Genomic DNA, 72089 nt, shown 5'->3' on the forward strand with positions numbered 1-72089 from the left:
GAAAGTAACATGATCCTCCGCTGCACACAATCTCTGATATGATGGTACCTGATGTCAATATGTTTAGATCTATCATGAAATACAGGATTAGCCGAGAGTTTAATGCAACTCTGGTTATCACAGTAAATCACAGTAGGATCCAAATGAGAACCGAACAAACCAACTAGGATCTTCCTCATCCATATAGCCTTGCATGCAGCCAAACTTGCTGCCATATACTCGGCCTCCGCTGAACTGAGTGCCATGGATCTCTGTTTCCTGCTGTACCAAGAAACTGTTGTCGATCCAATACTGAAGACCCCTCCTGATGTGCTCTTTCTGTCCGTTGGGCTCCCTGCCCAATCTGCATCCGTGAAGCCACATAGCTTCACCCCATCCTCCTGTCTGTACCACAAACCATATCCCGATGTGCCTCTTAAGTAGCGCAATACATGCTTGCCCGCCTTCCAGAAGAGCTTGGTAGGCTTAAGAATAGCTTGTGAAAGTTGGTTAACTGCATAGCATATATCAGGTCGTGTATTGACCAAATACATCAGCGACCCCACCAACTGTCGATAAACAGTGGCATCCACTTCTTCTCCCGAAGTGGCATCCTCCTTCCTCCAACCTCCAGGAAGAGGAGTATCAACAGGCTTGCAGCCATGCATGTTGAACTTCTCCAGTATCTCCCGAGCATACTTGCCCTAAGAAACAAACAGTCCACCACTGCGCTGCCATATTTCCAATCCCAGGAAATAGTGAAGGAGGCCCAAATCCTTCATCTCAAACTCTGTAGCAAGATCCTTCTTGCATGACAGTATCAACAGCTCATCACCCGTTAGAATCAAATCATCAACATACAGTACAATGATAAGCAACTTACCCTCACCACAATATGGTATAGGTTCGGATCCGCCTCGCTCTTGGAGAATCCAAGTCCTGTGAAATAGCTGTCTATCCGTGTGTACCAAGCACGTGGTGCTTGCTTCAACCCATACAGCACTCTCTTGAGCCTACACACATGCGACTCGCTGCTGAAGACTTCAAAGCCTTCGGGTTGCTCAATGTACACCTCCTCCTCAATGACTCCGTTGAGGAACGCAGTCTTCACATCCATCTGATGAATGTGCCATCCCATCTGCGCTGAGAGAGCAAGAATCGTCCATATGGAAGAATACCTTGCGACAGGTGCAAAGGTCTCCTCATAATCGATCCCCTCAATCTGTGAAAAGCCTCGGGCAACAAATATTGCCTTGTACTTCTCCACACTCCTGTCAGCTGCCTGCTTAACTTTGTAGATCCATCTCGAACCCACCACTGATTTCCCTTCCGGTCTAGGAACAATCTCCCATGCACTGTTTCTGACAATAGAATCATACTCTTCCACCATGGCATCTACCCATGCGGGATCCTCCACAGCTTCCTCGAAAGAGGATGGCTCAGTCACAACACACTTGCTCATAAGAGCCATGTATCCAGTGTACCGATCAGGTGACTGTCTCTGCCTGCGTTGGGATGTAGGTGGTCCTACAACTTTCTCTGCATCTTGAGCCAGTCGCTCAGCTTCTGTCAAGCGCTTTCGCCCTCTGATGGTTGGCGCTGCATGAGTGGTCTCTTCCACTCCATGAACCTCGTCCTGTGGCTGATCCACGTCCTGAAGCTCATCCTTAGGAACTAATAGCTCCTCATCTACATGCAAGTGTAGCTCCCTCTCAAGCGAACACTTCATGGCTTTCTCCTCCTGAAATTTTATATCCCGTCGCACAACAGTTTTACCACTGTCTGGAAAATACACACGATAGTTGTGGGTCGTATCAATGTACCCCACAAATATCCCAACCTCTGCAATCGGCTCCAACTTCTTCCTGGCATCCTTCGTCACATGCATGTAAACGTTAGCACCAAAAATCCTCAAATGAGAAAGATCAGGCTTCTTACCAGAATAAGTCTCCTCAGGTGTACTCATGCCAAGTATCCTATGAGGACAACGGTTCTACACATAAACTGTTGTATTGCATGCTTCCACCCACAAGTGAAGGGGTAGGCCCTGATCATGCAACATTGCCCGTGCAGCACCCGCAATCGTTCTGTTCTTTCGCTCAGCTACCCCGTTCTGTTGTGGGTTATGGGGAGCTACGAGCTCTCTCCGAATCCCTTCTGTCTTGCAGAAATTCTTGAACTCATCCGTGATGTATTCACCACCATTATCGCTCCTAAGAGCCTTCACCTTCATCCCCGACTCCTTCTCGACCAGTGCTTTGAATTCACAGAACTTTGAATATGTCTCGCTCTTCTTCTGCATGAAGAAGATCCAGCACTTACGAGAGAAATCATCAACAAAAATCACATAATACCTGTGTTTTGCTGTCGAAGCAACTGAGAAAGGTCCACACACGTCTGTGTGAATTCTCTCAAGGATCGTCGTGGCGCGACTATCCTTCTCGTGAAAGGTGGCTTTCACAAAATTCCCCAAAGTACACCCCTTGCACTGATCTGACTGCGCAAGTGTGCCTTTAGGAAGCCCTGTAGTGATCTGTTGCAGTATCTTCAAGGCTCCATGGTGAAGGTGACCCAATCTCCTGTGCCACAACTCGCCATCATCCCGGCTCACCAATCCTTCTGCCTTGCCTGCCATTGCTGCGCATCCATCTACATGCAACTGATAAAGGTTCCTCACTCGAACCCCTATCTTCTGGGTCTCACCAGTTGTCTTGCTGCGTAGGAAGGCCTTTCCCTCGCTGAAAACAACATCATACCCCTTGTCTTCTAACATCGCCACGGAGATGAGATTCTTCTTCAATCCTGGAACATGCATGACTTCCTTCAATTCAAAGGGTTTACCAGACTCCCTCTCAAAGGAAATGGTACCGATACCGGTCGCACTGTATCTACCATCATCGCCCATCTCGATGTGCACTCCAAGATCTTTGTCCTCCAGATCAGAGAATAAATCTCTATCTCCCGTCATGTGAAAAGACGCACCACTTTCCAAGAACCACACTGATCCCATCACACTTGAAACCAAGCATGCGATCAATGAAAAATCAAGCTCAAACTGAGAAGCTAAGGCCTCTCCCCCTGCAGATCCAGCAGCTTGCTTGTTCTTCTTCTTCTGCGGACAATTTGTGGCATAGTGTCCGTGCTGGTGACAGTGAAAACATTTCACCTTAGACATATCCTGCTTCTTGCCTTTCGCATCGGAATGAGAAGCTTTCTTGTTCTTCCTCTTCTTTGCTTTGGCAGCCAAAGCAGAATTCTCTTCATCAGATACCTTTGATGAAGATCCATTCTTATACTTATTGTTACTGAGTTTATCCTTGAGCGCCAGGTCGCTCTTGCTTTGGAATAACATTTGCAATCCGTTGAAAGACATTTCAACAACACTGCTGCAAATTTGAATTCCACCAGCTCCAACTCAACTGCTTCCGATATAAGATTCGTCAGAACAAAATATTTCTCGTACAGAGATTGACTGTATGGGCTTTTACTAGATATCTCACCTTCCAAAGGAAGGATGAATCCAGAGGCTACCTGGCCCGATTACAGACTCTGCCTGAAGAAATAGAATGTAAACACTTCCTGAATAGTAGATCTGATGATCAATCCTCGCTTAATATCCTGTAAAAATCTCTTCTACAAATCAAGCAGCTCCGATACCATGTAGAAATTTTGAATAATTTAACACATATTCAATGGAGATTATCCTAATCATGTACTATTGCAGAAAACATACACAATACATAAGCTCCTCTACGTTGATCATCAATATAGCAGCATCAATAACAATAAAACATCAAGAGCATTCACACATTAACACAGTATGTATCCTGGGGAAAGCATCTCGCTAAAAACCCCAACTATCTGTATATTAATGATTGAGTCATGTAACATTACACAGCGTAATACTTCTCACAAGTATCTCCACCTCTGTTACACACAATACAGCTCAAATCTGATCTCCAAATCTCTTCCACTGCTTGCCTGCCTCCACTGCTCAATACCTGCTCAAGAACTGATGAGAATGGCTCACCAAACTCATTTTTCACCTGCAAAATAGTCACTCACACTTTCTTGGACGTGAGCACAAGCTATAATGTGGGAAAATACGTGAGCAAACTCATTGGCATACTCAATCCCTTGATTATGCAAGATCTGGTGCACAACTATAGTCACAACTGATAGCAATCTGATTCTCTACCACCTGTCCCTGTTAACTAAACATGCACTGACATGCAACTGAGTTAACTGATGTATTCATTAGTTGTATTATGAGTTAATAACTTGTGAATTAATTAATAACTAATTCACCCAACTCATCTCTAGTCTATTTGCCAGTTAGACTAAATACAACCAGTTTAACAAAGCTAAACTAAACACAACTCCATCAACTCCACAATCAACTCCACCAAACTCAACTGATTGAGTTCTAACTGAAGTCATGCATGCAACAACTCAACTGACTCATAAGAAAAGCGTATTTCCTTCTGACAGCTGCATGTGCCACCTCTGTAGCTCAAACTGAAGTGCTCCAAGAGAATAAGGTTAAGTTTATAGTCCAAATATTATTGTGAGATAATAATATTTGACTTTTCTATTTTTGACAGCCAGTCTAAAAATAGACTTTGATCACTCACACTGTGATCACTCACACTTTCATCAAAAATAGAAGTCCATCTATTTTTTCCCAACTTGATCAATCATCCATAAACAACAACCTGCAATCCATAGACATGATCCATATGTCTAAAAATAGACATAGTCTAAAAAATAGACTTGCACCAAAAATAGCTTGCGTGTCCACTTAGTGAAGGCGACTCTTTTCACTAAGCTCCATCATCTTGTTGGAATCTCAACAGGGTTTTTTCAGTACACTACGATTCCATTTGGACTCAAGAATGCACCTGCGATATTTTCCCACGTAGTCATAACAACGTTCAAAGATTTCATTCATAAGTTTCTGGAAGTATACTTTGATGACTGTGTTATCACTCTAAAATTTCCCTAGGGTTGTCATGAAAGAAATAATAGAGGTAACCACAAACCTACTTTTGAGATCAGGATCTAGCCTTCCCAATGCTTAGAGAGGGTTCTCTCTTAATGATTTAACTTTGTTGACTTAATTGATTTTAGGCTAGTTATTTAAGCTTGACTGGTTTTTGATTTGATTTGATAGTGGAATCACTGATTTAGATGGATAGATAAGTGTCTTTTTACCATTGGACCATGGAGTCCAAATGTCAAGAAAACAAGACTGAATCAAGTTCTAAAGATAGTGTTCACAAGGCAAGGTAGCTGAGTAATTTCAGATCTTTTAGGCTCGATGGTGAAGTGGTTTTTCAATCGGGGTTAAGGAGTAGTCAAGGATTCCTTAAACTAGATAATGAAGGAAATGAAAGGGGTCAATCGAAACTAGGGAGCAATGAAGAATTCCCTACTCTAGATATTAGAAGAAAACATAAAAATGAGTAATTGTTCAAGACAGAGTGTACTTAAACAAATTCTGAAGTAAATTTCCAGTTATTGTAGGAATTTACAGGGTAAGTTCCTCAGACAGAACACCAAAAGGACACCGCTCACAACCAGATCGCAGATCAATACACCAGTATTTTGACGTGGTTAAAACCCTCAAAGAGGGAAACAGTCCACGGCTTAAGCCAACGCGGCCACTTCAGGAAATTTATTAATAAAAGAATGAAAATTTACATATGTTTCTCTCATGCACGGATTACCCTACAAATGACCCTCCATGCGCTTTAAATAGAATTCATGGACCAATCGGGTGTCAAGCCATGGATCCAGTGTCGATAATACCGAGGAGAGAATGAACCGTCGGATCACTACATATCGTGACCGTCGGATTGTAAGTTACAAAATGTACAATGGTAAAGAAACACACTTTACCTAACTCTATACTAGACCAAGTTGTACTTAACTATTTCCTATGTGTCGGAATATCCTAACATCCCCCCTTAAGAAAAACTTGGGATAGGATTGAAGGATTTACAAATATGACACAATAGGAGAAGGAAGGAGGCACTAGAGCCTATCCCCCCTTAGTGACAACTTCCTGAACTCCAACCATAAATCGAAGTTTAGTGAACTTCGCCTCTGTGAGAGCCTTTGTGAAGATGTCTGCAACTTGATCATCTGTTGAACAATATTGCACTTCAAGAACATGGTCGTGAATGAGCTTTCTGATGAAGTGCATGTGCAGTTCAATGTGTTTGCTGCGCTTATGTTGGACTGGATCTTTGCATAGCTGAATGGCACTTTGATTATCACACCAAAGTGTAGTCGGATGCTGCTGCTCAAAGCCAAACTCTGACAGGATCTGACGAAGCCACAAGGCTTCCTTACTAGCTTCTATGGCACCACGATACTCTGCTTCTGCTGATGAAAGAGAAATGGCACCTTGTTTCTTGCAAGCCCATGTAATAGGTCCTAAACCAAGAGTGAACACATAACCGGCAGTAGACTTCCGATCATCAGGGTCACCAGCCCAATCGGAATCAGTGAAACCAACCAATAGAGGAGATGCTTCGGCACTGTAATGAATCCCAAACTGAACTGTACTTCGAACATAATGAAGTATTCTTTTAGCTGCTTTCCAATGACTTTCACGGGGGTTTTGCATGAACCGAGCAACAAGGCCAACAGCAAAGGAAAGGTCAGGACGAGTATGGGTTAGATACAAAAATTTTCCTACAAGTTGACGGTATAAGGTAGCATCAACTTCAGGAGAAGTACAAGTGACTGAAAGTTTGACTCCAGACTAAAAGGGAGAAGGGGTTGGCTTACAGTCTTCCATGTGAAAATGACGTAGAATATCACAATCATACTTGGACTGGGAAAGGGAAATACCCTCCTTGGATTGCAAGACTTGAAGACCGAGAAAATAGTGTAAGTGTCCTAAGTCTGTCATTTCAAATTTCCTTTTAAGGCTAGACTTCACATGGTTTATAAGGTTGGGATCACTACCAGTAAGGATAAGATCATCAACATAAAGAACAAGGATGATAAGAGAGTTGCCCACTTTCTTGGTGTAGACAGTATTGTCAGAATGACACCTAGAAAAGCCAGATTCTAAAAGAAAGCTATCCATTTTGGCATACCAAGCCCGAGGAGCTTGCTTGAGACCATAAAGGGATTTCTTAAGTCGACATACAAGGCTGGAGTCTGTTTGTATGAAGCCAATGGGTTGTTCCATATAGATTTCTTCATGCAAGTCTCCATGCAAGAAGGCAGATTTAACATCCATCTGATGGACTTCCCATTTGAAAGAGGCAGCAAGGGAAAGAACAAGGCGGATAGAGTTCATTTTGGCAACAGGGGAGAAGGTTTCAGTGTAGTCAATGCCTTCAACCTATGAAAAACCCTTAGCAACAAGACAAGCTTTATGTTTATCAACTTTCACATCTGGTCGATACTTGGTTCTGTAAACCCATTTGCATCTAACAAGTTTTCGTCCCTTTGGTAGAGGAACAAGATCCCATGTATCATTTGCCAACAATGAATGATATTCTTCATTCATAGCTGCTTCCCAATCTGGATGGCCTGAAGCTTCTGCAAAGGTGTCAGGATCATAATTTACTGGAGCTTGAGCCAATAAAAAAGAGGCTCTCTCAAACTGAGAACGTGTACGTCGCTGATCTGTAGGATCACCGGCAAGATCACTTGCTGCATCTCGAGTAGCACGAACCCATTTTGGAAGCTGAGGAGCTGAAGGAAGATCTTGAGATGGTGGGGGAGGATTGTCATCCTCACTTTCATCATCTGAAGAAGAAATGTTTTCAAAAGTAGAAGAGATAGGGAGAGGTGGCACAACCGCCGGACTAGGCTCGCAGGCCGATATATTTTCATCAAATTTTGCATCTCTTCTAATGATAACATTTTTGGACTTAAATGGAATAAGTCTATAGCCTTTGACATCTTCAGAATATCCAACAAAAGTACATTTTTCACTCTTAGGTTCTAAAGCTTTATGTTTTTCATCTGGAATATGGGCCCACGCTTCACTTCCAAAAACACGAAAGTGACTTACATCTGGTTTGATTGAGCTCCATGCTTCTTCTGGAGTGATATTCTTTAAAGCCTTAGTAGGAGTGCGATTTATTATGTAATTTGCACAGTTAATTGCTTCTGCCCAAAAACTAAGACCAAGTCCTTTAGATTGTAGCATACAAATAGCCATTTCCTTTAAGGTGTGATTCTTCCTTTCAGCTACACCATTTTGTTGTGGAGTATATGGAACAGTATGTTGCATTTGAATTCCATTCTCAGTGCAATAGTTGATGAATGTGTTTTTAACATATTCTCTGCCATTATCAGATCTTAACTTAAGAATTTGATGTCCAGATTGTTTTTCAACAAAGACCTTGAAGGCCAAAAAAGTGTTAAATACTTCACTCTTGAGTTTTAAGAAGTATACCCAAGTGTGTCTGGAGAAATCATCAATGAAAGTTAAGAAATACTTGCAGCCAGAGAATGACACAACTGGAAGTGGACCACATAAATCACTATGCACAAGCTGTAAAGGGGCTGAGGCGTGCCAAGAGGCACGTTTTTCAAAACTGTCTCGCTGATGTTTTCCGAGTACACATCTGGAACAAACACCATCTCTGCAAGATACCATAGGAAGACCTGTCACCATATTTTCTTTACATAGATGCTGAAGGGAGCGATAGTTTAAGTGACCAAATCGCTCATGCCAAAGTTTGCTCACTTCATCGTTATGAGCAACAAATACGGAGGGAAGATTTGATGACCCAAATTTGTGAAACTTATACAACCTTGTAGAATCATCAGCAATGCCAGTAGCCAAAATCTGTTTAGGATCTCTTAAGTCCTTGATTACAACATCATGAGGTGAAAATTCAACGATTTTACCTTCACCTGAATGAGTTATCTGATATACAGATAGAAGGTTGCAGGATAAGGTTGGAACACATAATACATCATTAAACTGACCATTGTCTAGATGAATAGTTCCAGTCCCTACAACACTAAGAGATCTATCATCACCAACATATATATTTTTGGTGTTACAATCATTTAAAGAAGAAAACATGGCTTTGTTTTTGGCCATGTGATTAGAAGCTCCAGAATCAATGAGCCACTCATGAGAATGAGAAGAAGAAGATACATTTAATGCATAGCCAGACCGAGATGCTTGACAACCACATGCAGAAAGTGCCATTCCTGAAGATGAAGTAGAAGTTGAAGATTGCCCCAAATGGATGTTATGCTTCTTCATTGCTACTTCCAAGGCTTCCATCTTCTTAAAGCATTTTGATTCTAAGTGGCCATCTCGATTACAAAAATTGCAATGTCTATCAGTCTTCTTCCCTTTGTTTTTATTTGTCTTATCATTTTGTTGAAATGATTTTTCATTATGGGGCTGAAATTGCTTAGGACCCTTGTTTGGTTTAGGACCATTCTTTTTAGGATATGACTTCTTAGGATTCTTTGAATTTGGTTGTTGCTGGGCGGCTAACGCTTTCTTGGAAGAGTTTCCAAGATTAAGAAGACCAAGGTGTAAGAGTTTTTCTTGTTCTCTTATTAAAGAATCACAAAAAGAGTCAAAGGAAGGGGGCTTGTAGTCTATTCCTTGAGAAATGAAGGCTTCTCTTGTAGAATGGAAGGTGGAAACAAACACAGAGTAGGCTGGTCCCAACTTTGTAAGAATGGAATAGATAAGGTTACTATCTTCTTTCTTAACTTTAACACCTTCCAAAAGATATCTAAGGGTCTTGAACTTGGACAAGAAATATTCAATGCAAGAAAAATTATTAGGGTCCAATGTAAGCAACTCATTTTCAAGTTGATGGGCTCTAATTTCATTTTTAATCCCAAAAACTTTATTGATTTGTTTCATTGCTTCATCAGGAGTATCAATTTCTGCAATATGGAATCTAAGATCTGGAGAAATAGACATCCCTATCAATCCACGTGCTTGATCTTGCCTATTTTCCCATTTAGCAGCCTTATCTTCATCCTTCGGTTTCCTTTCTTGGCCTGAGGCTATTCTGTAGAGACCTTTACTTCTAAGTAAATCCTCAATGTAAGCCAACCATTGGAAGTAGTTGGTGCTGTCAAGGGTAACTTGGTATTGACTTTCCATTTCAATGGAAACTGAAGCTAAAGATGCTGAAAATAAGTATTCCAATGGATAGATCTCGAAAAATTAGGCTGGTTTAAAAAAAACGGCTTTGAAAATGGCTTCCGGATGAAGAAGTTATGGCTTTTTGAAAAAAAGTTGTTGAAGTTGCCGACGAAGTGCGGGAATGTGCGGAAATGAAAAAGTCCGCCCCCACAAAATGGAGACTTGAACCCAAGACCTCTACTCTCTTAAAATAGCTTTGAACCAATTGATCTATACAGAAAATTTGAGAGAGAGAGAGAGAGAGAGAGAGAGGGGGGGGGTTGCTTTGGGTTGCGTGCTTGCTTTGAGAAAGTTCTTTTTCCCTACAAAACAAAAAACACAAAACCCAACACGGACATGCAAAGAAAACGAACCTTATGGCTCGAAGTTAGCTTTAGCCGAAAAACTAAATATTTTCAAAAATGAACCTTGCGGCTCAAAGTTAGCTTTGGCCGGAAACTAAATATTTTCCTCAATGTTTCTGATTTTTTGAGATCACCCTAAGGCGCAGGGAAAAGAGCATACGCATGAGAAAAATCCTTCCTTTCTGTTTCTGATTTGCCCAAATCGCACAGAGTCATAGGGCAAAGAGCATACGCAGAAATGAAAGGTATAGATCCAGTAATAAAAAAGGCTAAATAAACCGAAACCGAAATAAACAGAGAGAAAATAACAGTAAACTGCAAATAAACACTGTATACCTCCAGATCTTAAAAATGACGCAGCTAGGGCTACCGGAAACCTTTTCGCGTGAAACGAAAGGGGTTACTCACTAGAACAGATGCTCCCAACACAACAGAGCAGTCCTCTCAGCCCGAAAGCAGTCAGAAACAGCAGATCTAGGAAACGGCAATCGGATGCAGTTCTACCGGCTTCAGATTTGGATCACCAACGGACGCGGCCCTCAAATAGCTCTGATACCATGTAGGAATTTACAGGGTAAGTTCCTCAGACAGAACACCAAAAGGACACCGCTCACAACCAGATCGTGGATCAATACACCAGTATTTTGACGTGGTTAAAACCCTCAAAGAGGGAAACAGTCCACGGCCTGAGCTACCGCGGCCACTTCAGGCAATTTATTAATAAAAGAATGAAAATTTACATATGTTTCTCTCATGCATGGATTACCCTACAAATGACCCTCCATGCGCTTTAAATAGAATTCATGGACCAATCGGGTGTCAAGCCACGGATCCAGTGTCGATAATACCGAGGAGAGAATGAACCGTCGGATCACTACATATCTTGACCGTCGGATTGTAAGTTACAAAATGTACAACGATAAAGAAACACACTTTACCTAACTCTATACTAGACCAAGTTGTACTTAACTATTTCCTATGTGTCGGAATATCCTAACAGTTATTTCATTTAAATTTGAAAACATGTATGTATGTGAAAACTTAAGAAGATAACAATTCAACAAATGAAAGATACTTCACTGAAGTGGCCTAACACATGAATCTTGTAATGCAATGCCTTTATTACTCAGTCTAGTCTGCTGATATGAAAATGTTTACAATAAACCCTTAGGTTTTCAGATCAATGTAAATATAGAAATGTTTAGCATTCCACACCTAATACTTCAAAAGCAGAAGTATTTATACAAAATTTACAATTTGTTTACAATAAATGTTGCCTCTAACAGACAAGACATTTTTAGACTATAGATGAACTAAAAAGCTCTAACTGTTGCAGATTAATAGTTCTGGTGGAATGTGTTGTGCAAATGTTGTTTCTGTGGAAGTGGGAGCAGGTAGGATGTGGACCCAAATTTGTGGTTGTGCTAGCAGATGAACTAGAATATGCAAATGTATCTCTCTTTTTCTTAGTAATTCACTCAACTGCTTGCTAATCCTCTGACTTGATAATCTGAGACTTCCCTTACTGATGGCTGATCCTGTGACTGCCCTACTATTTTATCATCCATTAGTGTCACAAAATATTTTGGAAAATATATAATAATATATATATTTGAATAATATTTCCAAAATATTTTAAATGAAATTTATAATTAAATTTCTACAAAACCATGTGTTGTTTCCAATTCGTGGTTTTGTTTTCTCTTTCCATGAATTCACAAAACCATGTGTAGTTTTGTTCCTATTACTCCTTCCTGTGTAAATTCATTTTATCTGTATGTAAATTCCTTTTATCCTTGTAGAATACGTGGATGGTTTTGCAAAACCATTTGTTGATTTGTATGGTTAGAAGAGTATTCTCACTTTACTCTTTTACTTTTACCGCAACATGATTTTACACCTGTAAATTGATTTCATCATGTCTGTAAATTGATTTCATCTTAATCTATAAATTGATTTCACCTTAATCTTCTATCATGAAATGCATTTACATGAATGCTATCTTTGCTCTCCTGTACATTAATTTCATGTGAAATTTTCCCTTTTATTTTCTCTGATAAATTCATGGAATCCGTGAATTTTATTTCATGTATCACTCTAAAACCATTTTACCTTTGAATCTCATTCCACAACCTTAGTCTCATATTGCCTGTAGCTATGTAATTTTACCTCAAGTATGGTTTCATCCATAGCTCTGAAATATTACCACATTTTCATATCTCTGCATTTCACTTAAACTTAATCCACCCTATATTCCTGTAACATTTATAAGATTCAAAACCAAAAAAGCTAATTGTTTATCGCACCGCTTTAAAGTGGTAGGTGGTATTTTTTAGAGGATGCGATATAATGTGGGGCTGCCACGTGGAAAAAATGTGGACGAGGAAAACAACTAATCTCACGTGCTTTTGGGATGTTAAGTGTTGGATTTTAATCGTTCATTTATTTTTATGAATCTGAGGCAAATAAAAATGAATGGGGTTTAATTCTTAGTGTGGGGTGGGCCATTGGTTGACTTTTGTAGGGGGAAGAGGTAGTATAGGCTTGTGGGGAGAAATTAATATAAAGTCCAAAACTTTATATTAATAGGGTTTGGTGAAGTAAGGGGTAAAAAAAGGGATTATATATATATATATATATCTTTTTTCTTTTATGGGATTTATCTCTATATTAACCATTACTGCCTATGTGTAAATGATTTCTTCTTGCTTTGTGATAATTGTCTTTTCCTTCTGAATAAAACTATTTCCTTTCAAATCTTGGAGTAAACAGGTTTTGGAACTAGTATCAAAAATGTTTGTCCAAGCTCACATTCTACTAATCACCTGCAAAATAAAACAATAATTAATAAAGCATAGGTCTGCAAGGAAGGCAATCAATGGCTTTATTAAACTGAGATTTTTGTGGACGCAGTCCGGACTGTGGATGGCCCAATTCTGTTTGGAAAAGGCTTTTCATTCATTCATTTTAAATAGAGATAAGGGAATGGTGGAATTTCATATTGTAAAAACTCTGTGATTTTTCACATTATGTAGGTGTGGTTAGATGGTTTACCACACAACAATGGATGATAGGGCTTCCGGGGATACACAGTGAAGTAGTCAGAGGAGGCTTTCAGGCAGGAGGAGATAGTTGGAGGTCGGTCTTCTGAGGGGGCTGTCGTGGAACGAGAGGTGGTTTCGGCTAGGAAGAGAAGTTGAAGGAAGAGTGGTATGGTGGATTATCGCATGGATCAAAAGTGGTAAACGGTTTTTTGCTGAGGGATGCGATATGATGTGGGAGTGTTGCATGGCAAAAAAGGGGGCTAATAAAACCACCCATATCACGTGCTTTTTAAGTGTTAAACATCAGGCAATGGAGAATGTGATATGGATTCCTGATCGTTAGATCTGAGCAGGGAGATCAGATGATGGATGGAATTTGGGCTCTTCGACAGGTAGTAGGTTTAAAAGAAGTGGAGTCAAGTAAATGAAATGGAAGAGTTAATTAAAGTGGGACCCGGCATATTTCAGTCATTTAAAACTATGCAAAAATTTGGTTTTTGCATGTTTCTAATGAAAAGGTAATTAGTAAAGGGTAATATACTTTTCTAAAGGAAAATGTATTTTTAACTAGAGAAAAGGGTTTTAGTAAGGGAAAATGAGTGAAGTAATGGGAAAAGGTTAAAATGAATGGGAAGGGATAATTTTACAAGGGAAAATGAGTTTGGAAGGAAGTTAGTGATATTAAATGATCCAATTGATGCTCTCCATGCTTTGTAAAAATTGCTTCTGCCTACCCATAATTTACCCTAACATTTTTTCTTCATTCGTTGGGTGCATTTGAGCTTGCCGACCCTCTTATTTTTCTTTGATAAGAAAACTATCTAATTCTAATCTTATAACGTCCAATGGCCCAGATTAAACTGATGAGCACATTTATTCTCTACCTAACTAATGATCTGCTAAGATTAGATGGTTTAGTCAGATCTTTATTCACTATCTATCAACATGAAATTTAAAGCATGAATGAATCAAGATTAAATTGTTTGATCATCATGGATTGTGGCATTTTGACAAGTTGCACACAATCTTATTTGTAAAAAGTAAACTAAGAGTAGTGGCATTTGAATGTGCACACTTTCATGATATTTTTTATCTCTTTTTGGTGGGGTTCATATTTAATATTTTTTTTTTATCTTTGTTTCTTTTTTTCCTTTGATTTTTCTTTTAGGACATACCCTCTTTTCATTTTTTAAATATGGGAAAACATTTGCAGAAAGCAAAGGTATGTACAATATTACAAGATGTCAATTCAAAATTATGAACCCTATTAATATAGGAACCTAACAGACTGGATGGTGTTTGGATTAGTGGAGCGCCATGTAGCAAGTCTGCGCCTGATGTTGGATACATGTCGCAAATACCAGATCGCGCTGAATTTGAAGAAATGCATATTCTGTGTTCCCTCTCGAATCTTGTTGGGTCATGTGGTGTGCAAGAAAGGATTGATGGTGGACACTGGAAAGATTGCGGTAATTGTGAATTTGGAGGCCCCTAGGAACGTCATGTAATTGCGCACAACTCTGGGACATATGGGATACTATAGAAAATTTATCAAAGCTTACGATCAATTTACTGTGCCCATGGAGAATCTACTAAAGAAGGATGCAACATTCTGTTGGGATGAAGAATGCCAACACAATTTAGATGTGTTGAACAAAAATATGGTCACTGTGTCAATTTTGATATTCCCCGATTGGAAAAAGGAGTTTCATTTACACGTGGATGCCTCTTGCATTATGTTGGGTGTAGTGTTAACACAAGCCGGTCAAGGAGAAATGGATCATCCTATAGCCTTCACAAGTAGGAAGTTATCAAAGGCTGAGCAAAATTATTCAATGACTGAGCGCAAAAGATTTGCCATGGTGTACGCGCTGCAAAAATTCAAGCATTATCTATTAGGAGGACATTTCAAGTTGTACACAGATAATTCTGCCTTGAAATACTTGGTCAACAAGCCTGTGTTGGGGGGGGGGGGGGGAGATCTAAAGATGGTTGCTATTATTTTAGGAGTACGAATTTGAAGTCATTATGAAGCCAGGGAGGTTAAATGTGGGATCTGACCATCTGTCGCAAATCAAAATAGGAGAAGAGCCTAATGATCTGGAGGAAGGGTCTCCCAATGTGCAGCTCTTTGCGATGCATGTGGCGGATGACCATTTTTCAAACATTATTCAATTCTTGACTACGGGGATGGCACTGGAAGGATATACCATTCAACAGAAGAAGGAATTAGTAGTGCGCGCAGACAATTTTTCAGTCATTGTGGGCCATTTGTATAAAATGGGTGCCGATGAAATATTGTGAAGATATGTGTCGCACTTTGAGTAGGATAGCATTCTCATTGAAGCTCATGGGGGAGTTGTGGGAGGCCATTATGCAGGAAAGGAAACTTCACAGAATATTTTGCACGTCAGTCTATTGTGGCCAACATTGCATAGGATTCCAATACATATTACAAGGCATGTGATGCATGTCAAAGAACTAGCAGACCATCGCAAAGGGATGAGTTACATCTACATACTCAGGTGTCCTTGCAGGAATTTGAGAAGTGGGTGATTGATTTTGTTGGGCCAATTCAACCCTCGGGACAAAAAACAAGTGTGTGCTATATTATCACTATGACACAATATCTAACCAGATGGGTGGAAGCACAACCAGTTAAGGATTATACATGGGATACGGTAGAAAAATTCTTGTTCGAGTATGTCTTAACCAAATTTGGCTACCCGAAATTGTTGATGAGTGACAGGGGTAAGCACTTTCTGAATGAAACAATCAGTGCGTTGATTGAAGAATTCTAGGTCTACCACCAGAATAGTACACTGTATCACCCGCAGGCCAATGGAACTGTTGAATACTTTAATAAGATTTTGAATAACAGGCTAGCGAAGATCTGTAATGCACAGTGAAATGACTAGAATGTGCACGTACCTACAATACTCTAGGCTTATAGGACTACTTGTAAGAAGCTGACAGGACAAACATCGTTTAGATAAGTATATGGGGTCGAAGGCACAATGTCGATGGAGTACATTGTGCCTAGTCTACGCATAGCAGCTCTGATGGATATGGCGGATCGCGAGGTCTTGGAGGAATGGCTCGCGCAGCTGATGGAGATTGAATAAGATCAATTTTCGGCAGGATTCCATCAATAAGAGCAGAAGGAACATGAAAAATCATGGCATGATCGCCACATCAAGCTTCACACGTTTAAGGTAAACGATCTTGTCTTATTATATGATAGTAAATTCTTTAAATTTCTGGGTAAACTCCAGATGCATTGGTTAGGGCCATATATTGTCAAAGAAATTACAAATGGAGGTACAGTTCATCTCGCAAAGCTGAATGGGGAACCCTTCCTGGGAAAAGTGAATGGGATCAGGTTGAATTTGTATACAGGGGATCCTGCACAATGACTATATTGCAGCAAGATAGTCTTAGTGCTCCATACAATTGCAAGGGAGCGCAGGACTATAAACTACACTCCCCACTTGGAGGACAACACAACGATCAGGTTGCACAGAGAATGACGGGGATGCAACCCAAGAGGCTTCGTTCAGGAAGCTACGCCATGGGGGAAGGTACTATGAAATGCAGCAAGAAAATGACCGTTGGAGTTACTGTTCATGACTTGATGGCCAGTATATAGTTAAATGGAGCGGGGTGGCAGCATTTAAGGCAAAAATATTTGAGGATTTGCCACCAAAACAACATTTATTATCAGAAATTGGGTGGAATAGTCGGATTTGAATTCAAAACCCCCTATAAATTATGCGTGCTGATCCAACATAGAACACTTTGTGCTCTAAGAATTGTTAGTGAATTTCACTGTCTATTTCCTATGATTCGAGCATTTTGGGAAGACTTCTTGTCATGAGAAAATGTTTCTCCCGAAGCCCACGATTTTTTTATGGAGAGAATCACTGCCACCAACCCCACTAAAGCCCTGAGTTTGGAGGCAGTTGTATTTGACACATCAAGACCAAAGTGTCAAGTGTAGAGGCTACGCCTATGGGGCCCACAGCGTTGAGATTTCCCAGGCCGAAACAGACCATGACAAAATACAAATAATCCAAAATGTAAGATAAGCAACCCACAACAAAGGAGAAGTAGAAAAATTTGGTGTTGGTTTGCACATCCCCAAGGAAGCATACTAAAACACAGGCCAAGCAAAAGAAAGATAAGCAGCCAAAGAGAGTAGTAGACCTGAATCCTCATTGTTCTCTGATCCTGAGTAGTAGTAGCAGTAGTGAGTGCTCGTTGTTCTCTGATCCTGAGTTCCTCCATGAATCCCTAAAGTAATGCATGTAGAACTCAGAATTAGGGCGACTGCGCAATCCTTAGCACCAATGCAGTGCCTTGCCAAATTACAGGAAGGAAAGAAGCTACTAGCACAGGTAGAAGAAGCGCAGAAGAAAGAGGCCTTGTTAAAGGCCAGGTTGTAGCCTTGGTTAGAGGAGGCTTATCAGGTCATGACTTCCCTTCAAGATAAGCTTAAGGGACTACAACAGACACAACAAATGATGAGGCTAGAAGTAGAGGGACCAGCCACTGAAAGATTGGTTGAGGAGGTTCGACAGGCAGCGACACAAAGCATTGTTGAAGTTGCAGTGATCCAGGTGGAGGGTGAGTCACGATCTTTGTGTTGGGAGCCTATTGGGATGGGGTCCCCTAGGTTAGTTTGGGGTTAAGATAAACCAAATTTTTGGTATAATTTTGTAAATAATTTAAAGTCTCTACAATTTGTAGATGTGGAGTGCGTAGGTAAATAGGAGTCAAAGGGGCTTAGCCCCTTGTTTTGTGTAAAGTTTTGAGTCAGTTTTGAGATTCACCCATGGTTCATGTAGCATTCCATCGTATGAAAAGTCTATAAATAGTGAGTCTTAGCAAAGGAAAAAATAGACTTAGACTAAGGAGAACAAGGAAAAAAGATAGAGAATTGGGTCAAGAAAAGAGTCTAGGGCAAGAGCTAGGGAAGGAAGGCTCTGCTTCTGACGCTTAGATAAGGGAAGAAAGGCTCCGCGGCTGAGTGCGCAGAGACCTGAGGAGTGTCTGCAACTGAGTGCACGGATCCCTGTAGTTGTGTGCGTAGGGAAGTTTTGAGTTTGTAACCTTGAATTGAAGATCAATAAAGACAGTTTTCCAAAGAATTCCTGAGTATTTTTGTTTATCTCTGTTAATGTTATATGCTACTGATGAATGATTTGTTTATGAGATATTGATTGAATGTTACACAATTCTCTTGAATAAGTCTTAATAACATACGCAATGCATGTTTAAATATTGTTGCGAAGACTCTGGTGATTTATCTTATGTTTACTAATGACTTAAGTAAATTTGCGTGAACACTAATTTAGAATTTCTCTCTGATACGCGTAAGTAAGTGAATCGACTGTTACAGGTCCGCAAAGACTAATCATAGACCTTTTTGAAGCTCTAAATGCTATATTAACAGAGTTGCAACAATATGCCCTAAGAGTTTATCGATCTGCGTGAAGGCAGATCCGAGGCGCTGGAAGACATCACACTAGTCTCTAGATTTAGAAACTTGGTTCTTGCATCCCCCAATACTACTTCGAGTGAGATTGCAACCTACGCTACGTGGGTTGTTGCCTAAAGGGCTAGTAGTGTAGTGTTTTGTTGGTTGGTGTAGCTAACTCTGAACCTAGATCAGGACCCCCTAAGCCAACAACCACTCTGGGAGCTACCTCTCTCCTCCACTCCCAATGCAAACATGTTAGCCCAGTAGTCGTGCAGCTCTTGAAAGCAACAACTATCAATGTTCACATCTCTCTCTCTCTCTCTCTCTCTCGTATGCAAGAAAGCATACATAAGCATGCATGAATGCATCATACATCCTATAAAAACACTATCATGGAGAAGAAAGTTGATGATCACATGGGATAAATGCTTGTTTGTAGCAAAGGTGAAAATAAGAACAATCAAAACAAGGTTGGAGAATGGAGAATAACTCATATATTTTAAATCTATAAGATACACACATATCGATAAGATGCAAATAATACGAGTCGATAAGGAATAAACATAATTTATACAAAGGAAGGTAATGGAGATATGATATAGTAGGCTCTTAAAAAAAGGTATGTTAGTATCACTTCCAAGCATAGGCACCAGCTACTAAGTAAATTCAACAATGATTGTAACCCTTGAGACATTAGAGTCTACTTGTGGCTTTACATGGTAGTGACAAAATAGATAGATCTCCTTAGTACAACAAACCATTGTCACATTGACATAAGAACAAAATAGATATTGGCATATTTTTGTATTTGTAATCTTTTGTATAGTTAATTTACATCCATCAATCCTGTGAACATGGGTGACTATCTCTCTCTCCACTTTATGGATAGAAAGGAAAGGCCTTGTACAGGTAATATGTCACTAACTAGCTTTTGTATCCACTAAAGGCACCACTTTTATCAAGGAAAGGCATTGTACGAGTAATATGTCACTAAGGCCTTGTGCAGTTTTAGAGGCACCACTTTTAGCAAGTTGTATCAATGGATCCACCAAAGTTATCATCTAGTTGAAAAATATAAAGCAATTAATTCAATTAATACCATCTCCCAAAGAAATTTCAAGATGGTCATATTTCATTTAAAAAAAATATATTTAAAGCTATAAGATCATTTATAACTTGAAACTTTTGAACCATTAGATATAGACCACAATATTTACCCATATCAAAATCTTTGAGTTCCAGCGTGCTAATTTCAAACTACGAAGGTGTGCTCTTCGCAAATTTTCCTTCTCTTTAAGTCCCATAGCAAAGAAAGAAGCAACATCCTATACAAAGCCATCTACTGATTTTTCAATCCAGGAACCCAAAGACAACAATATAAGAATGCATGAATCCTCATCCCTATATTTTTATTCCAAGAAAGTTACTAAAAAAAATCGAATAGTATACTAGAAAAGAACATATCAAAAAGCAATGAAAAAAAAAAACCAAAGTTGCACAATGGTTGTAGGACTAGGAGTTATGTTCATGCACATCTTGAGTCCTACTTCGATTTGTCATTCAAACAAAGAAGTTATCCATTTTTTAAATAATTTTTCTAAATTTCTCCTGTCAACTACCTCCATACACTCAAAGATTCATTTCTCCTTATACACCACTAAACATCTATCACCATGCAGAATCCTAAGAGAAAATTCAGGTGCCATGTCAATAAAAAGGACTAGGAAACCACATTTTCACTCCTCCAAGGGAATAATTATGGATTTCAAACATCAACATCATAGCCAGTGTACATAGGCAGAAAATGGGATATAAATGCAAATGATGAAATGTCCATTGGGACTAAAAATGTCTCATATAGACCCCTTTTCATCATAAATGCCTTGGACCAGGAAGTTAATGCTTCCAAAATACAATCCTTATTAGTATTAATGAATAGCAATGTGAGACACTTGAAGTAGAGCAATCAACCTTTGATTCCTTTCACAACTTCAATAACAAGGCATGTGAGTGCCCTGTTCGGCATGTTGTTGCCATTTTTCTTGGGATTATAACTTTCTACAACAAGTTTCCCAGGGGAAACTTATGTTTTGAAAGTGAATGTTGGGTGTTTATCCTTGTCCTCCACTATCTTCACAAGTTTTGATCAATTGGTCTTCCTTCATCACAAATTTATTTATCTAGGAAGATGTTGGTCTTCCTTCAGCAATTGCCCAAACAACTAGTGATTATCCACATCTATAATCACCAACAATAAAAACACCATAAACACTTGCAAAATCACCAAATTTGGCTTTGAAATTTGACATGTTATCCCTTTCCATATCAATCTTATCTGCAATAATCTGTCAAACCAAATAAAAGACTGAAATTAGAGTGAGGGGGTAAATGGAGAAATTCTAGAAAATATGGTGTGTATGTCTAGTATCTTTTAGACACAATATAAATGTTGAAAAGATGTGTATTCGAGGTTATGGATTGGGAAGGCTACAATATCACTGAATTACTCAATTTTCCATTGTCAACTAAATTCATATTGGACGTGAATCGTTATATTGTGCTTATCAATAAAAAATTAAAGTCTTATATCACCTCAGCAACAAATTTGATGCTTAAAAAAATATGGCTTACTTGTTCTAGTCCAAGAAATACCATTGCTAAGAAAACAAGTTTTGCTTCTATAATATCCTTTTTTCCCTCCATCTCTTTCCAACTAGAACTTTCCACTCATCTTCTTCCCGTTTGACCTTGATCAATTCAAGCCCTTTATCATTTCGATTGTCATTATCAATAAAAAAAATTCAGCACTTCATATGACTTGGGATCTTTACCAAACTTGGTAATAGCTTCCTAGTGGCCATAATGCACTTGGAAAACCTTAGGCCACTACCAAAAAGTGAACAAAGACCCATAATCATGGAATTGTACTAGGATACAACATGCTAGAAAATAATAGATAGCCAATTTTTATTTAGATGAAGATGAATAAAGACAAACCTGAGGCCAAAGATTCCTAAAAGCACGGGAATTGGGGGGTTATCGAAGGATATTCAAATTCACAACATTGCTACATCCATGTCTTATGGTTGTTGCTATACAATCAGTTCCAGTGTCTCTTCCTCTAATTATAACCACATTTTTCCCTTTTGCAGAAATGAACTTTTCATATCACAATCCATTGTCCAACAAACTCTTGGTATTTGAATGAAGGAAATCCATAAAAAAATGTATTCCCATTAATTCATGGCCAGGCATAGGAAGATCCCTGCAATTTATATATATATAATAAATTGACACTGTACATCAAGGGCCTTGACTCCTATGGGAGAAAACTAAAATGAAATCAAATATAGAAAGTGTACCTTGGTTTTGTTGCACCACATGCCAAAAGAAGAACATCATTTTGAGTGTGAAGCTTCTCCACAAATAAAAGAGATTCAACTCCAACATTTGCATTCATAACAAAATTAACACCTTCCTCTACCATCAGATCAATGTGTCATTGGATAACATCAATTTTGGTTTCCATATTAGGAATTCCATACATCGTTAGACCTCCAATTCGATCAGCACATCCATAAACAGTGACAGAGTACCCATGAGCTTTATTAAGTTGATCAGTAACATCCAAACTTGATGGCCCATTGTCCACTATAATAAGTTTATTCCTACACCTAATGACCCATCCATATCAAGATCTAGTTCACCACATCATAGAAAATAGACAGATTATTTTCAAAATGATAAGCATCATAAGAATGACATTAAGAATTATAAAGGAAAGACACATACCCTGTCCTCTTCTCAGGTGGACGTGGAACCATATAACCTTCTTCCAAAGCTTTATCAATCATGGCACATTGAATACCTTTTATAGATACTGGATTTTGAATTATTCCTAGTACAGAAAAACCTTCACAAGGGGAAAGGCGTACACGTCCAGTGAATTCTGGAAAATTATTTGTTTCCAATAGTCGGTCTAATGCTTCTCACCAATGCCGGTAGTAAACTAATTCATTTCACTAAGGTATTTTTTTCCCAAGAGGACACACACATTATCCTACATGGAGGAAAAACTTTCACACATTCAAAATACAAACAAGTGTATAATCTAGCAAAACAAAAAATATACAAGAACAAGGAATGTAATTAAGAATATTTGCAATATACATAAAGAAAAACACTCAAACAGTGAATATAACTTATAACGTATGAAGTTTGAATTTTATAACTACATTATGTTTCACTTGCTCTTTTAATAAGCAAATAAATGATGTATGGACTTTAACTTGCTGACAAAAGCAGGTTCCACAATTCATACACCTGGCTGATTGTGTCTTTAGTAGTGGCCCTACCTTGTTTTCCTCAACCAATTATTTCCAATCATTCATCTGTGTTGAAACATCTCTATATGTAAGACTCTCACTCTCATACATTAGAAAACTATGGTGTTTAATTACATTATCTATTTTTGTATGTCTCTGTGCCACCACTTTCTCTTCACTTCGTTGCAAATTAGATAGAAATGTGAGCCCCATGACGAAGCCATCACACTCAACATTTATACAACTTAATATTTGATGAATTTGTCAAATAATTTGAACGATTCAAGTATTTTATACACTGGAGTTAATATTTGATGATGATATAGATGTTATACAATTGAAATTAAAATAAACAAAAAATGAGTTGAACTACATGAAAATGTACCTTGTAAACCCTGTCATTTTTTTATGTTGATTTGAAGCAAGTTTTTCCATCCTCTTCAATTCCTTAAAGGCATCTTTCTTCATCTAGTCAGCCTCCTCTACTTCCTTCACAGTATTCCTAGCCTTCATTTCTTGGAACACTCTATTGCACTATTTTGGGATGACCCATTTTCTGGTTGACAAGTCCGGCTTTGTCACGTAATTTCATCCGCTCACCCTTCACCTTATTGTATCATGAATTAAAAATAAAATAAACATCCCCATCATGATCTAGAACTGATAATATCTCTTCAATTTGGCATGTAACCCCAAAAACTAATTGAAATTTGTTATCATTATTATTTTCACTTGCAAGTCCTTAAGCCTGATCTTCAAGAGAAGCCAATGTCCCAAACTCATTTATCCTTCTATCATCTACATCCAAGTTTCACGTTTTGGGGGAAGCTACTGATTTGGTCCTCTTTCTCCTTACCCTCTATTCTTTTCCCTGTTGTGACTGTAGTAGTTTCTTCACTGCAGACTTAAGCACATAAAATGGTTACAATAATTTTTCTCAACATTTAATGATCTCAATGCTCTCAAGTCTACCAATAACTACATAATCACCTAGACTGCTAGTAATCCTCCTGCCTACTTGTATGTAAACTATTCTTTCTTTTCGTAACTCTAATGGACAAAGAAAAGAATTGAATTGCAACATAAGATAAACAAGTAAAATTATACTTTGATGAACACACTCAGATATACTATTGCAATAAATAGTATTACCTGGGCTCTATATTCTTATCATTTTCATGTGAAGGCTGACCTCTCTTCTAAAAACCAAGACCACTAACAAACAAGGGCAACATAATCCAAACATAAATATTGTAAGACATATTTATTCGAAAATGTCAATTTCAACTTAAGTCAAAGTTCTCAAAATCTAATGTAAAAAGTCCAAAATAATTACCTAAAATGATAAAAATATATTTCAAAGTAAAAGGGTTTTCAAAACCAACCAAACCAGGATGAGAACGAGCCAATTCAGCCAGTTTGACTCTAAAAGAGGATGTTCTGGACCTTGAACTGGTTCAGTGACTGATTCCATATCAAACTGGTTAGTTAAGTACAGAACCAATCTGACAAGCCAATTCAACTAATTTATATATATAATCCATATTTCATGTAGTTTCTAGTAAACAGGTTCATAAATTGATTTTGAGGCAGATGCATGCTTTGAGTCGAAGTAAGAGGTGGGTTAGTTAGACTATTATCATTTTATAACCCTAACTGATAAAATTCACTACCATTTTTCCCTTATGAACAATCGATCTTTGTTCCATACATGTAGGATTCATATTGCTTTTTATAGATTCCCTCCCTCTTTGACTCACTTACCTGCAGTTTAACCATTCCCATGTCTTCAGTTGGATTCAGAATGTTCCATAAGCCTTGATTCCTTGTGGGTTTTTTCTCAAACACTTAGATCTGGGTCCGGAATTGGGTGTTCCATCCATGGGAAACCTCAAATTGCTCATTGTGTTGTGCATCTATGTTCAGGTCATAGAAAAAATTTGGATTGCCATCCTACCCATTTTCCTTGCAGAGATCAGGGACTCCAAAATAGATTTAGATTCTAGAGCCATGATTGTGTTTGAAAATTTTGGGTTCATTCACATGGGGCATGTTGAAATATTTATAAAATATATGGCATGGGAAAGGACACCATAAGGCCCTGATATGGATCTCTCCATGATGGGGTTCTTCTTATTATCAAATGAATCTTTGGTGTAGGTTCTGGTAGAATTCGAGGAGAATCTCAATTATTATGTCCTTGACAGTCTTTACATCATGTCGTTGTTCAACTTCAAGGAGTTGCGTGCAGACAATAAATATAATAATTCATACCCTGTTGTAGATTTCAATGAGTATAGTCTCCTTTTTTTCAAATTTTCATACTCAGTACAGAGTTTCAATGAATGTCCACACCAAAATGTACAACTTGGAGGGAAATGTGAAGGATTTCCTTCCCCAATTGCCCTTAGTTTACTTTTGTTTCTTTGTTTTTATGTGATTTTACTTTGGGTTTGGATTTATGTCTATGTAAAATAGAGGACCACGGTGCATAGAATCCATGTTCTTATGTGTGCATTGCTCCTGTTCAAAGCACTAAATCTGATCTGTGTAGCGGAGGATAAATTGTATGTTAAGAGGACAGGGACTGCCCATGGATGGGATATTTCCTTCTATGTCTTTGGGTTTTTTAAGGGCATCCTTCTCTTCACTGTAATAGTTCTCATAGGTACAGGTTGGTCCTTTTTGAAGCCTTATCTTCAGGAAAGAGAGAAAAATGTTCTTATGATTGTGATCCCATTGCAAGTTTTTGCTAACATTGTGAGCATAGTTATTGTTGAGGCCGAACCTTCTACAAAATATTGCTTTAGATGGGAGTAGGAATTTTTTCTTATAGATTTTATTTGTTGTTGTGCAATCAATTTTCCAATTGTTTGGGCGATCAAGAATATTTGTGAAGCATCCAACACTGATGGGAAGGTAGTTGGGAACTTGTAAAAATTGATCCTTTTCAGGAAATTTTACAACTTTGTTGTTAGTTATTTGTATTTTACATTAATTGTGGTTACACACTTACAACAATAATGGCATACAAGTATAGGTGGGTGAGAAATGGTGCAAAAGAGGTTGTAAGCCTTGCCTTCTATATATTCACATTTTACAAGTTCCAACCGGTAGACAAGAATCCCTACCTTGTTCTTGATGATGAAGAAGAGGCTGCAACATAGATGGTAGCCCTTCGGGATGAATATTTCAAGATTTAATGTAGAAGTCTGGATGCCAATGTTTGCTAGACACTCGTAAACTCCGAGGATGAAATATCCTTTCAAATCTGACTAATTTGTTTGCTCACATTTTAGAAGTTATATATACCTAATGTGAGGAACTTGTGAAAGGTAAATGTTAGCTCTGCTACATATCTTTGATTTCTAAAGGTCAGAAGTGAGCTTGGTCCTTAGTCATGCTCAAAAGAGACTCACAATGGTCATTTTCTTCTTCCCTTGCACCGCTCATTCTCCCTTCATCAGTCCTAAAAATGATTAATTCCTTTATTGGGTTCAAGTTTAATCACTATTGTAAATCGCATCCATGTGTGTATAAAGGCCGCGCCCCTCGGCTTCCGCCGATGCGATATTGCGATGCAATTTGATCACAATCGTATCCATGTGTGTATAAAGGTCGCGCCCCTCGGCTTCCGCCGATGCGATATTGTGATGCGATCTGATCGCAATCGCATCCATGTGTGTATAAAGGTTGCGCCCCTCGACTTCCACCGATGCAATATTGCGATGCGATCTGATCTCAATCGCACATTGCCATACGTAAAGGCCAAAAATCACCAAAAACCCGATCCGACAACTCCCGTCGCACCCAATAAAGTGACTCGCCCGATCACTCCTCTGCCATCCAATCAGTTCTGCCAAGATCCAACGGCCCACGCTCATTCCGCTCTTGCCTCTTTCGATATCCCTCGCCAAGCCATCTCCACCGTCTATCCTCCAGATCCAACGGCCGACCTTTCTCCCTTATCTAGCTCGTCCATCCGCCATGCAGTCCATGTCCCTTGACCATTCTTTGCACCTGAAGGATGAAAGTGATCGACTCACCAATACGAGTTGCAGTGGCTCCTCAACAACCAAATTTAACAGACAGCATGGCGGAGGAGGAAAAGGACAGAGTGATCCAGGTGGATATTGGTGGCCACCTGCCAAGTCCACCTGGACCCCCACCATTGTCTTTCTCAGCATTTTCAGTTTCCTTAATTGTAGCACAACTTACTATTTTTAGCAATTTTTCGGGTCCTGAACTTCCGGAGCCGTTTTGAGGCCCTAAACGACGTTTTTTGGGAAATCTACCGCTAGCGATTTTTCTGATAAAAATCGTCTTTTCCGTCGTAGTCCTCGGAGAGATCTTTCCAACGGGCTATCATGCACGTCAAACGGAGATAGTATGACCAATTCGCGACCCCGGGAAGTTGATGTACCAACTTACCCAAAAATGGGGCCCACAATTTGGCGTTTCATCTTCTAGGGTTAGGTTTTGGAATGTGAAGGGTTTTCTATTGTTTCTCAACAATAAATAGGCCTCCGAGCCTCATTGTAAGACAGTTCAGAGGCATGTAGCCATCACATCTCTTCTCAGAGATAAGCTACCATCGCCCTAGCTAGTTTATTTCCATTTCTGTTGTAAGCATATTTGAGTATTTTCCATTAATGAAATGAAGTATTATTTCCGCTGCATCTTTGTGTATATGGTTATCTCTGTAATTTGTTGCGTTCCTGTTTAAATCCGGATCACAGAGCTTGAGTGTGTAACTGCATTTAGCAGTTATGGAACTTCATGAATACGAACACCCCAGCTGCCTGAGAAGACAACAAAGCACTCGAGAAGATCCGATTCACCCACTGAGACAAGTAAATGCACTCAAAGACTCCATCAGGCAACTAAATGCAGTTGGTGATCAATTATGACCCCTCCATACCTAGAATGGCCACACGCCCTTGTATTGGAGCTCTATATATACCCAGAAACAAGATGTAATCAGGGTTGATGGTTGTTGCTTTGATGTAAGGTTCAACTTCTAGAGACTGTAACTATTTTGATACTTGTAGCGTCTCGTCTTCATTTTTAGCTAATACAAGCTTCTTTTGTTGTTGATGCTCACTTTTAATTCTTCTTGTGTTCTAAGCTATGCCTGATAGGCTGTATTTCTGAGCTCTTGATGTTTAGCATTAGAGAAGCTGTCATCCTATCTCTGTGTTAAATTTTTGTATGTCTTAGTGAATCAGTTATTCAGGTTTCTTCTCACCTAATGCCAGAGAGCTGTCATCCTATCTGTGTATTAGGAAATTATATTTGCAGACTTCTTCACTGGTTGCAGCCGGCCATCACATGGTTTTGTACATCTGCTAGTGCGGTCAATATTCTCCATATTCACCCAATCCTTAAACTGTGAGTAATTGGTGGTCTAAAGCCTTGTAGAGAGGGAGTGTTCACGCATGTCTGGAGTTAAGCAAAGTAGAAGTGGTTATCTGGCTTGAACAAGCATCATTCCTTCCATTCATCCATTTGCAACATTAAGTTGAATTTGTATGTTCCTGAGCATCTTCGAGCTACAACCTAGGAGAGTTTCTTGGGGTGATAACATTAATTGGCGCCGTTGCCGAGGAGAGTAGGTTGAAGCTCAGCTTCCCTGGGAGAACGACACAGTTCCAGCTTTTGATGATAGACAAAGTTTGGACACATTTCTAGTTGTAAACATCTATCTGGCGACTCTACTGGAGAACCAACCTAGTGGTGACTCCATATTACAGTTCTCGCTCAGTTTGTGAGGCATACCCGGAGAAATCCTCAGAAATCACCAGCTGACCCAGTGCCTGACCCTGAGAATATTGCTAAGAAAAGGAAAACATCACAGAAAGGAGTAGCAGGATTAGGTCAAGACTCACCGAGGAGCGCAAGACTCACCATGTCATCATTGGTTGTCGTGATCCCTACACTTCCAAGCTCATCCCTGCAAGTGGTGAGCTTGTTCAGATATGTAGAGATCATGTCGCCCTTTTCACACTTGATTTTCCCAAGCTTGTCTTTCAGTGCCAGCTTCCTCTGATCGTTGTTGTTCTGGTATAGATCTTTCAATGTTTTTCACGTTGAAAATGGTGTCTCCTTCCCATGGAAGCTCGAGACAATGTGGTCTCGAACTCCCTCCAGGAGGATTCTCCTTGATCTAGCCACACATTTCTTCCATTGCGCCAATTCTGTAGCATTAGTTGCTACCGGCTTGGAGACATCTTGATCAATGAAGTCCTTTAGACCATTGTCCTCTAATACTACTTCCATGTGATCCTTCCAAGTTATATAGTTCGAGTTGCCATCAAGGGCATACTCGAGTCTTAAACCGCTGAACGCCATTGGTGAAATTGAAATGTGATAAGAACTCAATCGCTATAATCAGGAACTTGAAACTTCGAACTTCTCCCTTCTTTGTATATTGTTCTTCGCTTTGATCACCTTTGCTCTGATACCATGTACAATTTCCCACTATAGTTCAACAAATTATGCAATATACTAAAGCAAAATACTTGATCTACTTCTACAACAAACTTGCAGAAGCTTAATTGAATTTGAGCAAGATCAAATAGAACACATATAATTGAAAATGAGAAAGCAATCACACATGAACACAGAAGAATACTTTGGGGAAAGCCTCAACTAAAAACCTCGATCTCTGTATTATCAAAAAAGTGGAAATATGTTCAGATTACCCAAAGAATCAGCTCACAAGCTATCATGCTCTCAATACAATCCAACAATACAACTCACAGACTGAATAAACACAAGATATGCCTTCCCTCAGCCCTCCAAGACTCCTATTTCCTTGCGTAGTTTTCCTTGGGGTCCAATGCTGCCACTTGTGTGAATTGGCCTCATCACACACTCACCAAACCCAAAAGTAACAGCGCAATCTCCAAGGAATGAATTCCTTCTGCATGCAAGAGATATCCTCTATGGAATATTCCTACAACTGATAGTAAATTGTCCCATCATCTGATCTCAACTAGGTCTCTGTCTGAACTGACATGCATGAGTTATTTATGAGAGAATATTCAGTTATCTAAAGTGCAGCAGTTACATGCATGCATGCATTAACTAACTGAACTCACAATTAGTTCAACAAACTGTTTGAACTAATCTAACTGGACTTAACTCAGTTAACTGAGCTAACTAATTACAACTCATCCTTATCTCTTTAACTAAGGGATAAATTCCTCAATCAATGGAATAATTGTTGCATGTCCTCACATAGACTTCATGTTTGATTTTCTCCAACTAATTAACTCAAGATGAATTAATGAATTATTTTACAAACAGCTACTAAGATCAAATTCGAATTTTACTTCAGGGACTAACTAAAATAGGAAGGTATCCCGAAATGCTATTTATAGTAGTGCTAATTTTAGCACTTCTATTTTTAGCATTTCTTGTTGCTATTTTCAACATAGAATATCAATTATTAACATGATGCCAAAAAGATGTAACACTAGCATTAAAACGTCAGTGCATTAGAATTTTAACATCAATTAGATGTAAAAATTTAATGTGACAAGGAATTGGTATTGGTAACTCAAGTAACTCAACTAGTATTGTATGATGTAGAGTATGATGTTGCTCCAACATGTTGTGAACTAATACAAAATTGTGACATTGTGAAATTAAGTCAAGCATAAATCATATAAGATGCAACATTTATCACGATGTTAAATTCAAATGTTCTTTTTATTATTTAATATCTGGAGGAATTGATAACTTATCAGGATTATTTGAGCAAGGCTTGAGTTCAAATATGACTAGATGTCACTATAACCTTTAAGCTAGTACCAACAACGTGCAAACTAACACCTAACATTGATGAATTAGCAAATACTAAAATGTACAAAAACACACCCATAAGGTGTTCCCTCTCATGCAGAGCACCTACTCTTATAATCTTATCATAATGGGCTAAAGCTTCATTAGAAATTTAAACCTAAGTGGGGTCTACACTGTCTTCTCAAACCAACTCACTCCAAACTTAAATGTTCTTTGAATGAAAACAAAAATGAAAAAAACCAATACTTAATGATTATATTGATTTAGTTGTGCACTGTGCAATCAAATTAGATTACGAAATCCATGTCGAGATTTTGTGGACATTTCACGCTCAAAATGATGACCATGTTTTGTGAATCGCATTAAAGTTATGGATAAGTTATAAGTAAAGGACATATGATCTATCGCCATCGAGGTCACTCAAGATTCTAAAATTATATGGCCACCCTTTGAGTGGGAACGGTCCTAGAATTTGTAGTACTAATTCGTTCAGCCGCAAAAAGTGGTTATAAATGCGTTGCTTGCTTTTCTTAAGTCACCGAAAGGTTTGACAAGTTCTAACATCTTGCTTTTGGCCCTTCATATGCGGTAGAAAAAGAAATGACAACAACATCCTAAACCAAAAGTTACGCCAGAATATGCCTTCAAAGCATTTAGCGTAAGACTTCAATAATTAATGAGCAGTTCTATCCCACTCCCACTTTTATAGGCATCTGCGAGATAGTGAAGTATTGCGAGATAGTTGAGATTTACGGCAAATCCGTGTTGTTTGTCAAAGTATTTAGAATAAATTTTATGTCAGCCTAATAGTGCGTAGATTTTCAAATGTATATATTAAAATAAAAGAAAAAATGTTCCATTAAAATAATTAGTTTATTTATATAAATTAAATATTCAGTAACTAATAATAAATATTTATCTATAATAAATATCAAAGTATTGCCCCTGAGTGCATGGTTCGCGCGGTGGGGCTGTTGACTTTCTTGCACTTCACCCGCGATTGATCCCTGTTGATGTGGCGCTGCGTAAGCTATCATAGTGTAGCTTTATCGGAGTTAAAAATGTGATGTTTGATGTACATGTAAAATATTGTACAAATCGGGCCTAATAATAAAAGCTTCTTCCAAGGGACTTAGCCCCCCTTTTTGAAAAATAAATATCAAAGTATTTATGGATGTTTATTATAAATTAATGGTTGTCATTTGATTTATATGGTTATGTTAGTTAGGATAAGAGGCACTCTGGTCCATTATGGAAGAAATGTTGTAATGTCTTACCCTTTTCGATAAACATTTTGACTTGGTCAAATTACATAACTTAAAAGTAAAAGTAAAGTGAAATTAAAAATTAAAATAAAATAAAATATTAATAGATAATAATTAAAATAAAATTGAAACTTTATTGGAAGAGATGATGGCATGTTATGTAACCATTTTAATAATTAATAATTAAAATAAAATTGATGCTCTATCTAGCCATTCCAACATGGAAGAGATGATGTCATGTTATGTAACCATTAGGCAATAGTCTAACCACACTGCTTTTTTGCCCTAAAAATCATGGAAATTTAGTCATATTTTAATAAAATCAGGAAGGAATTTTTCTAAATCCAAGTTATAGCTGTCAAACTTCAATATTTTGGGTGTCCTAGAGGTTTTTGGTGGCGCTGAATCCATTTCCACCATCAAAAACATGATTAAAGATTTTTTGAATTTTTTTGCCCAGATTTCCTTCACTTAGATAAACAACTCCTAAATATTAATAGTTTTCGGACTTAAAATTTTTCCCATAATATATTTAACCCATGGCTTTTCTCATATTATTCATCTAAAATGTAACCTATTTAGCAACATAAAATTTCAATAAAAAAATTTATTTTCGAAAAAAATTAATTGAGACTTTGATTACTATTTATTTCCGCTGTATCTCACCTAATTTTTTTTGTAAAATCCCCACCCAAAATAAGTTCCCTAAAATTTATACCGTGTGTAAGAAAGAGGAAGATGAAATTAGATAGATTGAAATAGATGCTGTGAATTTCATCGAGGTCGACGATGTGGCAGAGGTCACTGCTTTCTTTCAGTTATCGCAGGGTTTCAACTCCAAGTACATTTTATTAATGTTCCTTCGTCGCCTCGCTTCTATATCTTTCATTTCTGTTGTGCATTCATGTTATTCTGAGTAATATATGATATAGTATCAGAGGACGGCATATTAATTCACAAATTTCAAACAGACTCACTTTTAATTGTTATATTTATATAATGCCAATTTCTTTTACGGTTTATCAAAGTCCTACACCCATCATCAACATTGCTGGTATTACGATGGTTTTATAATTAAACTATTCCTTGCCATGCTGTCGTTTTTAAAAATACCCTAAAAATTGTCTTAACGTCCTGCAATGTGCGTGCTAAAACGTTTTTTTAAAGCTATACACAAATAAATCTAAAATCACTCTTTGATTAATATAAGATTGACAAATCTAAAATCACACTTTGATTAATTTAAGATGACACAGTATTTTTGGTGCTATAAATAAATTAGCACACTGAAATTAGTAAATGTAATTGATATAGGCATAAATCATGATTTTCCATTATTACGTTGAAGGCGTGGTTTATATTGGAATTGGGGTTGGAGAATTTTGATTTTTTATTAAATAGATGAACAAGATTTGATCTTAAAAGAATATTCTTCCTCTAATATATAATTTGATCGATGATATGAAAAGTTTTTTAATTGATTTTCAGTTTCAAACTCAACAATATTATCCCCGATGGGGTGAGTTTTGAGAATGACATAAGGACAAGGAGTGTTACATCTCCCACATGTAGCAGTGATAATGCGATTGAGGGATAGCAGGTGGGCGTTGGAAAGAGGACCGGCGAACCTTCTCAATTAGATGCTAAGTATATTTGTCAAGGTAGTGGAAGCAATGGCAAACTTGGTAAGCCAGGAAATGGGTATGGGGATTGCAGAGGCAATTGAATTTGTCGTGAAGAGTCGCCTTGGAGCCACTATTTGGCTATCTAGTGGAGGGGATGGGAGACCAACTGAGACGACAGACATTAAAGATTGCAGAGCGCCAAGAGTCAGTTACGTGCCCATTATTTGGGACCCTAGAGTGAATTATTCGTGTAAATTGGAATAGTTGGAAGACTCTCGGACTGCCATCCTCTCTTCAAGGACGAAATGGTGGTGGAAAGATATGGTGTGGATATCTTGTTGGGGTGTGAGACCTTCTCTTCTTGTCTTGCAGGTATCTGATATCCCTTTCTTGTGCTTTAGTTGGGTAATTAAGGTATACATATATTGTAACAAGCCCTCTCCTAAGAGCTTGATGAGCATACTAAGTCCCTTGCACTGTTTTTGGTGGAGGGGAGGTGGTGAATTTGATAATTTGCTTGACTAGGATGGTGGGTGTCAAGAGAAGGTTCACATTGAGTGTAAGTCTATGCCTGGACAATATCACATCTCTTGAGTTTTTCAGACTAATCGTGGTTAGGGTGGCGCTGGAATTTGAAGCAAAGGTAGCCTTCCTTGGAGTCGTCTGAGGGGAGGTATGCGCAGTAATAGGGTGAGGGGTCTATGGAACCACAGTGTACATTTGTGGGGAGCCTCAATTAGGTAGTTATGTTGGGCTGACGACATCTCTATGATGATCAATCAACGAGGTCGCCCTCGGTGGGGGGGTGACCAGCAAGGTAGAGGAGACACACGAGCGAGAGACCAAGAGGAAAAAGGGGAGCTTGTGGCCCCTCACAAAGATTCCCCCAGATATATGGATTTGTCACCCCTCTTTGACTCAACTGAAGCCCAAATTTGACTTCATCAATTTTTTTGCTTACATTTTGCATAACTAGGGGTGCATTCTAGATCACCAAGCATCCCTCCACAGGGACCAACAACAACTATAAGAACGCATGGATGGATTTGAGGGCCAAAGGGCTCATATGGAGTCCCTTATTCATGATGTCTTCCATCATCCAGCTGATAGAGGTATTGAGGCTAATAACCCCAATGCAAAATATATGTAATGATGGAAGTAGGCTATTCGCAGTTTTTTGATAGATTTTGTGCTTGGTGGGCTCTAGTTAGAAAGAGAATTAGTGTTACTCAATTACTTTCACTTATATTTTGTATGTTCTTAAATGCCGTCAAATCTTATGGGAGTGATGCCACTTTTGCTAGTACGAGAAGACAGGCATGATGTCTTATTTTTATGACTTAATAGAAAACCATTGAATTGACAAATAAAAAAAATAAAAAAACCCAACAATATTAAAATAAATTTAATTAATTCTTATTTGGCCATTGTAAGCCCATTCCATTCTATTCCATTCCGTGGAGGTTTCTTTTCTACTAGCGATTTCAATTCGAATTTTGATCCACACTTTCAATCGACAAGTTCCAATTCAAATTTCAATCGATAGACCTCCTATCACTACTCCAACTAACACTACACTAGCATTGCAATAAGAGGCGCAAAGCAATGCTGATAGGGCATGCGAACCCTGAGTTCATCCTTGTTTGAGCCAAAAAGAGAGCTTATTAGGTATCAGAGGTTTTAACATGACAGGTGTCACAAATATGCAATATTAGAAAGTTGCGACACAACGACCGTGAAATCACTCGAAAACATTATAAAAAAAAGAATCGCATCCGCATATGATATAGACGATTGACGATTATTAGAGGTGACACTATATGAAAGTCAATATCAATAGTCAAGGTCCTATGATATCGAAAATTGGTAGTCGGGGGTCCAATCTATGTACTTTATCTTTGGAACTGAGGTAGAGTAGCCACATTTCAAAAATGTCAATATGCATGTTGCAATATGTGATGAAATCACCGAGAATGGGCCGCTAGTGTTAATGTGTCGGGATGAGCAATAAAAAATTAACAAAGGATTTGTCTGCAAAACCAAAGAAGTTGGAGCCTTTTATCTCTCCTCCCAAAGGGACACGTGGTAGCAAAAGAGTGGATCCGATAAGAGACACGTGGCAAACAATGATTAGATGCGTTAAGGGACGCATGACAGCCAATAATTGGTTGCGAGAAGTGACACGCGGAGGCTGACGTCATCACGACATGCCAACACGGTTGATACATGGTAAGTGGATTAAGTAGTTTCAAGGCTCACAATAGGCCAAAAAAGGGTAACACGTGGCATTACTCACAAGGTGACAGGTGGCAAATACATGGTAGTGATGGCATCACATATGGGAGATCAGTGATCGGAGGTTGAGGCATATTTTGCATCGAAGTGAAACCTCTGATTCAAGGGCTCTAATACGGGGGCTAAACTACGGTCACGTGAAAAGCTAAAGGACCAAGGGCCAAACATAGATAGTGATTAGTGATCAGCAATCAACAAATTGACATGTTGTGCACCAAGATTACGCCTTCAATTGGAAATGGCCGATAGAGATGGCTTTGATTTGGGGACTAGCACGATGGTCACAAAGAGTTTAAAGGAATCAAGGGCTATTGGCATATCGCAATCAGAGATCGACAGATGTAAGCGAAGGTTTCATTCCAAAAGTTGTGATGAAGGGCAAATGCATTTTATATTAAAGATGTTCTGATAAAATTAATTGGGTTCGGAGATAGAAAAGATCGTAAGTTTTGATAGGACAACCATCTGATTTCTTCAATAAAAATCTCTAGTAAAGCTGACATGTACATTATTACATTGAATTCATTATAATAAAGATAATCAGGGACGTAAGACATATCGCAATCAAAGATCGATGAATCTAAGAGAAGGTTTCATTCCAAAAGTTGCGATGAAGGGTGGATGCGATTTTAGATTAAAGATGTTCTGATAAAATTAACCGGGCCCGGAGATAAACGAGATCGAAATTTTTGGTAGGACAACCATTTGATTTCTCCGATAAACTTGACGTGAATCGCGGATGCACATTTAGATAATTAATGGTGAGATACAGTAAATTTATGGTTTACAATATTTTAAATGCTTTCATTAATATTAACGATTCCCGAAGATTTCACTCATAAAAGTATTGGATTCATGCATAAATGGTCATTTTCTCTAAGTGTAGGTGCTGGTCATTCTTGTGTTTTTTCCTCACAGGCTAGTCTTGATAAATAGAATTCACAAGAAATGTCTCGACCGACTAAACCCAGAAGGAAAATTCTCGTTCAACAACAACGAATTGCTCCTCCTCCAAAGGTCACAGAAATGCCTGGTCTATTTTCCGACACGACATGCACCCTTGATGCTAGGGTTGATACGAATTTAAATAGGAATGCAATAACTTATAGATATAACCATAAATACAAAGATGTAGCAGAAATAACACTCAATTTCATTAATATCAAATACTGAAATATGCTTACAAACAGAATGGAAATATGACTAGTTCAGGCGATGGTAGCTTATCTCTAAGAAGAGATGTGGTGGCTACATGCCTCTCAATTGTTTTACAATGAGGCTCAAGGACCTATTTATTATTGAAAAACATGAGAAAACCCTAACCCTAGGAGATGTAACGCTAAGAGTTTTTGGGCCCCGTTGGGGTTAGTTGGGTAGCCAACTTCTTGAGGTCATAACTTGGTCATATTATCTATGTTTGGCACGTACGATACCTTGTTGGAAAGGTCTCTCCGAGTACTACAAGATTTGTAGCAGGCCTGTAGCTAAATCACAAGCTTGCAATGGACCTCAAGAAAACATTATTTAGGGGGTCAAAACTGCTCCGAAAGTTCAAGAGCTTAAAATCTACTAAAAATAGTAAATGTTGAAATAAACAAGGCAAAAAATGAAACTAACTGGAGTTCTAGATTGGATAGGTGGGTGGCCATCAACATGCACCTAGATCATTCCTCCCCCCTTAGGAAGCAATGGTCCCCATTGCGTGCAAAGGCTCCATGAGGTGAGTAAACTTCTGTTGAACCTAGTCCCCGGAGATCTACTTGCCTTGGTGTAGGAGTTGGCCCGCTTTGACAACCCGATATAGTTGGATCTTTTGCTACTGAGTATTCTTGACCTACGCGTCCATAATCCGATTAGTTGTGCCCGTTTCCATGTAGTCTGGGTTTAACTCTGTTGGTGTGAGTTGTTCTGCAATGTCTAATGTGTCCAGTAAGGTTGGAAAGTATGGTCGAATGCGGTCCACATGGAACACTGGGTGCAAGCCAAGGAATGGAAAAATACTGAGGTCAAAACCATTATCTCCCACAACCTTGGTAATGGTGTAAGGACCATATCGAAGTGGTTTGAGCTTCCGATGGGATCCGGTAAGATGTTCTTTCTGCAAATGCAACCAGACTTTGTCGCCCACCTGAAACTTGTGTGGCACCTGATATTGATCATGTCGCTACTTGTACTTCGCATTTGACTTCTCCATAATGTTGTGAACCTGCTAGCAGATGCGTTGGATGCGTTCAATAAATCTAGTTGCTTTATCAACCTCAGACAGTACATGTGTGGATTCTATCTGCGCAGTCGCATGAGGCATGATAACATCAATCGGACACAATGGTTGAAATCTTAGAGCCACTTGAAAGGGACTGCTACCAGTCGAGCTATGGAGAGTTCTATTATAATTGTGTTACACATATGGAAGACTCTCATCTTAGGTTCAAGGATGCTTGGAGTCGTACATGTGAAGTATGTGCACTATCATCCTATTGACAACCTTCATCTAGCCATCAGTCTAGAGATGGAAGGCAGTCGACTTGGTAAGCTTGGTGTCTAATAGTGTCCAGCAGCTTGACCAGAATGTGCTCAAGAACCTGCTATCCCGATCTGATATAATGATATGCGGGATCCCAAAATGTACCCATACTCGTTCAAAGAAGAGTTTGGCAATGTCCTCTGCTGTGATACTCTTCTTGCAGGCAGCCAATATAGCCATCTTAGAATATCTATCCACGACCACAAATACACATTCATTACCATTCTTGGTAGAAGGAAGGCTAGACATATAGTCCATGGAGATGGATTCCCACGACTAACTTGGAGTAAGCAGAGGAGTGTACAGGCCTTGCTTCTTGATGGTTGGCTTGGTAATGACATAGGCAGTGTAGGATGTGATATATTTCCCAACATCCAGTCAGAGTTTGGGCTAATAAAAGTACTTTTGTAGTACAACCACAGTTTTCTCCACACCAAAGTGTCCTGCGATCTGACTGTAGTGCGCCTCCCAAATCAACTTGGCACACTCGCTTGAAGGAACACAAAGTTGGCCCAGGTAGCATAATAATGCATCCTCGAGGCGGAAATCAGGAACTTTCTTTCCAGCTACAAGCATCTGGTATGGCGAGGTGAACTCTGGATCATTTTTGTATAGATACGACCATCCAGAGGTCTCGTGATCACAAGAGTTGAGAATAGTTGTCAGTCCTACAACTTGGGCCGACTAAGGCAGTCTGCAATATGATTAGTGTTGCCCTTTTTGTATTTAAACATAGTTACTGATCAAACGAGAAAAATTACCTAGTACTTGTTTTTTTTAGGTAGCAAAAAATCACTCGATTTTGAAAAATGGTGATTCAGAATATACCTTTTTTTGGAGCATATTTTTGGCACTTTAAATTTTTTTATGTATCAAGTATGCACATTTTTTTTAAATATTAGTGATTTTCATGCTGGTTTTGAAAAGTGTTGATGCAACATCAACACATCTTTTTAAACGGCTTATTTTTGACATTTTAATTTTTTTATGTATCAAGCATGAACATTTTTTTTTGGTTAGTGATTTTCATCTTGATTTTGAAAAGTGGTTATGAGCATCAACCCTTTTTGTTTAGAGGGCTTATTTTTTACACTTTAAATTTTCTAATGTATTAAGTGTGGATAATTTTTTTTAAATGTTGGTGGTAAAAAAAAAATTAAAATAAATAAATAAATTAATTAAATTAAAAATTAAAAACATGACAAAAAATCAAATACAAAAAAAAAAAAAAAAAACAAAAAACCCATAAAAATGTAAAAAAAAAACCAAAATTAACTAGTAAAAATAAAAGATTTGAATAAAAAATTAACGAAAAAAACAAAAAATAAATAAATAAATGATAATTTTGCAAAAAAAAAGATATAATGTAGGGAAAAACAAATTAAACCAAAAAAAATCTAAAACCATTATTTGTAAGTTAAAAAAAAAAATTAAAAATTAAAACCTCATTAAAAAAAAACTAAAATAATTACCAAAAAAAATTAAAATTAAAAACGTTAAGAAAACAAAAAAAAAAGAAAATCAATTAATATATATATATATATATATATATATATATATATATATATATATATATATATATATATATATATTAAAAATTAGGATTTTTTTAAATCAAAATTTAAAAATAACATAAAATAAAATTAAAACATTAAAAAAAAAAACTTAAAAATAAAAAATAAAAAATAAAAATCTTGCCACCCATCACACCTCCCTGCCCCACCCCACTTCTTCCCTTCCTGGCTCCCCCTCCCTACCCAAACCCACCCCCCTCGGTCCCGCTCCACCTCCCCCCCCACCTCACTCTCTGCCCACCCCCTCTTTTCGTCTTGTAATTGATAGGTAAGTGTACTTATTATTATGTGATTGTGATGGTTGTTTTATCATTGTTATGTTGATGGTTATATGCTAGTTATGAGCATGTTTTATGACAGTGATGATGTATAGCTCTCATCATGTTTTGATTTGTAAATGAATGAACATTGTATCTATGGCCTAATAGATGAAATTGCAGCTAATGTGTTAAGGCCTCAATGCTTCTTAGCGATTCTCAGATAAGTATGAGACCCCTATGTTCAGTTTTGTTGTTAAGACCTATAGATTTCATATTTTTGATATGTTTGACAAAATTCCTGTCATGGCTAGTAAGGGTCTAGTCTAGTCCTTGTTGATGTTTTTGCAAATGTATGTTTTCTCCACTATGAAATTTCATTCTTGAAGGTGTCATTAACTTTTGGGCAGTGACCTAGGCTTTGGGCCTTAAAAAATGGCACAAATCCCAGAGAGGTTGGCACAACACTAGGGAAAAAAGCCCTTGGAAGCTCCCTTTCCCTTGCTGTGGTAGCATACAGAGCATCCTAGATGCATCCTTGTCCTTATGAAGGTAGCATCCAGGGGTTTGATGCATTAAAACTTTAGTTGGTTTCAAGGGCTAGTTACCTGAGTGGTTGGGGTGGCTCCTAGAAGTTCTGTTACTCATGTGGAAGGTCTGTGTGATGTGTTCCGCCAGTTCCATTTGCTTAATTGACACATAGGGTGTTAAATCATATCATAGTAACTTCTCATCACATGTTTACCCCGGTTGGTCAGTTACTTGGGTAGATATGGGAGGAGGGTGTTACAGAGTGGTATCAAAGCATGGTTCAACACTTGGACTAGATGGGCAGAATGTGTTTGTCATGCATTCGTGTAGGTTGTTACTATAGGTGTTTGATATGTATGCATGGTGATGGTCAATTTTTCACTTGTGTTGAAATGTAGAAGTTGATGATGTTAGTGATCGAATGTGTTTGTCATGAATGCATGTCAGATGTATATGCATTTTTATTCATGTTAGTGTCTGTAATTTTTTATGCATGCATTCTCATGATTATAGTTATGCATGTATAGTAGGTTAAACATGCATGGTGAGGTCATTGTATTTAGTTTGTGTCATCATGATGTTGTTGTTATGTTATGATGGTGACATGTTAGTTGAGAAAGCGCAGGAGATGGAGATCATCAAAGCAAGCTTGTAGCACTAGAATTCGGGGTAAGAGCATATCGTTATATATATTTGCATGTTGGGCATGCAGGTATGTGGTTAATGGTTGTTATAAGAATTAGGGTTACTTTTATATTTTTCATTCTAATGTTGTTGTTGTTACATGCATGGTAGATGCTAGTTGATTAGTGTAGTCATATGCACATGTGTTGCATAGTCATGCATGGTAATAACTTGTAGTTGTTTTATGTTAGTTAACTTGATGATTATGCTATATGTTTTTTATGAGTATGATATATGTTAAATTGTTGTTTTTATATGTTATTTAACTTGATGATTACGGTTATTTCATTTAATATCTTGATGTTATATGTATTTTGTTAACCTAGATTGGTCTATGCAGATGGTTATGGTTACGATATTTAGGTATGAGCCGACATATTTGTGATATGGCATTGTACTAATCTAGATTAACTATGCATATGTGGTTGTTAGGCATGAATGGCGATTGTTTATGAGTTTATGATGTGAACATTTTAACTACTTACTATTATGGACATCATGACCTTATTTATGTTTGAGTTGATACATTGTGAAGTTATATCATGCTAATCTAGATTGATTGTGCAGACAAGATAGCCTCCCCTGAGATACATCAAGGTATGTGTTTTCTTATTTCGTATACTTGGTGCTTGATTGTTTGATTTTGTCATATATTTGGTGTTTGAGTGTTTGATTATGTCATCTAGTTGAATTATCTAACATGGTACATGTATAGTATGTTTGAATGTTTGATTAATTGCATGATATGAGTATGTGTTTGTAAGATTTCATGAAGAAATGGTATTGTTTTAGGATGGTTGTACTAACACATATGTGTTGAGAAAGTTGATATGTATTTGAGTGCAAGCAAGTGATAGTTATAGCATTATGTATTATGACTGGTGAATATGAGTTGATTGTTGAGTATGTCATGGTTGTTAGACTTGGTAAGGGTTGATTTCAAATTCATATGCATGATGTCTTGATCTTTGGAACGTGAGACTGATATGTGTGAGCAGTTGTAGGGGAAAATGCTTGGTGTTCTTACTTCTAGAGACAGCCTGGAATTTCTTACAAGACCAGTGCCTGGAACAATCTAAATTTTGTGTGTCTCATATGATTCTCAGAAAGCTAGAGATATCACATATATTTTTGTACATATGTATTGATATATATAATAAATAGTATGGGTTGGTTCATTCATCTAAAGGCATAAGCCATGTATTTATGGTAGTTCTTCACATATACAACTCACAGAAATATATGTATAAACTAGTGGAGTCCATGTAGTTCAAGGACCTACAGTTTAATAAGCTTTAGCAGAGCAATAAGACAAGATAAGGATATAGAATAACTCATCACATAGAACTTGAAACATCAAGAATTCTATACTTATCACATAAAGCTTGAAGCATCAAGAATTCTACACTTATCTAAGTTACAAGTAGAGATAATGGATGAAAGACGATTGGGTGTGATGATTCATGGAGCGCAATTTTAAATATATAATCTCAAAGATCCATACAAGAACATGCATTAACAAGTCAATACAAATGAATCTGTAAGAACGTATGAAACATTTCTAACAACTATGATTACCTAAAGTTAGAGAGGAAACATGAACATAATGGAATTTAAACAGGGGGTAACATATTGTAGTACTCGAAGGAGGAATCACCACCATTTCCTTAATATTCTGAAAGACACATATCATAAATTCATACAGTCTTGAAAATAACATGTAGTTCTTTCTTTAGGATTCTGAACCTTTGTGAAGTGTTGCTTCCCACTATTTATCTGGAGAGGGGAGCATTGAACAATAATTACAAAAAAATATCTCAGTCGAGCCTCAACTATCAGATCGACTAGTTGTCTCGACCTGGGATGGCTTGGTGGCCCAAAAATGACTACAAAATATTAATTGCTTCATTAAATGGTGACACATTACAGGATAACAAAACAAGTCAATAATCAGATGAAAACGCCAACAAAATATCTCCATGCCCATCCATGGGATCGCCTTTGCTTCAGGTTGTTGCTTGCCCATGGTCTGGCCTCCTGTGTCACTCAGTCGATTCCCATCGCTTCTTCCTTTACTGCTCAAATCATTCATTCTTCAAAGCTGGGAGTGGTCAACTATTAGTTTCATGCCATAGTACAGAAGAAGAGGTCGTGTGGGTGGTACTTCGGTTTTCCTCTGCATGGAGCACCATGCTGGATCATCAAGTCCTCCTGAGCTTCCATGTCTTTTTTTACTCTGTCAATGTCGACCCCGATTTCATGTCACAAGGGGACTTATAGGATTAGGCCATGCTGATTTTTTATTGCTCTATCTCCTTTATTAAATACCTCAGTTACCGACCCACCACGCCTTTAAAGTTTTTCATTACCTCGTCGAGGAGTTATCACATTAGGATTTCCCATTAAAGTCCTTACGGGAGGGAGTATTCTGATCCGCTTTAGCTCCTTTTGCTTCATGTGACCAGGGGCTATGACCAGGCGCTTAGTCCTCAGGCACTAGGGCCTTTGGACTTCCCTCTAGGGGTATTTTTCCTTTGTTACATGGAATCCCACATATCAGTGATTTCTGATGTTCGCCTTTGGTGCCTCCTCCCCAACATTGTGATCTTCGATGCGCGATGCAGTCTGGCCCACTTGGAAAAAGGATAAGGGAGGGTCTGCGCCCTCTATATCTTGTGACCACCGAACGCCGATTGGGCCCACCTGGGATATCGCAATCGGAAATTTCATAGCATCGTCTTTGTTTGCACCCTTTGATACTTGTGATTGTCAATATGTGGGATCGTCTGTCCTGCTTAGCTCTTGGTTCTTCGCTCTCCCTGTGACCACTGGCTAGCCCCCTTATCAAAGGTTCACAATCAGCAATTTCCTTTTGATGCACAACACACCACAACCGTCGATTGTTGATCACCCTTTGTGCTTAGCCCCTAGTTCTTTTAGCTCTTTATGTGACCGTGTGCCAACCCCCTTATCAGAGCCCCTTTCTCGGCAGATCGCAATTGGGGTTTCAACCTTGACATAATAACATGCCTCAACCTGCAAATGCTGATTTTCAATCTTCGATGTGACGTTATCCTCTACCACATGTCACCTTGTGAGTGGTAACATGTGTCACTCAGATATGCCCCCATAGGACCCTTGAAAATGTTAGATCAGCATGCCATGTGTCCTTCGTACTTCCACTTCATGATGACATCAACTGCCACATGGCCCCTTGGAGGAGAGAGAAAAGGTTCGCCTGTCCCTGGTTTTTTGTTGATTTCCTTTGCAAATCATTTTCGGCCCTTTCCGGTGATTTACACTTATCAGTAAATTCCTCCTGCAATTTCTTAAGAGTGACCAGTTGAAATTGTCAATTGCCGATTTTCGATCTGTTTGGGGCAGTTACGATTGTCGATATGTCACATGGTTGTGAGGTGAGATCGCACATATGTGATTGCCAATGTGCACCGGACCTCCGAGCATCGATAAACTATGTGCCATGGACCTCTAATCGTCAATTATCGATATCGACAATCATTGATCACAAGTTTGCCCCCAGCTCCCCTGCTTCAGCTTTAGAAAAATCTGATTTGCTAGATCTAGGCTTAAACTTAAACATTTTCCTCTGCTTTCTGGTTTACAAGGGTAACTTTCAATCTTCTCTAACTTTTGATTCTAGAGTCCATTTTTGGAGTTCCATATACCATTGGAAAGCTATTTCTGAGCTCTATCCATTGGATGGTGTCCAATTTAACTTTGAGTGCCTATGGATTGGAGGCTAGATCCAAACATCTCTGTTCTTTTTCCCTCTTTGTACAACTGGAACTCTCTTTTCAGAAGGTGACAACACTTGGTATTAGCATGAAAAGGTAATAGTTGAATTGTTTATATAAATAACAATTGGGTAATGTAACAGTTCATAGTAAGACTCAATTGCAATAAGGAAAAGGTAATAGAAAGGAATTAGGTGAAAATTCCTTTGGCAATGTTTAGAAACTGTAATTCCAAACAAATGAGTGCTTTGCATACGGGAAATCTTCTTAACCTTGAATCTGTCTAACATTATGAGGATATGTGTTATATTCATAAATATGTATTTGACAGGTATAACAGTTGGTTCTAGTTATGGCTAGATTCGTCAAAGAATTGGAGACCCTTAAGAGATGGCATCGGTGTGTTTAGTTGTAAGCAACGTGCTTAGCACAACAAGGTAAGGTAACTTGTGCGTTGTTATGTTTATTTATGCATTGACAATTATGTGTTTATGGAAATATGATGGAGGAGATTGCATGGCAAAGAGACTACCATGAAATTCTGAAGAAGGCTTAGGTTGAGATTTCCTTTGGAAGCACTAGGAACCACAGGGATTGAGTCATGGTGTTTGTTGAGAGTCTTTTGATTTTGATTCTTTGTGCTTTGTTTGCACTTGATTTGCGGCTTTATTTATGTTTAGTGTATGGCCATACCACTTTGTTTCAGGTGTCATATTTTTAAGATTTTTATTATTTTCTTCTTTTTTGTTTTTTTTTTCTTATCTCTTATGTTTTGAGTCTTGGGAAATGGTTAGGAAAGAGGAAAGTTAATGGAGCTTGGGAGAAGCTAAATGAAACCCATTAGGTAATATGAGACTTGGATGAAGTTGGTGCATGTGTAAGGGAAGCTAAAGGTAAGAGTATGACAATCGGCTAAGTTAGTTGGGTCCATTAGTGTAAATGAACAATGACAGTACAGACATGAGAATGGTAACTAGAAAGCTAAAATAAATGGATTTGAGGTGTTAGATGCCTTGGCTATGTTGGGAAATATTGTTCTCAATATTATGCATGGATAATGCATGTTCTCTTAACCTTGAACTTATGTTATCTGGTAATTATGTTATGGTCATGATTATGTTGATGTTTATATATGTATACATGTATGTATGTGTGTGTGTTATGCCCGATAGGGTCATCATGGATCATGATTGTTTTATTCTAATGTTTATGTATATGTATGTATGTATCCATGCATCTATGTCACTATCTGACAGGGTTGTCAGGATCATTCTTGTGGAGGAATGATTGCTTATGCAGGTGAATGGCATGATGAGGTTCCTAGTCTTATGGGGAATCAAGTGGGGAGAGTAGTCATGAAAAATATATGAGGTCAGTATCATGTGGATATGAATTGATATTGTATGCTTGTATTATTCTTATGTTTATGTTATGACAGGTAACTCTAAGGGATACATCAACTGAATGAAAGCAGTGAGATCTAAGGCATGCTAGGATAAGCATGGATAGTGGAGATACACTAGAAGCAAGGTTTCCTGGTAGAGGCGGTGTGGTTTTGGATGTGTAGTACTACTATTATGTATGTGTTTTACATGTTGTATATTCAATGATTGTACTTATGGTGATGTGCACATGTAATATATGTAGTATTTTGTACATATGATGGTGTGTCCCTGTTGTATGTATGGTGTTATGTGTACATTGCATATGTAGTGTTGGATATAGATGGTGTTATTTACATGTCAGATATGCAATGTTGTGTACATGTGGTGTTGAGCGCAAGATGGATATGCGGTGTTGTGTGCATGTTGTACATGTGGTGCTATGTATATATGGTGTTGTGTGCAGGTTGTGTTATCTACATGTCATGCATATGGTGTTTTGTACATGTGGTGTCGTGTGCATGTGCACGATGTACACATTGTACAGGCGGTACAATGTACATGTGGCATTCTGTACATGTTGTGTAGGTGGTGCCGTGTACATGTGATGTTGTGAACACATTGCGCAGGTGGTACTTTGTACAGATGATACTGTGTACATTTTGTACATATGGTACTGATGTACATGTGGTATTGTCTGCATATCATACATGTTGTGTTGTGGGCATGCAGTACTATGTATGTGCATTTTGTAGTTTTGATATCGTGACGTGTATTCATTGTGTTTTACTTTGTGTATGTATATGTATTGTGTTGTACATCGGGTGTAGGTGCATGTATTGTATGGTGGTGTATGCCGTGTGTGGTTGTATGTGTGTGATGCACACTATGTGTATGTGAACATGGTTGAGGAGAAGGCATTAGGCGTGGAAACCAATCTGATGTGTGTATGGAATAAGGACAAAGGTAGAAGCTAAGGATTGATTAAAGGATAGGTATCAATATTTTATTTCAGTTTTATTATGCATGTGGTTTATGATTCTAGTCTATGATTACTACATGTGATCTATGATTCTGGTTTATGATGGTTACATGTGATTTATGATTTTGATCTATGATGGTTTTGTTTTGAGCTAACATGATGTGATATGTTTATACACAATGATTTGGTCAAATATGCTAGTTTGACTTGTTATGATAGGAAGCGAACAAAATTGCAAGTGCACATTATTAACGGGCCACCAATAAGGTATGATTTGAAGTTATTTTGAATCTAATGGAATTTATGTGTTTGGTATAGGAAAGCTTAAAATTCCCTATTGGTTGGTTGAAACTGATAACAAGCATTAGTCGCAACAACAAAAGGAATTGGAACAGGAAGCAGTATCTTGGTAAAGCATTTAGGAGTAGGGCCATTATGGGACATTGGTACCCAATAGTGTCCATTGATTTCCATGAGAATTCTATGACTGGTATGATGGTTTTAAGGCTAGGATATGCCTTGGTTTTTGGACCTTTTGATACGAGGAAACCTTGCTAAGGAATGGACTATCCGGGATGGGGGTGCTAATGACATTTGGAAGGTGTGTGACTACATGAAAGGCAATGACTGAATTGTCTAAGGGATTGTGTAGCAGAGAATGGAAGTTCAGGGATATTTTTTTTTGGTAATTAACATTTCCATATGGAATCACATGTACATTGGGAGTGTTCCCTGGAACAATGAGTCGGTAACTGTTCATAGAGAGGACACATGGCATAGGATTATAACATTGGAATTTGGATGCATATTTGACCTTGTAGTGGATTTTGGACTTCTTGGGGAGGAGGTGAATCCTAGTATTACTTTGAGGGTGGAGGTGTGAACCTCTGGAATCCCTTGTTGGGGATGTAGGCATCGTATCCTTTTATTTTTTGGTTGATAAATTGCGCATATATGTATATGTGTGTATTATTGTAAACAATGTATCGAGCTGGATTTATAAATCTCCATAGATAGTATGATTATTTGTTTGGTGAAGAAAATGTGTATGTGTGGTTATTATTGTAAATATCATAATGAATTGTGTTATAAAGCTCCAGGAAACAATATGTTCATTATGTTTTAGCATATGGTCATTGTAAATATTGTAATGAGCTATGTTATAAAGCTCCATGGGCAGTATGTTTTGTTTTCAATGGTTTTGCTAGTAATAAGTTTCATTGAACACCAAGGATGTTCCCCCAAGGGGGAGGGTTTTGCAACAACCCTGACTAAAAATCCATGTAAAAATATATAATACCACGGTCATGGGACACATATTCCAAGATGAATGATGGGCAAAACATCCTAGTGTGGGTGTCCATTCGGTTTATTATGGCTAAGGAAATTGGAAAAGTAATGGAAAAGGCTTTGGAAAGGCAAGAGGCATTTATTTGGAATTTTATTTATGAAAATAATGGAAATTAGGAGAAAAGGAAGGTGAAAGGTCACAGGTTTCATGTGAGGAGGAAATTGAACGAAAATAATGGAAAATGAAGAAAATAGAGGCCTAATTGATAAAAAATCTTCTAAGGATCAATTGGCAAGATTTTAACGGGATTTTGGTGGAGCTTTCTTCAATTATCTCTCTCTCTCTCATACTGTTGGATACTTAGAGTTTCTTGGAGCGCTCTTTGAGGAGTGTGGCATACTTGGGATTTGGAGGGGAAGGAAAATGGGTCAAAGATAAAGCAAGGAAGAGTGGGATTAGCGACTACAACTAGATTTCTTTGTAGGTATTGAGTTGCATGTATGGTTTCCTTACTAGTTTTGGCATGCATGTGGTTTCTTGGTTATGATCTATCATTGGCATAGAGTATTTCCTGGAATGATAATGGTTTTTCCTAGCCTTTCCATTTCCTGGATAGCCATGGTGTTGTGGGTTTTACTTTTTGTTTTCTAGTTGGTTTTCTTGTGCCTTTGGCTATGGGTAGAGTTATTAGTTCTTGGAAGCCTTGGTTGGACAAACTCTCTGGAAGCCCAATAACAACTTGGGTTGAGTTACTAGTCCTAGAAGCCTTGGTTGGAAAAATGATCTGGAAGCCCTGTAATAGCTTGGGTTGAGTTACTAGTCCTAGAAGCCTAGGTTGGAAAAATTCTCTAGACACCCGGTGATAGTTGTGGTTTGTGTTACCAGTCATGGAAGCCGGGTTGGAACAAACACTCTGGAGCCCTAAAAAACTTGGGTAGAGGCTGATATGGAGATGGTTAGAGATGTTCGACCCTAGGGTGCAATTATTGGTTGAGGGTGGATGTGGTTTTGCCTCTAGAATCCCTAGTTCGGTTTTGATGGATTTGTTTCATGATATCCCACATTCATGCTAGGGATATGGAATGGTGGTGACTAGCTGAAGAGATATTTGGCTTAGCCATGTCTTTGGTTGGGTGGTACATGGAAGTCCCAAACTTGGTTTCATTTTTCATATGTTAATAAGAGCTCTTTTCCTCTTGTAGTTGACGGGTAAGTGTACTTGTTATTATGTGATCTTGATGGTTGTTTTATCATTGCTATGTTGTTGGTTATATGTTGGTTATGAGCATGTTTTATGACTGTGATGATGTATGGATCTCATCATGTTTTGATTTTTAAATGAATGAACAATGTATATATGGCCTAATAGATGAAATTGCAGCTAATGTGTTGAGGCATTAATGCTTCTTAGCGATTCTCAGATAAGTATGAGACCCTTATGCTCAGTTCTTCTGTTATGACTTATAGATTTCATATTTCTTATATGTTGGAAAAAATGCCTCTGATGGATAGTAGGGGTCCAGTCTAGTCCTTTTTGATGTTTTTGTAAATGTATGTTTGTTCTGCTATGAAATTTCATTCTTGAAGGTATCATTGACTTCTGGGAAGTGACCTAGGCTTTGGGCCTTAAAAAGTGGTACAAATCCCAAAGACGTCTGCACAACACTAGGGAAAAAAGTCCCCAGAAGCTCCATTGCTCTTGCTGTGGTAGCATAAAGAGCCTCCTAGATGCACCCTTGTTCATATCAAGGGAGCATCCAGGGGTTTGATGCATTAAAACTTTAGTTGGTCTCAGGGGCTAATTACCTGAGTGGTTGGGATGGCTCCTAGAAGTTCTGTTACTCATGTGGAAGGTATGTGTAATGTGTTCCGCCAATTCCACTTTATTAACTGACACATAGGGTGTCGAATCATAATCATAGTAACTTCTCATCAAATGTTTACCCTGATTGGCCAGTTACTTGGGTAGATGTGGGAGGAGTGTGTTACAGGCATGGTTTCTAGGATGGTGTTGTTACAAATATTGAAATTTTCGAGTTGATCTGGTTCTGGGCATGTTTTCATGATGTTGTTACTACATGTTTCAAAATTAATGGGCATGTTTTCATGATGTTGTTTCTACAGATTTCGAAATTTTGGAGTCAATCTAGTTAAAATATCTACTAGGCATATTTTTCATGATGGTTTTGCTACATATTTTGAAATTTAGGATTTTGATCCAATTAAAAAATTTGCGTAAGCTATGGTAATGTTGACGACATTACTAATTGCAATATTAAACGAATTTTTTGCAATTACTTCCACTTTCAATCCTTTTTTTTTTTTTTTCGCTTTGTGATCTGCAGTCGACTTTGTTACAGTGTCTTTACTCAAGGAGCCTTACGTCTTTTCTATCCTTTCAAACTATGGGCAAGGAAAACAACCTCTAGAATGGAAAAGATACCTTCTAGAGTTGAAATACCAATTCCACCAATACATATATCATTTTTCCTGTTACCATTTCTTTGTTTCTTATTTTATTAATTTAAATTTGTGCAGTTTTAAGTAGGGACAAGAAGTACATGCTAATATGATTTCACATGCCCTTGGACAGGTATATTGAGATTTGTGCCTTGATTTTTCTTCCATTCAACAATTTTGGAGTTCAAATATACCAACTATAAATCAATTTGGATGGGATTTTACTTTTTATTTATCTAAATTATTAAAATTTTGCAGGTGAAAGGGTTCTTGGTTTTTTAATGTTTGAATCTAGTTTAAAATTTTAAATGATGCAATAACAATGATTCTGCACATTGGTACCACCTCCGCACATGTGGTCTTTCGTGCTTCATAGGCAGAATACCCATTCTCTCACTTGCTATCGGTCGATATTGTATTGTGCGGAGCAAGATCATTGTCATATAATAAACTTCCTTTGCACTTTGCACAACTGGAGTGGCCGAAAATGAGTATGGTTGACCATTAACAATTTTTTTTTTTTTAAGTGCGGAGACTCTACCCCCTCACCTGTGCCTCCACAGCTTCGTACTCGACACCTTCGCACATGAGCTCCTCTACACACATAGATATTACCTCTGCACATGCGTTCCTCTACACATGCAAATAACATACACTATAGAAGTTCTAGAAATCACACAAGTTTTCCATATATCAGTATGCATCACTTGGTTTTCACTTGTGTCATTTTCCAACAATTTTATCTCCTAATTGGCCAACTCCAAAGATGAATAAGAATGTGTTCTATTTTGATCTATTGCATTAGGTATGCCAATGTTTATGATTCTTATTTCTTATATAATTTATCCATGGCCTCTCATACTAAACCTCACTCCTTCCATCCTGAGGCACGAAACCTTTCTATAAAGAATGGTCACAATTCCCACGTTGTAGCCTGTAATCCAGGTGAAGGAATGTTGTGACAAGTTGAAATGATGTTGAAACCCATCGCACCATTAGTTATAACCTATGCGATGGAAGTACAGTTTACCAAGTTACTTACAACAACTTGAAAAGATCTACTCTTCGAGTGAGAAAATGAATTTGAATTCATGATTTGGGCAGTGAGTTAAGAAATAGGAGGAGCAATAATGAAATGAACAAAAGACACCTCTACCGGTTTCTCAAATCTTGTACTCTACTCCTTGAACTACATAATTGAACCAACCAAGGATTAGCCAAAGCTTAACCCATATGACTCATGTGACTTCTTCCACAGGAACTTTGTTACCAGAAAGAAGATGGTAGCCATCATTCCTATAGAAAAACGCATTAGAAACAAGATAGTACAGAAAACGCCATTCTCTATGCCCATTCTCGTCTTTGTTGATGAGAATCTATTTTTTCAAAAGTGGATCAGTTCTTGCAGTGGTTTGATGCCAAAATGTATATTTATCATCAGTTTTCTCCTTAGTTGACTCTTAGAAACTCCCATTACCAACTCTTGTTAACTCTCATTTCAAAAATGCATTTCATTCATATTAGCTTGCTTTTCTAGTTGCGTAGCTTAGAGGAACAATTTCTGGTGAATAAATTTTCAATTATTGAAGTAATGATTCAGTATTTTTTAAATGTCAAGAGGTTAATATCTTTAGTTTAATTTTTCACAAATCATGGAATGAAACCTGCAAATCTGTGAAGCTGGAGCAGTGTCAATATGGATTTTCAATAGGTTTTTAGAGTGTTTGTCTAATAACAATAACATTTGCAGGGTATGATTCAGGGTTCGTGTGTCGTCCGCATTTTTCTGTAGTCAATATATTTATTTGGTGAATAACCACTTGGAAGGAATTTGAGGCAACTTACAATTATGCATTTCAAATATTTTTTCTTCCTCCCCCTTTGTCATTCTATTGCTTCATGCTAACCATATCCATATTTAAACATTGGTTAATGTTGTGAACTATGCAGTCTCTCTATCATTTAAGTGAGGCATTTTGGATAACAATCTCGATTCAAAAATTTAGGTTGATGGTGCACATTTAGTATTTAATCATGAATTTTGGATATGCAAATTAGTTGGGTGCTATTAGTTGTGTTAGATAATTATTGAATGAAATCGGTGTTTGTTCAATAGGGGATGTCGTTGGATGGATGAGAGATGAAGAATTTGGCTGCCAACAACTTTCTGGAGTGAATCTAATGGTCATTCTATCTTTACAAGTATGAAACAAGAAATATTTGTACTTCTTCTTATTATTATAACCAATAATCCTCTTTACCAGCTGATCACAAAGCTTTCCCCATTCGACCACCTAAATACACAAATCTATGGTCCCCAACAGAGAGAAATCACCTGCTATGGATGTTACTTAGTATACTCAATGATAAGGTGTTGTTGTTTACCAGGGAAACCTAGGGCTGCTCAACATACACTTAAAAGCGAAGATGAAATCTCAAGGTATTTAGTTTCTTTCATTAAATTTTTTATTTGTCGTTGATATTTTGTTTTGTTGCATGCTAAAGCCAATATTTGATTAATATGTTGTTGAGTTTTTGTTAGAATAATAAAACTGCTAGGAAGAAGGGTTGTGTTTGGAAATCTGCATCACCTCAAAGACATAATTCATTATCTCAATACCCAGAAATGTAAATCACCTTTAGTATCAATTGCATTATTTTCAATTGTTTTCTAGGTATTCCATAGGCCAAATAAGCCTACAAAACCCCCATACAATGTTCAGTAGATTTCCACTTAATTAAGGAAAAGAATTTGACAAACAAAAAATAATAATTCTATTGTCTCAGATACACATCTGAAGTATTTATAAAAGCACATTGTTTATTATGGAAGGTTATGTTATGGATTAAAAAATTCTGAACAAATTGATATTGTTTATAGATTTTGGAAGTATAATTTCTCAAGCTCAACAAATATTCTGGTAAATGAGCTTTTAAAGTAATTTTCTTGTTTTTTCTCTCTCCTCGTTTCTTGAATGTGAAACCTCAAAAATATATTTCTCATCTCATTGTCATTTCTCATTTCATTTCCCATTTCTCATATTTGGTAACATAGAATGGGAATTGAAGAATGAGGGTAAACAACGCTCTATGGAACACCATGCGAGGCTTAGCTCACATTCCTCTAACCTAATATTAACACCCTCTGATATTTTTTGTAGCTCTGGCTGGCTCCATATCATCGGGAAACACCTTGATCACACAAAGCTAGATCCATATGTGGTAGATCCGATTCAAGTGCTAATAGCAACAGATCCAGATCCAGAGTTGTAGCCAACATCTTGGCCAATTCCATTTTGAGAGTCATCAATTGCAGTTGGTCCAGTTGGAAAGTCAAAAGCATAGGTGGTTTAAGCAGTTCATTCACCCTAATAAGTTGATCGAGTCCCAACAAATCAATACCCAATGTCATTCTATCGAGTTAAAGAGTCATCACTTCACCCAGATCTATATGAAGCTATTGTTTCACCCATCGATCCACCGACAGGATAAGACCAAGCACCAGTCCTTGATCTAGTTATTGATTTAAAATATTTATTTCCACCCTGTTGCATAAGTGATTTACTTGGTTTCAGGTATAGATTAAGCAAATCTAGATCCGTTATTAATTGACTATGTAAAAGCAATAATTTTTTACTCAATTTCGCAAGATACATACCCAAATAGCTTCATTAACCAAGTGTAAGCTTTTCCCTTGACCAATTGACTAAGATTGTGACCTTCATAGCTAAGGTGGTGCATAAAGTTGATCTAATATGCATCTTTTCTCTCTTCCTTTATCACTCAAATGATCACTGAACAACTAGCACTAGTTCTTTGAATGTCAAGATTTTTTTGGATTTCCACCTGCATGCATCTGCACATATATTGCACTGAATGGAATGTTCATAATTGAATGGAATGTGAAAAAATATATATAATTGGAGCACATCATTTTGCATACTTTCCAAAAGTAAAGTGATTAAAGAGGATGGAGAGCATGAACCCTCGATGTGTCAACAGTCCTATTGTATGAAGTAACCTCTAGGCAATACATTGATCCACTTTATAGCTGTTTGATTTTGATAATATAATTTCACTTTATTCCTATTGATTTTTTACCAGTTTCAGTTGTTTTTCTGCATGGCAATGGTGTTAGAAAAATAGAGAGATATTGCACAACACAAAACACACTTCGATATTTTTATTGATCACAACAGTTACAAATATATAGGACATAAAACATTGACTTCAACACATCTATATAATGAATACAACTCATACATAGGAAATAACAACTTCTATATTGATGCTTGGGAACTCACAATGACAACTCACAACAACAGATGGAAGCATTACTTCCAACACCCTCCCTTAATGCTTACGTAGAAAACATTGAAAACTCATATTACAACAACAAGGATAATCTTTGTCTAACTGGTCTTCATTAGCACTCACATCCACTATGGAATCTCGCAAAGATCACTCTTTCACCACCACATCTTTGAGTTGTCACTTGACTTCCATTTAAAACATAACCGCCTCTGATCATTGTTGATGAACATTGCAGGAACAACAATATTGATACCTCGGCTCATTGGGCTTCTACAATAATAGTCGTCAAGTAATGAACCATCCAATGGAGCAACCACCATCTATCACATATTTCACTTTCGGCTATTCGTCAGTTGTTAGGATGGAGGTATAAATACTGATTGTGTTCAAAAGTTGATCAAAGAACTTGACCTTACTAACACACAATAATCAATGTTTCAGACACCAGGGCTTCTAGTTTAAGAACTACCAACCCTTTTTATGAACAAAACTGAAAGTAATAGGAAACTACTTCAACTCACATACAAACAAACACACACAATAGAAGAAATTACGTCACTTTTACTTTTAGAATAGTTTGAGAGGTGATTTTGGTGGCCCCTCATCAGTATATGGTTCTAACCGGTCATCCAAGTTCACTATGTTTGCAGTTTCTTTTCCATTCATAAGATCCCTTGCATGAGTTCTAGATTACTTCCTACAAAAACAACACATGTGTTGTTGGGAAAAGTATCCAATACGGAATGACCCTATCCCACTCTAAGGGTGATAGTACCTCAGCAACAATCAAAGCAAAGCTATCTAAGATTTCTTCTTTATGAAAGTAAAATAGGGGAGAAAGAGATCCACTAACCGATGTCTTTCGCTAATGGTTGATCCAATCTTCTCTCCTTGCTGCTTGCTCCCAGCTCCTTGCTCTTTCACTGGCCCAGCTACACCAAGATCCTGCAAAATGGCAAGAGAGGGAAACTACAAGAAGCATACATTCATAATTGATTCAAGGATTAGAATAAATCAAATACACAAGTATAACAATACATCATTGAGACACATGCATATAGAAGAACCTCAAATGCTTTATTAATGGAAGAAGTAAAGTTCAGGAAGTGATACAACCATAAGAGGCCCAATCCAGCATCACCTTCTCAGCAGAAAGAAATCTCCTCTTCACCTCCTTCAAAGCAAATCACCCAATAGTTCTAAACTCAAACCAACAACAATTCTTTACATTCACAAGATTCCAGCCTTCCTAGACCTCATGAGAGAGATCTATATATAGGAGTTTTGGAGAAAGGATGAGTCAGCTTGAGGCTGGCATGAAGCTCACTAGTGTCCTCTCTCACTTCAGTTATTCTTCAGTTCTTGAGTCCACTTGGAGGTTCTTGCTTCCACTTGGAGATCTAGACCCTCTTACTCATCACCAGTCGAATTCCTTGATCCAAGTGTCATTTTGGAAGCTTCCTGGGCATTGACACCTTGAGGAATGACTGTGCCACATGTCCCAACTCGCCCAGTGTAGGTAGCCTTCTTTGCAGTTGACATTCAACGTAGGTAGACAGTGGAGCACTTGACATTCAGCGCAGATGCTCAGTGGAGCAGTTGACATGATCCAGAATTGCCTTGTTTTTGAGTGTTTTCAGGTGGAGAACTGTTATTCAGTGCTGTGGTTTGTTGACCTTGTTCCTCTAGGGGTAGGAACAACATGTTTAGGGACTTTGGATCCCTTAGATTATGGACATTTCATGCTTCATGCTGTAAGGCACAAAAATGTCTATAACAGTTGCCCCCTAAAGTATGAGGTCGTTTATCGGGTGAAATGCTTTATCAGGAGGATACGAAGTTCATTCAATCGCTGAGAGGTGACCTGTAATAAGATACAATACAATACATTATTTTTCATACTGCTTTCATGATCTAGCTGAGGCGGGCATTCCCATGCTCAGCTTTATAAATACATTTTTCTGTACATAGAACAGACGATCGTCTGATGGTAGACTGATAATTCTCTGCTGAAATTATCATCCTTTGAGTAGGATGATCATCTGCTGCACATGTCAATGTCTTTATTTCCTGCATATATATCGCAGCCCGGATGGATGAAACTAGATCCGGGGTCTTCAAACTCGTTCGATCTTCACTCTAAGTACAAGTCGATCCATGTGAGAATTTCTCTGAAGTCGAACATGGAAAGACATCGCTTGATTACCGGTCAATGACGTAAACCGTTAACAAGCGCGAGAGGAATCACCGATAATGATAATGATCCTCATGGTACTGCAGTACAATTCACGTGGTGTGAATAAAGGACTTGGCGTCGAACACCACACAAAATCTTCTGGTCGAAGGTCATTGATGTATACCTGTCGCCGGAAGTGAGAAACTCGCCATTGAGGCATGCAAGTTTCAAAGTACTGAGGGGGTTGTTCCTAGATCAACTCCTTGGATAATGAGCTGATGTCGACAAGGAGTGATCTGTCAAAGGAGGGCCTTAATGAATCCAACATCAGTGACACGGAACGGAGCTAATGATTTTAATGGAGGTGAAAACAATCTGTGAAATATGATTCAGGGTGGCGGTCATGAACGGATGAAAGATGATGTATGGTAGTGGATGGGACACGGTTGACTCTTTCTGAACAACATCTCTTGAACATATAACGACACTGATGCGACGGATCGGTAGCATTACCCCAAATGTGGATGGTTTGGCGAGACCATGGTGATGAGACCGGTGAATGAAACAACCCAACCCGATGTGGTACGGAGGAAAAGTGTCATGTTCAAGAGCGACTTGCTACCATTAAAGCTTTGAGGTTCTCCCAATTTTTCCCCAGTCATTTCTGACCAGTACCTCTTTATTTTTGTCAAGCTTGAGGAGGATAACATATGCTTGTTCTATAACCTGCCCTTCGGGCAAGCCCATCGCTATGTTTTAACGAGCTTAGCGATAGGGAAACTCGTTCTCGTCTAAAGACAAGTTTGTCGCTATTTAATCATTTTAACGAGTCTAACGACAAGGAAAACTCGGTCCTTTTAATTTTTAGAGAGTCTGAAAAGGTACGTAATGTTAACTCCAAAATTCCTTTTTCGTCATCTAATCCCTTAAGTCCGAAAAAGTATAAAGCAATACAAAAGGGATGAGTTTTCGATATCTTTAACGAGCCGAACAAAACAAGCGCTCGATCTTTTTGTGCAATAATCCCTCAGGTCCAAAAAGATTAAAATCTAGAGGAGGGATAGCTCTTCCGGTCCTTTAACGAGCTGGAAGGCCAAAACTCGGCAATCTTTTCATGTTTTACAAGTCAGTTGAAAAGAGCTCAAAGAAGACTCATCCTTTGAGGAACGAGTGATAAACAGGGATAGCAACTGATTCCAGGTACAGGTTGGAATTTTCCAATCACGGCAGTGTCACAAGGATGGCTAGGTGAAATCACTCTTCGCAGCTGTTCCTCAAAATGGGTAAACAATCATATGGAGGTGAACGATCGGCCAAATGAAAGTGAAGGTGGTAGGTGCACATACGACCAAGGCTTTTATGGCTGATAAATTTACGATCACAATGGTTATTTACCGGGATAGGTTCATTTTTTAGATAAAAATGAGCTTAAACTCTGGAGGAAACATTGCTCACTGCTTTTATTTATTTTTTAACGAGCATGAAGACCGCGTTAAAACTGCTCGGATCTTGCGTTTATTTTTTAACGAGCATGAACTTTATGCTAAAACTGCTCGATATACCAGTCATAAGATAAGAAATGTCCCCTGTGAGATCTCTATTTTTTAAGGAGTTTCATCTTCACTAAGCTTTACTCCATATCCTTTCTTTATGCAAGTTCGGAAACGGCTAACCCAAAAAATAGATAAATAACCGCTCTTAGCTTGCACTCCAAAAGGTTTGCATGCCCCCAGGTATAAAATACAATTTCAAGGCTGCCCCTCCTCCTTCCCACCTCTGCTTTTCTTTGGGTGTTCACAGCTACTTGTCGTCTTGCCAGTCTAATGTTAACGATACTTGTCTTCTCGTTATTTTTAACGGGTCTTATGCGATACTTGTCTTCTCGTCAGCCCAACTTTTAACAGATCTTTCGCAAGATCGCAAGAGAACAGCTACTTGCGACAAGAGAGCAGCTACTTGCGACAAGAGAAGAACACTACTCAAAGACAAAACATTGGTGTTATTGAGGGAGGCTTACCTCTTTCTGGTTACCCAAAGATTGTCTCGTTAATCTTTCAAACAAAACACTTCCTCGGCAATGTCTACCGAAATAGACAAGGGTGAATGACCTTTGTCAAACACGTAACTTTGACAAAAGAATCCTATTCCAGAACAACCCCTCTTCCATCCACGGACGGGGTATGGACTAGTCATATTCTCTCGCGGAAATTCTATCTTATACCCAAGGTTTTCTCTGCCCGAAGCAGACCAGGATGCATGCCCCCTGGGTTCCAGTCCCATCTTTCCGAATCACTCGCACTCATCGGGAAGGAGGACTGGGGGTGGAGACATTTCTTGATTGAATAGACCATTCAGGGTTGGTATGTGACTATTTGCGATGCGTGATCCCGGAAATGAAAGTTGGTCTACGAGCTTGACCATTCTTCCTTCGTGTGGAAAACACATTACTCTAAAGAGTGAGGAGACTATTGCTCCCATGCAATATATATAGTCTCGTCCAAGGAGTAGGTTATAATCCAAGGGTCCTTGAACGACCATCACGTTCATTTGAACGGCCTTCCCTTTCAATGTAATAGGCACATTGGGGAGGATCCCTAATGGTCGACTGGTTCCTTTATCGAAACCCGAGAGATTTCTTATCTCAGGCAAAAGCGCCGGGGAACCCAGTGCTTTCCAAGCAATAGAGGAAAGAATACTCACAGATGCCCCTTCATCAATGATAGTGCCAGCCATTACCATTCTGTATATTTGGACTATGATTCTGAATGGTATACTGGCTGGAAACCGGGGTCTGCCTAGTTGGTTCCAATCAAAGGACACAACCAGGTTGCTTGGTGGTGGGACCGAATACACGGCCGGATATGACCCTGACGATGTTCCTTCCTGCGATAAAGGAATGGGCGCATTGCCCTGACGCTCGTCAGAGTCTTTGTTGATGAAAAGAATCTGGATGGTGTCATCCTTATTCTCTTCAGTGAGGGTGTCATTTGAAGATGAATCTTCAGTGACGGTGCCATTTGAAGATGAAACTTCTGAAGGGAGAACCGGGTCAACTGCTGTATCGACCTTTGGACTTTCATCCGGTCTGGATTCAGTACGTTCATTTTCAATGACTGACGCTTCAGCTGACCACTTGAGCAGGCCAGCTGTATTCTCAACCAACGAAGGACTTGGCACGAGTTTTTTGTATCCAGGAGGAAGTCTCAACGGTGAAACCAGACGATCTTCCAAAACTCTCTTCGCTTCGTCTAAGAAGGGACAACGGTGTATGGCGTGATCGCCTTCACACAGTTTGCAGGGGGATCTTGCTCCCCTTCTTTGTCTTGAACCTTCACTTTCGCTGGTTGACGGTAAGCATTCAACATGGCTATCAGAGGTTGATGCTCCCGAATTGTGCAAACGAGGGGACCAGTCCCTTAGTATCCGGGGAATACAGGGACAATCTCTATGGAAGTGGTCTCCTCTACATATGACACATGGCAATTTAGGCCTGGTCTGTGTTGTGTGTGGATTTTTGTCAGATGTCTTTTGCTTGCCCCCAGTCGCCTTAGGCTCCTTCTTCTTCTTCTCTCTCTTCTTCTTCTCCTTCTTCTCCATGGGAGCTTGGCTTTTGCCGGCTCTACCTTGCGAAGATGAAGGATTGGAGGAAGGGTTATAGGAAGTAGAAGGCTGGTGGGAAGCTCTAGACTGATCTAACTGTTGACTCGACTGTTCAGGAACCATGGTGTTCTGAACTACATTGGTTGAGAATAGCCATATTGGCAGGCCAATTGTCAGTCCTGGAAGCGACAATGTGGCCATGTGGGGCGCACCAACTTCTCCCCAAGAGGAGAAAGGACTAGGATTTCCATCATAGGGAATTCCTTGGTTGGGGCGTTCCATGTTCTCAACCTACAGATCAACGTAGGAATAGGAGGTGATTATGTTCCGTTTAAAATAAATTTTATAACGACGCTTTAGACACAACTTGCTTTTTCACTTTTTAAGAGTCGAGAAAAAGCTAAAGATGACTCTAGTCTCCTTCGATGTTTTAACGAGCCCGAAGTGACAAATGCTCGGATGGACTTTTTCAGTTATAGAGTTTGAAAAAGGCCAAAAGAAACTACTCTAGAGTTCTAGGCAAAGGGTGTGCCAAACTTTTCGCAAAACCACAGAATACGTTTTACGGTACGAGTGGTCGATCTTCGTGAATGTTGTGTTCATTGCATTGCAATCAGTAGGGCGGTCGACACGGCTTCCTATGGATAAAGGATTTGTTCGTATAGGGGTCTCCCAATATATACGCGATGGTACGTGGGAGCACAAGTCCATATTGATACTTATCGCTTCACCGTGGAGGAATCACCCAACCACTCAACGCTAAGATATTACGTTTAACGACGCCGGAACACGTCTCTAGCTTAGACCTCTATGTGTTTGCGTTATGTTTCAATGCGTTGTTATGTAAATTCAATTTATTTTAGGTTGATCTTGTTTAGCAGTTTGCCTTTATGGATCACCACGAGATGTATGGTACAACTCCTAAATGCAGTCTAAGATGATAAGCAAGCTTTTCAATCTTTCAACTTTGAAAATCTTAACTACTGAGGGAAAAGAAAGACATCATCTTTTCACACAGATCATAGAGCACACACTAATGCACTTTTTCCTAAATCAACATGCAAGCTGTCAAAATGCACATGCACAATGCAGGTATTTCTTTTCTCTTTCTTAATGTTGATGTACTACAAAAAGAAAGTTGTTGTATAACTTTGAATTCAATTTCAAGTGAAAGCAAACAAGCTTTTGTCCAAAATCAAAAGACACCTTAAGATTTACTTGTTTCAACACCAGAAATACATAAATTCAAACCATATGACGAAAGCAAAAGCTCAATCAGCTATGAACAACAAACAAGCTAACTCTAAAGATCAAAACGACACTTATCACAGGTCTAGATCTAAGAGGTCACAGCAAGACTAGTTCACTTTCGTTATGGGAAACTGCAAATGATATAAGAAATACAAAAAGAACAAATACAGTTTCTTTATACAACCGAGGCGGAATAGTGGCAAAGAAAGGTGGTTTCAGATAGGTACATTGACTGATAATAGGCAGCAAAAACAGGGATGAAAACAGGGCAACAGAAAGCAGAGAACCCCAGTTGCACAAGGCCACACTGGTTCAGCGCAGGTAGAACACTGTCAGTTTGACATTCAGCGCAGGTAGCCCCTTCGGGACCTGCGATGAAATGCAGACTGCCTTCACAGTGCCTGCAATGAAGAGAGAAACTCTCGTTTCTCTTGGTTTCCGGGTTACAGATTGCTCAAAAATCAACAGTTTTTGGCCAAATCAAAGCTATCAATCTAGTACACACTAAAGGATGAAAAGGAGGATGAAAAGCTATCACTAAGAGCTGTTCAGAGTCCTTGTGGATCAGCTCTTCAAATCATAAACATGCCCAGAAACTGAGCTAGAGTAGCTGCCCTCTACTTTGCATTTGAAAGATCCAAATGCAGTTCGATTCAGTACTCCCTGTGTTTAGGAAATGAATAGCAAAAACACAAACAACCAACAAGATACGATCCCCAGCGGAGTCGCCAATTTGTTGTTGGGAAAAGTATCCAATACGGAATGACCCTATCCCACTCTAAGGGTGATAGTACCTCAGCAACAATCAAAGCAAAGCTATCTAAGATTTCTTCTTTATGAAAGTAAAATAGGGGAGAAAGAGATCCACTAACCGATGTCTTTCGCTAATGGTTGATCCAATCTTCTCTCCTTGCTGCTTGCTCCCAGCTCCTTGCTCTTTCACTGGCCCAGCTACACCAAGATCCTGCAAAATGGCAAGAGAGGGAAACTACAAGAAGCATACATTCATAATTGATTCAAGGATTAGAATAAATCAAATACACAAGTATAACAATACATCATTGAGACACATGCATATAGAAGAACCTCAAATGCTTTATTAATGGAAGAAGTAAAGTTGAAGAAGTGATACAACCATAAGAGGCCCAATCCAGCATCACCTTCCCAGCAGAAAGAAATCTCCTCTTCACCTCCTTCAAAGCAAATCACCCAATAGTTCTAAACTCAAACCAACAGCAATTCTTTACATTCACAAGATTCCAGCCTTCCTAGACCTCATGAGAGAGATCTATATATAGGAGTTTCGGAGAAAGGATGAGTCAGCTTGAGGCTGGCATGAAGCTAACTAGTGTCCTCTCTCACTTCAGTTATTCTTCAGTTCTTGAGTCCACTTGGAGGTTCTTTCTTCCACTTGGAGATCTAGACCCTCTTACTCATCACCAGTCGAATTCCTTGATCCAAGTGTCATTTTGGAAGCTTCCTGGGCATTGACACCTTGAGGAATGACTGTGCCACATGTCCCAACTCGCCCAGCGCAGGTAGCCTTCTTTGCAGTTGACATTCAACGCAGGTATATAGTGGAGCACTTGACATTCAGCGCAGATGCTCAGTGGAGCAGTTGACATGATCCAGAATTGCCTTGTTTTTGAGTGTTTTCAGGTGGAGAACTGTTATTCAGTGTTGTGGTTTGCTGACCTTGTTCCTCTAGGGGTAGGAACAACATGTTTAGGGACTTTGGATCCCTTAGATTATGGACATTTCATGCTTCATGCTGTAAGGCACAAAAATGTCTATAACAACATGGAAGCATTACTTCCAACAAATGGGCTTTCCTATGTGTGGAGTGTAGAGTGCTTTAGTGGAAGTCTAACAATATCACATGACGATGGTGTGTGGAAAAAACCACGTGGAGTTGTCTTTCATTATGCACAATTTAGAATGTAGAATGTGGATGCAACAATAACAACACATAGGAAATTACACACTTTGAAAACCATGAAAGCGTTGATGGAATCCATCCCAGAGCATGTGTGGAAGAAGCTATGCGAAGGTAGTTGTAACACCTTCCTCCCACATCTAACCAAGTAACTGACCAACCGGGGTAAACATGTGACAAGAAGTTACTATGATATGATTCGACTCCCTATGTGTTAATTAAGCAAGTGGAACTGGTGGAACATATCACACAAACCTTCAACATCAACAACAGAACTCCCATGAGGCATCCCAACCACTTAGTTAACCAACCCCTGATACCAACTAAAGTTTTAGTGCATCAAACACTTGGACCCTCCCTTGATATGGATGAGGGTGGGTCTAAGAGGCTCCAGAAGCTCCCATAACAAGGAAAAGGGAGCTTCCACTATTTTTTTTTCTAGTGTTGTGCCTACGAATATGGTATTTGGCCACTTTTTTAGGCCCAGAGCCCAGGTCATTGCCAAAAACTCAATGATAGGTTCATAAATGAAATTTCACAGTGGAAAAAGATGCATTTGCAAAAACATCAACAAGGACTAGACTGGACCCCTACTAGCCTGTTGCAGCAGCTACAACCACCCTCCAAAATTTTGCCTACATTTTGTTTCAGAGCCTCCCTACTAAATTCCTAGAAGATTATTTCGCACTAACCATGTACTTGTGCTTGCATTTGATTTTTATATTTTGCTTTACAACTTTTTTTCTTACTTTCTTTACATTCTAACCACAAGTTGACCTCTTCACTTGGTTGCAACTCAGTTCTAACATTGCCTTGATGATATGCGCAATCCTAGAGTTCAACCATACTTGCCCTCATGAAATGCGTAGTTCAAGCCCACAATGAGCTTCGACTCCAAAATTGTGCAGATCCAGTTGACAACCTATCTTCAACTGGGAAACTTCACAGAGCATGAGAGGCAGCTAGAGCCACTCATCCCAGGAATTGGGTAGAAGCATTCCCTCAGCAACTGTCAATGCATGTGCTGGTGAGTTGCCCAGTTCTCCCCAGAACTACGAAATTTCTTCGTTAATGCATGGCAGCCTTTCCCAAGAATAAAAAAGAAAAAAATGGAAAATCATCCCTAGGAGGTAGGGATCTATTATTAGGTTCCTGAAGGTGACACAATACCATCTTTAGAAGTTTCTACCAAATGTCATTTTTGTCCTTGATCTCGAGCATACGTGTCATGAACTCCATTTCTCTCAATTCTATGTAATGGATGCCTCTAGAGCTCACTTATACATTCGATCATCAATCTCTATCTTCCCTAGGAAATCAAGGAGCCTTCAGAGCATTGTCATCACCTTTCGGGGTGAGTTTTTCTTTTATCGCCTTTTGTTGATTTTTTCCATTGATTTTGTTTGTTTAGCTTGTCGAAGTGTTGTTTTACTCATTTTGTTGAATTATTGCTCATGGTTTAACTTTTTTTTAGCTTGTAGGAATTTTGTTTCAAGTTATACATTGCTTTCCCCAAGCATCACATGAGTTTTCACGTCTTTACACCAACGGTCACCGTGCAGTAACTCCCTTCACATGCCTCCTGTTCCTTCAGTTTGATTCATTTCTCCACTTTTTTTACATGCATACATATACACTTAGTCAGATATTCACTCATCCTTACATCATCCTTTGGATATTCTTGTTTTCACACTCCTCATGGACAGATCTGGGCTCCCCTTGCCGAGATCTCACACTTCATGCATGCACTCTTCAATCAGGGAGCTCAAGGACTCTAACTTAGCTTTTGGAATTATGCAGAGCCTATCTTGGGTTGGCTCCAACTGTGCACTGTGTAGTTCTAGGAGCTAGTCTCCTAGCTTGGTCACTGAGATTGTGAAATATGTAGTCTCTCCCACTCCCTGACCTAGACTGAATTGCGCATTGCGTAGGTCCAATAATCAATCTTCCACACTAACTGTTGGGACTATGTAGTGTGTAGTTCCTATAGTCAATCAGTCACCCCTGTTAGTAAAAATTGTGCAATCCTCTCATCAGATGCCTTGGTTGTTGCTTGATCATGTTTTGAAGTTATATTTGGAAGAGCTAATGTTTTCTTTCCATGAGTGTCATTTTTGTCCGATAGGTACCACACTCATGAAGCACTTCTCTCCTACAGTCATTGTACCATGGCACTAAAGAGAACTACTACAAGAGAGACCACTAAAATCAGTACTAGGGAAGAAATTGAGCAAGTCCCAATTTACTTTCCAATATATGCAGATGCCCAACTATTTACAGAAAATGAATCAACACTAACATGGCAACAAGACCGACAGTAATGGTAGAAGGAAGAAATACAGTACAAGATCAGGGAAAGAGAAATTTGTTGATATAATAAAGGGAGAACAAAGTTGCAAAGTGAAAACACATTCAATCTTCATGTAAGCAGCGTTGACAGTAGAAGAAAAAGGAAGCAGAGGACAAAGACAACAGAGCAAGGGAAGAGAGAATAGCAAAGCTTGTAAGTAGTAGAACTGAGATCATCATAAGGAGAACAAGAAATGAAGGAAGAATGAGAGTTGAGAAGGAAAGAATGCGTAAAGAAGAAGAAACAGGAATAAGAACAAAGGAAAGGCACAATGACATAGCAAACATTGCCAATATAGGTTGATGAGCCAGAAAAGCCAACAACTGAGGAAGAGAGTGAACAGATGTAGGTTCCTTATCAAAGCTAAGCACAAGAACCAAGTCCGACTACAGGTTGACAGGTACATGGAGTAGATAAGGCGACAATCCACCAGGGATGACTTGGAGCTGAGCGCACCAAACATGCAAAATCACATTGGTGGTCCTGTCATGGTCTACACCATGTTGCACATTCTTCAGGATGAGATGGACATGGGTTCCAAGACCATATACCTAGAAGCTATGGAGGCAAGAGTTCGCTATCAGGAATACACCATCAAACATTTTGGGTACATCATATCATAGTACCAAGCTTGGCATCAGTACGTGACCACGAATCATCAATTAGAGGTTATCGAGTTGGTCTTGCCCCAAACTTTGGAGTCACCCTGTTGTGTCTTGTTAGGCTGTCTCTAGCCTATTTTTCTCACATGGGTACATGTGGAAAATGTTTATTATTTTTAAATATGTTGTAAGTGAAATTCCAAGTGTCATTAATGGAATGTGAATAGTCACTATGTAATGTAAAGAGTTATTTGTAAATAAGTTGAAGAGTCATGAGGGTAGTCGAATAGTCACAAAGGGGAATGTCAAAGGTCACCCCACCCTTTGTTATAAATAGAATCACATAACTCATAGAATGGGATTTTGGGAGCCAAGATTTTGGCCAAGCATTGCTTAGAGAATGCTTGGAGAGTATTGTGACGAGTCTTGGCTTCTCCACGGTGTAGAGTGAGTACACTTCTTTGGAGGAGCAAGCGTTGTTGACTGTAATGTTCCACTATTGGGGCTAGTGGCTGTCAATGGTGTATGTATGGATGGAACTTTCACCTAATAATATAACTGAGCCAACACATTTTCATGCATATGTTGTTATTGTAGTTGGACTATTCTGGTTCCTTTATAAATGTATCTTATTTAACTTACGAATTTGTTTATGAACTATTTTTTATGAAATTGTATGAATCTTGTTTAAGACGTGTTGTTGGATTAATCCTTCCCTTTGTTTTGTGGACTATTCTTCTTTCCATCTTGTGATGTCATTTTGCTTGTGTGTTCCTTTCAGGTTGCATACCATTACATGATTCTAAGGGACACACTTCATTTTCCCTTCTGTGCATTATAACCCCCATGCATCTCACTTGACTCATTGCAAGGTCACACACTTTCTTCTGACCAAAGCTATCATACTTACCTCTGCGTGCTACCATGGTCAAGGTATTACTTTACTATCCATTGATGGGACTCCTACTCCAAACGGTCTGAGGTCTAGTTGGGAATTCTGACCGGGGAGATCCCCTTGACATGTTGGTAGGTCTAGCACTGTCAACATTTCTGGTGCTATAAGGAAGGCTAGATGACAAGCTGAGCCCTCAAAGTTTGTTTTCAATCTCTACACATCATTCATGACTTACATTACAATCTCAACTCCAACATGTTTTTCTCATGCACATGATTTCGAAGTGTCGGAAGATGTCATTGATGAATTGTCACAACTCACATACAATGGTGAAGGCGGAATAGACCTATTAAGACACAAAGTTTCCCTCGTAGACCTCTGTGAGAGGAATGAAGCCCCTTTGGACTACATTGCTTGTGGGTTGTTCGATCACACGTTCAGATGGCACATTCAACAATGGTGTGTCACATTGGCTGCATCCTTTATTCTCTCTTTTAATCACATGATCAAAAAGTTAGGTAATGCTTTCTTCCATTATGACAATAAAGCACTTAATAAAAAAATTATGGAATTATGAAAAGAACCTAATGAATATGTTGCGCAATTTTGGGATCGCTTCCGTAATCTTTCTTTTCAAATCTAGGAAGATGAAGCTGATCGGAAATTTCTCAAAGAAAGATTTTAGTATCTTCTTCACGTATCTGAAAATCCACTTGAATTATAATCATTCGAACCCCTCCCAACATACCTTGGTGTTAGAGATTCCAAATCTAAGATGGACAAGGTCCTTGTCACGAGTGACTCTCCGTTCTCTTCTCATCAAAAAACTCTATCTCTGCAAGATGAGGTGGGAGAAGTTGTGAACCAATCTGTTGAACTATCACCTCGTCCCACTGCACATGCTATGGATATCTGTGCAGATTAAGACTGCAACCCCGATGGTTGTCACAAGATCTTGTTTTCTTAAACCCCGTCCTCTAGTTCCTATGAATCCTCTAGATTTTATTGTGTTGTGTTCATTCATTCCAGACTCCACATATGTTGTTCACGAGGATCAAGTTGTCGATGGGGTTCGTGTTGAGCAACCAACCTGTGCTGTCATTTTTTATGAGTATTTTTGGGAATCTGAAGAAGAACCTGCAGTGAAGGATGACCTTGTGTCTGCACCTCATTCACTTTATCCTGACATCTTTTGTGATCTTTCCATTTCTGATTTTTCTTGTGAAAATTCATCTCGATATGTCTCTACTTCAGATCATTCACAGGACACATAGGATATTAGTCTGCCATTTGATTGCAGAGAGGAAAAATATTTCTCCCCAAATCCACAAAATTTTTCATCTTTCCTTTCTGAAAATTCAGAGGGTGAAAAAATTTGTTTCTCGTCAACCCCTCTGTATGATTCGTCAGATCATGAGGATGCCGATGTATATCTCGAATTTTCTGATCATGGTTGTTGTGATATTTTTACTCATTCATTTGATCATGATTCTGATTCACTTATTGTTGATCTTTCTAAGCCACCATTCTTTGATGATACATCTTATGATTAAGTGGATACCCCTCAAACTATCGAGGCACTTGAGCCTGAGATGATGGTTATGTCAAATTCTCACATCCTTGAGGTCAGTTCCACTTCTGATCAGAAAACTGTTGAATCACCCTAGGCTCCTCATCGCTCTCTTTTTTGCATTAAAAATCAATCCAATCTAAAATTTTCACATCCTCCACTAGAATCACATGATCCTATCACTCATGCATTGGAGGAGTCATACGTAGCCAGTCATGTTGCGAAACAAAAGCTTTCTTCTTTCTGCATGTTTCCTTGTTTGTCAAGATCGAAAGAGTGTACATGCTTGTCGTGTGCGTACAGTGTGATGTAACACCAAGATACATTTGCAGAGTGCCTGTCATGTGCTTTTACTCTTTTCTTTTCTGTGGATGCATTCTAACTTCAAGCATGTTGGTTTTCATTTCTTTATCTTTCTTTTCTGTTGGTTTGCCTGCATATATTTCTTGTCAATGATGCCTTAACCTACATGGGCCAATAAATGCGCCAGTGGCTGCATTGGAAATATCACTTCACGTCAGTGGGCCCACGCACTATTTAGCTTAGGAGTAGGAGCAATGTTTTCTTTCTTGTTTTCCTTTTCTTTCTTGTTTTTATTTTTCTTACTTAGTTTTTCTTTCATTTTACTTCGCTCCTTTTCTTGTTTTCTTGTTTTTTTTTTATGCACCTATAGGATTAGCTTCCCCATGAAACTATGTTTGGCTTCTTGAGACAAGCAGGGTGAAATACAAGAGGACTTGTACAACTATAAACATTTGGTTATGTTTCTATTCCATCCCCTTATGAAGATCTTGCGTTATTTTAGTTAATGATACCCTGATGGAAAATGTGTTCCTTTCAGAGTGAGTCCTGGTGAAAACACAACGCTTCCACTTTTAACTAGTACCACCTACTCTAATCGGTTTTCTATTTTTGGTTAACCCTTGTCAACTTAGTCAAGTAGAGTAAGGTGGGAGGGGAAACCTTAACAAGTATTCCATAGGTATATATAACATCCTTCTCTAAAGGGACAACCTCTTTTGCATTCAATAAGTCGAGATCCCTCTTCCACCTCATGAAATAAATAAGTGCCTATGCAAGGTTCTTTAAAAAATGAAAAATAAAAAACATAAAATAAAGACGTAAGAAGAGAAAGGCTTTCTGCATAGAGAGTTGAAGTAAGTAACTTCGTTGGGGTATTTTCCAGGCTCGCTGGAAGCGGAGTGATTCTTTTGTTCCTTAAGTGACTCCATCGGGGTACTGCCTAGGCTTGTTGGTAGTGGAGCAACACCAAAGATGAAACTAAAACTCTGACAGTCTATATTACTTGTGCATCAATATGCCCCTCATCCCTAATTGAAACAACTCAGTTGACTTGGCTTGATATGTGCATTGATGATAAAAGTGAATGGTAGGGACTACATCTTTAACTAAAACTAGTGAAGAATCCATGACAATCAAAGAATCGAACAATACTTCTGGAGGAGTTAGACTCGCTTTACATGAGACAAGGTCCATACAAAGAGCTGGAGTTCTACGAGTGTGTCACCAATTTTTTAGCAGCTACAACTACCCTCCAAATTTTTTCCTACGCTTCATTTTGGAACCTCCCTACTAAATTCCTAGAAGCTTATCTCACACTAACC

The 72089-nt window shown here is 38.6% G+C and overlaps 1 pseudogene; it reads left to right on the plus strand.

Annotated features, from left to right (window-relative positions):
* Positions 1-25553: 25553 nt before the first annotated feature.
* Positions 25554-26503, plus strand: LOC149192972 (protein CANDIDATE G PROTEIN-COUPLED RECEPTOR 7 pseudogene; annotated as a pseudogene).
* Positions 26504-72089: the final 45586 nt, after the last annotated feature.

The sequence above is a fragment of the Pinus tabuliformis genome, chromosome 2_2, assembly GCF_031772625.1.
Source record: "Pinus tabuliformis cultivar Carrire ecotype Pingquan chromosome 2_2, CPIR1, whole genome shotgun sequence".
In the NCBI taxonomy this organism is placed as follows: Eukaryota; Viridiplantae; Streptophyta; class Pinopsida; order Pinales; family Pinaceae; genus Pinus; species Pinus tabuliformis.